Source organism: Haliotis cracherodii, unplaced genomic scaffold (genome assembly GCF_022045235.1).
Source record: "Haliotis cracherodii isolate W230 unplaced genomic scaffold, xgHalCrac1.p SCAF_2, whole genome shotgun sequence".
NCBI classification, from domain to species: domain Eukaryota; kingdom Metazoa; phylum Mollusca; class Gastropoda; order Lepetellida; family Haliotidae; genus Haliotis; species Haliotis cracherodii.
In genome coordinates, this window is record NW_027266275.1 from 22,399,839 (window position 1) to 22,471,927 (window position 72,089).

The window sequence follows — 72,089 nt, forward strand, 5'->3', positions numbered from 1 at the left end:
AAACATCTTTTGCTGACGGTAATGCAAAAGCTTTCCCTCCTCACTATGTATGCAACATTCAACATTTGTCTGTTGTTTAACGCCGCAATAAGCAATATATAAGACGGTCTGTACGTAATCGAGGCTGGACCAGACAATCCAGTGATTGACATCATGAACATCGATCTACGCAATTTGGATACGATGACATGCATCAACCAAGTCAGCGAGCCTGACCACCCGATCCCGTCAGTCGTCTCTTACGATAAGCATAGGGTGCTGAATACCAATTGGATCTCCAAGAGTCTCATGTTGAACAGGGTTGGTAGGGCAGCCTGGTGGATAAAATGTGGGGTAGAACTTAACTCACTCACTCATTTGGAACGTGGCGTCATACACCGCCCAGTCATTTCTACAATCGTTCTCCCAGAGTTTACAACTTTGATGTTACCATTGTGCACGACTCGTGAGTGAGTGAGTATGGTTTTACGCCGCTTTTAGCAATGTTCCAGCAATATCACGGCGGGGGACACCAGAAATGGGATTCACATTGTACCCATGTCGGGAATCGAACCCGGGTCTTCGGCATGACGAGCGAACGCTTAAACCACTAGGCTACCCGACCGCCCCCTCTGGTTCTGAAAGACCAAGGATAACAAATGGGGGACATTGGTTGTTACTCAAATTAACATATTCTGGTGGCTATGGAAACACTCTGCATAACGGATTGAGGTGCCGTTGACCAGGGAACTGTCCTTACATCGGTCACTGGCTGTGTGTTTGGACTTGGGCTACTGTACCTCTACACCGGGTAAAAGTCGTAAAAGGCGACTATGCTTGTCGTAAGACCTTACGTCACGCCAATGTTACGACCCGTGAATATCCGGGGAAGAATAGGTCTTCGGAAACCCATGCTTGTCTTAAGAGGCGATTAACGGGATCGGGTGGTCAGGATCGCTGACTTGGTTAATGCATGTAATCGTATCCCAATAAGGTGGATCGATGCTCATGATGTCAGTCACTGGATTGTCTGGTCCAGACGCGATTATTTACAGACCGCCGTCATATAGCTGGAATATTGCTGGGTGCGGCGTTAAACAACAAACAGAGTACTGTACCTTTATGCATGATGCCCACTGAGTCCCCATCCGCCAGGCGTATCTCCACTATACCTACAACGGATGATGCATCGTTGGCGGCGATGAAGGGCAGTGTCGTCGACAGGACCATGCTGGCGTTGTAAGATTCGTGGTAGATGAATCCTATAATACAACCAAGACTAACGAAACACACGGTTCTACGGGCACTGAGGTAAAATGTTCCTGATAACAAACACAGAATCGTTTCCAGATTGTATATTGAAATGTTCGAACCCGACTATCAATGACGCTTCCTCTCTGCTTTTCCTTACGTCATCAGGGGCGTTGGCGTAGCCTAGTGGTTAAATGCGTTCGATCTTCACGCAGAAGGGTACAATGTGTAAACCAATTTTAGCACATCCACCCCCACATCCACCCCGTGATGTTGCTGTACTATTGCTAAAAGCGGCGTAAAACCATACTCACTCACTGAATATCTTATACGTACAGTCACCTTCTCGTCAGAAACAAATTTTATAGCATTCATTGAATTGGTTGAGGATAAACGTCATTCAGATTTCCCTTGCAAATATATATTCAGCTGTACACTGAAACATTATTCCAAAACAGAAACACATTATCGCCGTAAAGAAATATTACATCTAAATGTCACGTAAATCATGACGATCTTCCGACAACATACCTGTGTGAAAATCTTAGTAGTGTTCACTGCCCCCTCTGTTTTAACCTAGCTACTGTACGTTTAAGCATGGTTCCCCAATCTCCCTTCTGCCAGGCGTACCCACACTATACCTACCTGGCTGATCATCCAGTACTAATACATCACCAATTGTCAAACCAAATTTATATTCTGTACATAGTACATGTACTTAAGTGTTGACACAGGTTAGTTGTTACTTACCGATGTTTACAGCACAGGTCAGACTCGACACCAGGTAGGCTAAACTGACCACCGCCAAACCGTTCACGTGCGCGTCTGATGTCGCCATAGCTGCCCATCTAGTCATTCCAGCTGTGTTGAAGCATGGCTGTCGGTGTGTTGGAGAGAACGGGCGAGAGTGTTGTCTGTTATCGTCCCCATCTACCTGTAATTTAGCGACAATGGCAACCTGCTCTCTCAGGTAAATCAATCCCGTACACGGATCAATGGAAGGAATCGGTGCCGGAGCGGCGCTGCTCATCATTAACAATCAGCTCCCTCGGGATCAATTACAAGACACTGCTGCCACTGACTACAGGTTTGTATGAGAATCTATCAGTCAGGTACTGGAATGTCAAAATAACCAGTACATCCGTTGTCTGTGTCAACAGGACGTCCGCTACAGGTAGCAGGCTTTTACCATTATCTATATCATGGCACAACGTGGATGCTTCGCCGTAGCAGTATAACATGGGAAGAAAAAAATCACTTAATTTAGTATTGGAAATTACTTTTCTGAATTATATAAATTCGCTCTCAACGGATGCTTTGCTAATGTTTTGTAATGTATTTCAAGTAAACTCCCAAGGCTGAACTCATCTACAAAATCCACTGGCACTGTCCCCAGTCGCACCTCTGTCTGGCTAGACAGACCACACACAGACGTCACTGGAGTCCCCCCTCCTGTCTAGGTTGACAGACTACTCCACCAACCACACATAGACGTCACTGGAGTTCCCTCCCCTCTCTGGGTAGACAGACTACTCCACCAACCACACATAGACGTCACTGGAGTCCCCTCCCCTCTCTGGGTAGACAGACTACTCCACCAAACACACATAGACGTCACTGGAGTCCCCTCCCCTGTCTAGGTAGACAGACTACTCCACGAACCACACATAGACGTCACTGGAGTCCCCTCCCCTGTCTAGGTAGACAGACTACTCCACGAACCACACATATACGTCACTGGAGTCCCCTCCCCTCTCTGGGTAGACAGACTACTCCACCAACCACACATAGACGTCACTGGAGTCCCCTCCCCTCTCTGGGTAGACAGACTACTCCACCAACCACACATAGACGTCACTGGAGTCCCCTCCCCTGTCTAGGTAGACAGACTACTCCACCAACCACACATAGACGTCACTGGAGTCCCCTCCCCTCTCTGGGTAGACAGACTACTCCACCAACCACACATAGACGTCACTGGAGTCCCCTCCCCTCTCTGGGTAGACAGACTACTCCACCAACCACACATAGACGTCACTGGAGTCCCCTCCCCTGTCTAGGTAGACAGACTACTCCACCAACCACACATAGACGTCACTGGAGTCCCCTCCCCTCTCTGGGTAGACAGGCTATTCTACCAACCACACATAGACGTCACTGGAGTCCCCTCACCTGTCTAGGTAGACAGACTACTCTACCAACCACACATAGACGTCACTGGAGTTCCCTCCCCTCTCTGGGTAGACAGACTACTCTACCAACCACATACAGACGTCACTGGAGTCCCCTCACCTGTCTAGGTAGACAGACTACTCTACCAACCACACACAGACGTCACTGGAGTTCCCTCACCTGTCTGGATAGACAGACTACTCTACCAACCACACACCACAGTTCCCTCCGCCGTCATATCACACATATACACGATTGGAAGTAGACACTCAAATCTCTTCATTTTGTATCGATAAATCGATTCTGTTAAACACACACTATATAAACGAGAGTAATCTGTGCGTGAATCAAGACAGTCCGTGATGGCCCCGACAGCTGGGGGCCGTCGAGATAACAACAGTCAGTCAGAGCTTCCATACGAGCAATGCCAAGACTCGCGTGTGTATCAAAGGAGGTGAGGTGAAAAGGGGTTTAACGTCACGTTCAGGATTATTGCGCTCATATAGCGACTTGCATACACGAAGCAAATATGATTTTAAAGCGAAAGCCCACTAAGATACCACGTCGCAGTTTAACATGAACACCCCACTGAGACACATCATACTGACTCCGAGCCGACCAGTCGTTGTTTTAGCCCCTTGATGCCGAGCGCCAGGCAGGGTAACAACAAGTACCATCTTTTAACGTCTTTTGGTATGACGCGGCCGGGATTGAACCTATGAAACCCCAGAAGCCTATGCTTGTCAGGCATGGTAACTTCATTAAGTGTGTATCCTTAGTCTCTGATGACATGGGGCGTTGCTGATAATATCAATACCTGATTTTACTGATCCAGACATGATTATTTAGAGGCTCTATAGCTGGAATTTTTCTGAATAAATTATCTAAGAAACAAACAAAATGCTGGGCGTCGTACTGATCAATCAATTCTGTTAAATAAAAATACAATAATCCCGGTGGTAAAATATATTGTCAGAACGTCTTATTTCTCAATAAAACACCACAAGGGGTACAAAAACAAAGTAATTGTAGAGATTGGCATTTGTTGTAAGATATCTTAGAATCAGATGGACACTGACGTGTCACCTGGCTGCCTGTTTGTCATCGCATCCGGCGTCATTGGTCGTTATGTATTCTCCATGTCCCTGATCCTGGCTATGATGTAGGTGTAATATTGACAGGTGTGTAAATACGTAACGCGAGAGAATAACCAGTCTCGATTATCCGCCGAACAGATTCTACAGGGCGTTAAAGGCAAAACAGTGATGAAAATTATATGAATGGGCCGCTGAAATCAGTGATGACACCATGTGTTTGCGATACCCTTCATTCAACCCTTTCCGACTTTTCTTTGATGTGTATTCATATTTTCTACTAAATGTTTGTATTTAGCAAAGTGTCACCAAGCGATTGTTTAAATTGAAAAATAACAAGGTTTGTCAAATTGTCATCAGAGTAAGTACATATCCAGGTGAGGCTGTCTTACATTTAGCATCGGTATTGACAAGGCTGTACGGCTGCAGTCATAAAACTGTTTGTTTAAAATACGTAGTGTCATTACATACCTCCACCACTACACACGCCGATCGATACAGTCACGAGTTTGATAGGAGGAGGTATATAGATGTTTAAACACTCGGTTCCGGACAAACGCTATGTTGCATTCACTCGCCTGGATCCAGACTCTCCACAAGCAAGGGTCTGTGTCGTGATTAAGTGCCTAACGATTGACTTATTTAGGTAGTTTGTACATCTGCACCAGGGACAGAACAAGGGAGAGTGGTGGGGTCAACTCTGCAGAGAAACAATTAAGTCCTTTGTAGTACGCGGGCTTCAGAAAATAAAAGACCTAAGTGCCATATTTGCAGTCGCGTGATGAGGTGAGATGGGAATGCCGAAAATACTGCTTTAATGATTGTCATGGCCAGATACACTAATGCTGCAATCAGGTAGCTCTCCATAGTGCCATTACTGATGATGCAGACCAAGGCCAAGTGTGTGTAGGGTACGATGTTTACGTATACTTCTTTGAAGATGGGAAATACCAGGTGCACTGTCATCATCATTATAAAATACAACGTTCGTACAATGATTTAGACGGGGAGAAGCCCCTGTTTCCAAATAATTTATAACCGAAATAAATATTTGCTTCGTCTCAGGTGTGTTCCGAACGCATTTAAGCCTCTTATACATATATTGGAATCCATTTTGATGAATTTGCATGATAATGTAATTTGAGACAGTATTTACATGTTATGATAAAACGTAGACTGGTCCAGTCTAACAATGGATGTTACAAGATAGATGTCTCACAAGGTTTGGTGCGTTCAAGATATTCTTGGATGCGTTCTGTGCCTCCCCCTGGGGCAAGTCCCATCTCCAGTTTGGTTGGTTTGTATTCCGGAGGTAGGCTAACTGGGCTGCGGACGATTTTCTTCATGTGGTTCTGCATCTTCCCGAGGTAAGTGAGTTAACTGACTTTTAAAAGTCCAGTTTCCACCCTTGCCGAACTAGGCTGGTATTATAGAGTTACATTTTGGCTGGACTAACGAGTCTAAGCACAGTCCAATCAAAATCGCGCAGCGAAATCGAAATCCAGTTCGTAAACTGTCATGCAGATTTCGGTCGATTGCAGGATTTGCAAAAAATGTGCACCGCCAACTCGTTGTCAACATTTTCCAACATTTTCCTAATCTTTTCATGTTTTGAATCAAGGTGCTCACGTGATTTGATGCACTTCGCGATGTAAGACTCGTTTTATCACAATATAGATCTTGATTATCGATCAGATCGTCTTGACTGGGCGCCGCGATTTTGTTTGAAGCAAATGCAAGTGACACGAGAGGTGGAATCTGATTGGTCCATAGGAGAGGCATAGAAGGGACATTACTCGTAATAGCCACTGGTGGCGCTACGATCGAGCCCAGAAATTCCAGCCTAGTTCGGCAAGGGTGGAAACTGGACTTTTGTAGTCAGTTAACTCTCTTGCCTCGGGAAGATGGTGGTTCTGTATTCTGTAACCCAGTGTTGACCAGCTTCGGATGTCATCAGGCCCTTACTATTATCTTACACTGAGACACAGTGTACTGAACACCTGGTTGCGTCACAATTTGATAGTGATTCATAAACACATCTTCGTGATATAGTTTGAATCGTACACTCGACTCCTGTGGTTATTGAAAGGGTTTTGTCGATTTTATTAAACGGAACTGTTTCGGAACTGTGAAATAACTTGTATTGGCAGAAGTTGGAATTAAGCTTACAGCGGGTGAAACAGTAAGCAAACATAAGTGACACATTTAGCAAAACTCGGGACGATGATGGGGTACTTTATGTACGCTTCAGTCCACGTCCCGTACTCGTCCACCTATTGGGCCACCATTGATACTGTGAGAGTGGTTTGTATCACAGAGACAGATCTATACTAGAACACACACCATTAATCGATCACCTGATGTCGTCAAGGTCTTTCTATCGACCGGCCGACCATGAGCATTTACACACCGACAAGAAAAACACTATTTGTTTTCATTTTCTAGCAGACTTGCTGATAATTAAATTTACATTCCATTGCATCGCACTATTGACGATAGTGCATTTCGTTCATTCTTTCAGTCTGTGAGCTATGGTTTCTGGATAGACGAGTCGATGCCCAAGAGCGATCCATAAACATCATTCAATCAAGAAAGTGTTTAGGTCTCAGATAATTAAGTCTTCTGATCGATGGTTCCAGATGTACGTACGATGTACCAAGCAAGTATCATTTACTACTTGGTCGTCATTGGTCGACGTTTGCCATGGTTTAAGTGTCAGATGCGATTGTGTAAACGAAAGCACAATTTGGGAGTAAAATAGATCTTTAAATAATTTAAGCCGCTAGTTTGCAAAAAAAAAATTCTGAATGATATTCTCATCAAATTCCGATTTTACAAAGTTAATGGGTTGTATATTAGACATGGTTCAGAAATATTGTTTATGTATCTTGGGTGGTGGAACTGTTGGACCACACTTCACTAAATAATTACAAATTATGTCCCTGGCTTTTAACAGCTTTTTAAAATATAAATGATAATTTTGAAGGGTGAAGTAAACTCATCTGTTTCCCGAGTATTCCGATATTAATAACATTATTTGTGTCAATCAATTACTTCCAATATGAAGGTACCAAGCAAGGTCATTAAGTATATTAATATATTAATCTGCCTTTATGCGTCTTGTGCATAAGATATAGATATCACATGTGGTTATTCCCTGATCTGTCATACACTTACTCTATTTGTAATATTATTATTTGTTGGCGATATTTTCTCTATTATGATTATTGCATTCCATATGATACCCTCATCAAATGGTGGACTCGTGAAGATCCGGGTTAGAATAGGTCTTCAACAACCCATGCTTGCCGTCAGAGGCGACTGTGCTTGTCGTGAGGACTCGTTCGCTGACATGGTTGATGCATGTCATTGTATCCCAATTGCGTGGATCGATGCTCATGATGTCAATCACTAGATTGTCCAGAATCGATTATTTACAGACCGCCGTGATATAGCTGGAATATTGCTGAGTGCAGCGTTAAACAACAAGCAAACGAACAATCAATTGGGGAACTTCCGAAGACTATAAACAAAAGCGGTCTAAGGAGGCCCAAATGAGGCCCAAAAGGTGACATCCTTGCATATAAAATCGCGCACTAACCCTCCGAGTCGAGGTTGTCCGAGGTTTTCTGAGTGGGCATGGCTTAGGCTGGAGGCGGGGAACAACGGATCTGTGCATTTCACTGATAAACGTTCGTAATGTAAATCTTAGAGCAAGTTCAATCATTGTGCAGAAGCGTTCGTAAAATTTGATGTAGCTATGACGAACGTCACAAACGCCTGCGTTCAAACAAGTACGTTTGTGTCAGATCTTGATGCTGTTCAACTTTAAATTGTTTGATAGGCATTTCCGAGAAGTTAACGGTTGACAAAGTTGACAAAAATATTGTCGATAACAATTTATTATACTGTAACGACGACGTTTCCGTATAGATCCTTATATCGTTGTCAAACAAGGCTAAATAATGAACATGGTGCAGAATTTTATATGGTGGGGGGGGGGGGGGGGGGGGGGGACGATAACAGTCACAACAATTCTCATTTGTCAGAGGGATTAGTGAGTGAGTGAGAGAGTGAGTATGGGTTAACGCCACTTTTAGCAATATTCCAGCAATATCACGGCGGGAGACACCAGAAATGGGCTTCACACGTTGTACCCGTGTCGGGAATCGAACCCGGGTCTTCGGCGTGACGAGCGAACGCTTTAACCACTAGGCTACCCGACAGCCCCGTCAGAGGGATTAACATGAGTAGGTTAACTAATAACAATAGAAGGAACAAAACAGGAAGCCAATAAACCAATAAAACTGGATTAAATACAAGGTGGTGAGGTTGGAAAGACTAGTGCTTGATGAGTTCATAATAGGCGACCGCCTCCGCAGTCTCGTGGTAGAGCGTCCGCCCGGAGAGCGGAAGGTCCGGTTTCGATCCCTGGCCGCGTCATACCAAAAGACGTTAAAAGATGGTACTTGTTGTTACCCTGTCTGGCGCTCGGCATTAAGGGGCTAAAACAAGGACTGGTCGGCTCGGAGTCAGTATAGTGTGTCTGAGTGGGGTATTCATGTTCATGTATTCATGGGGTATTCATGTTCATGCTAGCACTATAAATCGGCATCAGTCTGGACTAGTACAAGCAGCCACACAAACACAAACACGTACGTGCACGTCGCTATATAAGTGCAATAATCTTGGACGCGACGTTAAACCCCATTTCACCTCACCTCATAATAGGCGGATGGGATGACATAGCCGAGATCTCTTGATAAAACGCTTGTGGCGGCGAATCTGAACTGCTTCTGCTAGTTTTATTTTTGTAAAGTCATGGAGGTTGTCAGAGAGGATTTGGACGTTTTCCGAATTGATGTTGTGATTGGGGCAGTTGTTAATATGGTCGGAGGCGGCTGATTTACTGCCTGATTTGGTAGTTCAAGTTCAAGTTAGACGGGATGTCACCTGTTTATATCTACCTCTGGCCGGTTCACTGACACAGCAAACAAACACTACTTTCATGAGCTAGCGACGTCGCGATTACTGATGACAGAACAGGCCCCAGTATCCGTGCTTGTCGTAAACGTCTTTGGAAATGTCGATCGGGTGGGTAATTTGCTCATTCTATCAACCACCAGTGTCTCTGGTCCAGGTGTGATCCATTTGGGAGGAATAATAACCACGGCTTACAACAGCATTTGCTCACTCACTTTCAAGATGGCACCGGGTGATCCGCATTCGTGTCTCATCACGACGTTAAACCCAATTTCACCTCACCTCATCACTACTACCTTGAGACTCGGGCCATACAAACCACATCGCTTCGAGTATGTGAGATCTTATCTGAAAACAATATACATTAATTTTCTTGTAACCCACAGACTAAAATAGATCGATATATGACAAAAATATATAGTGTTTATTCCTAATACAGGATATTTACCATCCCCAAAAACACAAGCGTAATAACCTCTTTATCATATAATGTCATTCTTTAATTCTGTGCTTGAAAATAGCTCTCCCTCTCTCACAAACATTACCGAAACATTGAGAGTTTTCCTGGAATGCGCGCATAAATATTTATTACGTCACAGGGTAAGTGATGTGTCAGTCGGACAGTGACAGTAGCCAATATAGTTCCAACTGAAATAGGTTTCTTATACAGTGGCGAAGCAACATATACGCAAAACAACAATTGTTTTTACTTGCATTTCGCGGCAATCCATCGGTCTGTCCGCTAGAGTAACTGCCCTTTGTCAAAGGGAAGCTACTCTAACCCTAGTCGGTCTGTCTGTCATAACGCCAAGTACAGTCAGATGCACACAGAGCGACAAAACGAAACAAGGTAACCATTCAAACATATTTCGGCCAAATCTAACTATTTTAATTTGTGGAAAAGGTTTCAAGTCGCAGAGGTCCACAACCACAGATATGGCTACTGATTCCGCTTGGTTGGGCCTAGTGCCCTTGCAAAATTGTTTCGAAATTTATATCTCAAAAGTTGCCCAAACTTATAAAATGCCTTAGCTACATCACAGTTAGACTCTGATTTTCAGTATGTTAGACTGTTCTTTTGATAATGATAGCAATTATCCCTTTAGTTTATCCAGATTCACGATGGTTAATTCTGACTCGATCGCCGAATGACAAGGGCGACGCCATGTTTGTTTGTAAACACTGAAAGTAGTCCCTACTTGACCTTTGATATTTGCATCTCTATCTGCATATGACCCCAACGGATATCGTTTTTATCCGTTGGCTTTATCCTGCCGAGAAACCTACCCATTATATGATAAAGTGTAATATATAATACCTTATATTGTCGTATCCCCGTGTTATGTGTTTTCAGACGCTTAAGAACCATTCGTAGTTTTCTCGTTAATCACTTGAACAACAGTAAAACATCTCACTCACTTATAAAAGACAACGTTATCTTAATAACAAAACATCATCTGAGTATTAAAAAAACAGTTGTGCGGGGTGTTTATAATAAATAATTCACAACGTTTCATTGTTTGTCTACAGCCAGCATATGACGCGACTATCGCTTCCGTTGACGTACTGTCTACAACATGCTATTCACATGTCGAACGGACACTTCAAAGGTAAAAGAAAGACTTTTTTTTTATAAATTATTGTACGAGGTTCAGTCCATTATCTGGTATTAGCCTTACCATTCCCTCGCAGACTGATAGGACCTTCTGTGGTACCATACACAGACGCGGTGGGGTAGCCTAGCAGTTAAAGCGGTCGCCTGTCACACCGGAGTCCTAGGTTCGATTCCGCCCGATTCCGTTAGTCGGCTCTTACGACCAGCATAGTCGCCTTTAAGAAACATACACAATTCTAATAAAAAAAACATGATTTTTTGAACGCATAAATATAACATATACGTGTGAAACAAAACAGATTGAATTTGTATCACGACGTTTGATTTCACAAGGAGACGTGTATTCAGACCATATAAAAGACATTGATGCCATGACGTCGTACAATCAGCACATAATGCACTCTTCAGGCTTGGGAAACGTGTATATCCAGATTGTAAGTATTCGTCGATAAAACGGAACTCCCACTGTTAAGGAACTGATCCCGTTTGCGAAAATGGCATCATAAATATTTACATACCTTTGATACGCACGCCACTACACAGCCATCTATCACACTTGCGGTATTCAGTCCGATAAATCATTATGCTCTTTTCACATACCTCCCACAAAACAGATGGATTGTTTTATATTCTCGGGTCGGTTAGAGTTCCACCACTTAAGACTGAGCTACGACCCCAAAAGATTAATCTGCGAAATGAGATAAAATAGGTGTTTAAACTAATGGAAATCATTAGAGATAGAATTGTTCTATACTATTTGACCCGTGAAGATCCGGGGTAGAATAGGCCTTCAGCAACCCATGCTTGCCGTAAAAGGTGACTTTGCGTGTAAGAGGCGACCAAGGTGGTCAGGCTCGCTGACTTGGTTGATCCATGTCAACGTATCCCAATTGCGTGGATCGATGCTCATGATGTCAATCACTGGATTGTCTGGTCCAGACTCGGTTATTTACAGACCGCCGTCATATAGGTGGAATATTGCTGCGCCGTTAAACAAAAAACAAACAAAATCTATACTATTTCATATCGATATCGTGTATGATTACATACTTAACAAACTCTGCGTGGGGACGGGTCGGGCCGACTTACCTGGTGGCTAAAGCGTTCGCTGTTCACGACGAAGGCAAGGGTTCGATTCCCTACATGGGTGCAAGGATTGAAGCCGTGTTTGCTGGAATAGTGCTAAAAGCGGCGTAAAATTATACTAACTCATCATATAAGTACATAACCTTTCTAAACACACAATATAATATGTTTATATCTAACACAATTACAATGTTAAAACATTGAATGGGTGGATAAAGAATGGAGTTTTACCCTTAAAAATCCATTTCAAAATGAGGATAGGATCTTAATGTCTGTCTACAGCAAATCGTGACATTGACTCCTGGATTTCTACGATTGGCAGATGGAACAACTCTCGGGTAATAACTCAACCCTGTGAGCCGAGGATGGAGAATGTGTTCATCGACAACGCACAGCGCCTGAGGATATTTTTATACAGAAAGCAGTCATCGTTCTAATAAATGCGGAGAAGGTGGAACACAATTTAACACACCCCATGTGTCGTTAAAAAAAGCCATGCAGATTCTAACTCTTCCCGAATGCTTTATCGGGCAGCCAAGTCACTGTGAATGAATCAGACTCGACCACACCACGTATTAGCTGTCGATTCTCTTTCAAAACATGTTTAATCGCCCTGCAAGGCAAAAAGTCACCGACGTATGTGGGTTAAATATACAGGTTAAACTGAATGCACTGCACTGTTTAACATTTGAACAGCTCTATGCTAACTTCTATGTCTATATCGCTGCCACGCCCAAAGACGTTTCTCGTACAATGCCGGCCTCAATCGCCGAGCTTCATTGAGCTCAGTCAGTGGAGCGAGTTAAAAATGGATATGCTCTACATAGCACGGCTACACGTTTGTCGTATATAACACATTTGTCCCCAGGGTGGTGCCAGCGGCCCGGGGGCACGGCTATTATCTACCGTGTTGTATTGTTATGTTATCCTGGAGTGCACGTTCTTCAACACAACGCAGGGTCGACTACTGACGGTACTTGGTTACGTCAGAGCTGTTTCGTTTGTAAATGCGCCCCTTCGTTTTAAGGTGGAGCTGTTTCGTTTGTAAATGACCCCCTTCGTTTTAAGGTGGAGCTGGTTCGTTTGAACTTAACATGTTCTGTTAACGATGTATTTTCAAAATACATATGATTGATCGGGACATAAATTCAACACATGCAGAACCTTGTGACAGGTAAAGCTGCCTTAATGGTTGATTGGTAGTCAACGTCGTATCAAAGAATGAACATAGCCTACGTGGCAGTTACTGCCGATTATTAGATCAAGATGTGAAATTGACTTAACGTGTGTTTTATCGCGATTCCAACATACCATGAAAAAACGCCGTACAAAAATACGATTATCGTTGAAATCTTAAAGAAGATACTGCTTCATGTTTACAATAAAAGTTCACGTATTGCCTTCAGGTGGGTTGTTGACGTCACTTTTAACCCTTTGACCTATTTATGAGCAAAGATTAAACAATGCTTCAGGAGTAATAACGTTTCTTGATTTCATCGCCAGTTGTCCACACATTTTATAGTAGATACAAAGTAAACAAGAAGTTAGGCCAGCTGAGGGCAGAGACGGACACGCATAACCGGGAAGGCAACTGATGACCAAACATGGACGTGCTTTAGGAGCAGGAGCTGTTTGATCTGCAGGCATTATATGGTTATTAAAGCTAGACCGTATTGTATGTGAGATAGAAGTGTTGACACAGGGTATTAGGCCGTACATCTCCCGGACATAACGTGGGGCGAGGGGGTAGAGGGGTGGGGGCACAAAGGGGGATGCAGTGGGGTGGGGAGGAGGAGAGAACTCCTGTATATCTCTTCAGCGAATGTGTCGATGCCTTGACTGATATAGTGAAACCCTATTAATACGGACACCGCTTTATCCAGATGCATCTTCTACGTTAACGTGTTCCTGGATTAAAATAAAACACATTTGATACGGAGTAGTATCATTTGAATGTATGTTAGCTTTCTCAACGTGGAGCTTTGCCCGGTATGGGAGGTGTCCTTATTAACGAGGTCCAGATTAACGAGGTCTTGATTAACGAGATTTCACTGTATAAGTATTCAGATGCAACAACGTGTATTCAAGTGATATATGTAAAACAGAAACTATGAATATATATTAATATAACAATGCCATAAATTATGTAGATACATATGATGTCGATGATTTAAAATTGCAATTTCAAATGATACTGCGGCTGAGGAAATTGAATTTATAATTATAAACGTTGTATGGTCTTCAAATGGATGTCAGCGCGTGTAATTACCTATCCACACAAGATGGGGTAATTTAAATTGAAAGAACTAACTTTGATTATACCGCGATTGTTTGATCGGATCAGACCATAGCAACACGTTACAGGGTCCTCCCATTTGTCAGACACCCGGTAGTCAGACACCCAGTTGTCAGACACCCGGTAGTCAGACACCCAGTTGTCAGACACCCAGTTGTCAGACACCCGGTAGTCAGACACCCAGTTGTCAGACACCCGGTAGTCAGACACCCAGTTGTCACACACCCGGTAGTCAGACACCCAGTTGTCAGACACTGGAATATTTTTTAACTGCCACACACCCCTTTACTCATAATGATATGACCTAGACACTTGCGATCAAGTTTTAAACGGCTTAGTTAAACTGTAAATGTTTGTTTTCACTGAAGTTTGTGATATGGTGCTTAGAATTTGTTAAGTTAAATGACTGACAGTACTTTGACATTGATGTGGAAGAAAATATTACTACATTCATAATGATTTATGGCCACTATAAAGTATGTATATGTTAAGTATTATACTTCATGTATATAAAGTAAAACTCCTTTCACTCAGCAATATATTCCAAAGTATAAAGCAATAATAAACCAAGAATAAACACTGATTTATATAAATTTTCTTTTCTTTTGTACCAGTTGTCAGACAGTTGTTGACGACAGATATAATCTATTCGGATTTGTGGGAATATATCACACACCTGATGTGTCCTCAACCATAATTTAAAATTTAAAAAGTTGTTGTTTAAAGTTGTCTGACAAATAGGAGATGACCCACGGTACAGAACACCAAATTTAAGATATATTTTGACACATTTTTATTGGTTCTAGTTCAGCTATGTTGTACGTCAAATACAACATATTGCCGTTCCAACTAGGTGTTCCCTGGAGTAGTCAAACGTACTCTTACCAACGTATTTCTCTTCATGCAAATATACTCATTGCTGCCTTAACATAGGTTTAGGTATGCGCAATACGTTCATCCATAACAGTCATACTGGTCATGACACAACTATAACAAACCTAAACATAGAACCTTTCATGCAAAACATAATGTGACTGGTTAATTATAAAGCCTTTACAAATACATTTACGTGTATTCAGTACGTGCAGAGTCTTGCACGCTGCAGTCGATTTGAATCGCCGGTTGTATCGACTGGAAACCAACACTCCGGTCTCCGTCAGCTGTCACTGTCGACACTTGTGTTCAGCGTTGTAGTAGATGACCACGTCGAAAATCAGCCACCCGGGAGGGAGGGAGGATGTATGTTTGGGACAGGTCGACCCAGGCAGCTCGCTTACTTACTGAGGTGTAGATTTGCACCTTGAGTAGCGCCTGAACCGGTTTTAGAGCTGGAGGAAATTTAGAACGGATTATATTCCGTCAGTGAAGCGTGAGGGCCGGCCCAGAACCACTGTGTAAGGCTGCAGGTTAGACATGAAGACAGGAGTACCCAGTGCCACAAAACATGTGACATAGAACCTATTTCGCTTCCTTGTGTGGATATATGTACCTGGCAGGTAGATGGACTGACTGTTCGGCGTTCGTGTGATTTGTACCTGTTGTATTGTGACACAGGTGAGTGAAATGATTTGATTACAGGTGTAAACTTCCTACCTGAACAGGTTAATCACTGCGTGGTCAGGTGTAGACTGAGAAGGGGGTAGGATAGAGATGTCGTGGTATATATGTACCACGTAGAACGCTATGGAGACATATACTCAACTTACGTTATACCATGTCTTCCTACTTTAACTGTGTTGTGTGTTTTTAAAGGGTTTCCATCTCTTTGTGTATGTTTATTATTTTGCTTTTTTAAATATAATAATATAGAATGACAAAGACTTTGACGTTAATATGTATCATCGTCGGAGTGTTACTAAAACAAAAGGTGTCATTTCAGGCAAGTAATTCATAAAACATGCACCAGACGTTTGTCCGTCTTGGCTTAAACGTTCTAAGGCAGTGTTCAATCGACCATGGCGAGGCATTCAAGTTCAATCTGTTTTATACAGGGAAACCATGTAATTTTGTGCCATTGTTCTATGTCAGCCCCGGAGAGTTTTATACGTTTCATACCCTTTATACCCAAACCTGTACATTGAGTCCGTCCACGGCCCCCGGGAGACAATACAGGCGGGCACTGGAGGGTGGTGACATGGAACACACCTATTGAAGGTTGACGCTGGAATCTCACGCATTTGCCTCTCTTCACAATTTGTTTATCAATGTACATTTAGTCACTTCGAGAGATGCATGCCGAGTTTCACTTGCTCCCAAAAAGCTGTATAGTTACACATAGGAAATGATTGTAAAAGATAGGGCAACCTTTGTGACATATGCGGTATATTTCCCAAAACTGCAGATTTTTACGTTCACTGTGTAAGATAGGCAATTCTTCATGCTGACAGTTTTACTGTTACATTCGTCACGTGACGTGTATTTGACATCTTCCTTCCAGAAAATGTCGTTTCATGTCAGACGTCAGAATCAGATGTCGGCGTTCACTGCCTTACTTCCTCTCCGAGTATTCACTGTGTTTTAATGTCTTACATGTGTCGACAGTTTTACTTCCCACCGAATAGGCACACAGTGGATAGGTTTATTATTTCATACACTAGAAAGATGTATTAATGCATACACTCGACTGGTGTATTGGTTCATACAATCGACCGGTGTATTAATTCATACCTGGTAGAGGTGTATTACTTCATACACTAGACAGGTGTATTAGTTCATACCTGCTAGAGGTGTATTACTTCAAACACTAGACAGGTGTATTACTTCATACCTGGTAGAGGTGTATTACTTCATACACTAGACAGGTGTATCAGGTTCATACCTGGTAGAGGTGTATTACTTCATACACTAGACAGGTGTATTAGTTCATACCTGTTAGAGGTGTATTACTTCATACACTAGACAGGTGTATTAGTTCATACACTAGACAGGTGTGTTACTTCATACCTGGTATAGGTGTATTACTTCATACACTAGACAGGTGTATTAGTTCATACCTGTTAGAGGTGTATTACTTCATACCTGGTAGAGGTGTATTACTTCATACACTAGACAGGTGTATTAGTTCACACCTGTTAGAGGTGTATTACTTCATACCTGGTAGAAGTGTATTACTTCATACACTAGACAGGTGTATTAGTTCATATCTGTTAGAGGTGTATTACTTCATACACTAGACAGGTGTATTAGTTCATACCTGGTAGGGGTGTATTACTTCATACACTAGACAGGTGTATTAGTTCATACCTGGTAGAGGTGTATTACTTCATATACTAGACAGGTGTATTATTTCATACCTGTTAGAGGTGTATTAGTTCATACCTGTTAGAGGTGTATTACTTCATACCTGGTAGAGGTGTGTTACTTCATACAATAGACAGGTGTATTAGTTCATACCTGTTAGAGGTGTATTACTTCATACCTGGTATAGGTGTATTACTTCATACACTAGACAGGTGTATTACTTCATACCCGTTAGAGGTGTATTACTTCATACACTCGACCGGTGTATTATTTCATACCTGTTAGAGGTGTATTACTTCATACCATGAACAGGTATATACGTTCTTATCTGGTATTGGCGTATTACTTCATACCTTGAACAGGTGTGTACGTTCCTATATGTTAGGGGCGTATTACTTCAAACACTAGACAGGTGTATTTGTTCATACCTGTTAGAGGTGTATTAGTTCATACCTGTTAGAGGTGTATTACTTCATACCTGGTAGAGGTGTATTACTTCGTACACTAGACAGGTGTATTACTTCGTACACTAGACAGGTGTATTAGTTCATACCTGTAAGAGGTGTATTACTTCATACACTAGACAGGTGTATTATTTCAAACACTAGACATGTGTATTAGTTCATACACTAGTATTTCATACACTGGACAGGTGTATTAGTTCATACCTGGTAGAGGCGTGTTACTTCATACCTGGTAGAGGTGTATTACTTCATACACTAGACAGGTGTATTAGTTCATACACTAGACAGGTGTATTACTTCATATACTAGACAGGTGTATTAGTTCATACACTAGTAGTTCATATACTGGACAGGTGTATTACTTCATACACTAGACAGGTGTTTTAGTTCATACACTAGACAGGTGTGTTATGTCATACCTGGTAGAGGCGTATTACTTCATACCTTGAACAGGTGTGTACGTTCCTATCTGGTATTGGCGTATTACTTCATACCTTGAACAGCTGTGTAAAGTTATACCTGGTAGAGGCATATTACTTCATACCTTGGACAGGTGTGTAAGTTCATTCTGGTAGAGGCATATTACTTCATACCTTGGACAGGTGTGTAAAGTTATACCTGGTAGAGGCATATTACTTCATACCTTGAACAGGTGTGTAAGTTCATAACTGGTAGAGGCATATTACTTCATACCTTGGCCAGGTGTGTAAAGTTATACCTGGTAGAGGCATATTACTTCATACCTTGAACAGGTGTGTAAGTTCATAACTGGTAGAGGCGTATTACTTCATACCTTGGACAGGTGTGTAAAGTTATACCTGGTAGAGGCATATTACTTCATACCCTGAACAGGTGTGTACGTTCCTATCTGGTATTGGCGTATTACTTCATACCTTGGACAGGTGTGTAAAGTTATACCTGGTAGAGGCATATTACTTCATACCTTGAACAGGTGTGTAAGTTCATAACTGGTAGAGGCGTATTACTTCATACCTTGGACAGGTGTGTAAAGTTATACCTGGTAGAGGCATATTACTTCATACCCTGAACAGGTGTGTACGTTCCTATCTGGTATTGGCGTATTACTTCATACCTTGGACAGGTGTGTAAAGTTATACCTGGTAGAGGCATATTACTTCATACCTTGAACAGGTGTGTAAGTTCATAACTGGTAGAGGCGTATTACTTCATACCTTGGACAGGTGTGTAAAGTTATACCTGGTAGAGGCATATTACTTCATACCTTGAACAGGTGTGTAAGTTCATAACTTGTAGAGGCATATTACTTCATACCTTGGACAGGTGTGTAAGTTCATAACTTGTAGAGGCATATTACTTCATACCTTGAACAGGTGTGTAAGTTCATAACTTGTAGAGGCATATTACTTCATACCTTGAACAGGTGTGTAAGTTCATAACTTGTAGAGGCATATTACTTCATACCTTGGACAGGTGTGTAAGTTCATAACTGGTAGAGGCATATTACTTCATACCTTGAACAGGTGTGTAAGTTCATAACTTGTAGAGGCATATTACTTCATACCTTGGACAGGTGTGTAAGTTCATAACTTGTAGAGGCATATTACTTCATACCTTGGACAGGTGTGTAAGTTCATAACTGGTAGAGGCATATTACTTCATACCTTGGACAGGTGTGTAAGTTCATAACTTGTAGAGGCATATTACTTCATACCTTGAACAGGTGTGTAAGTACATACTTGGTAAAGGTGTATTACTACTTCATACACTGGACAGGTGTTTTAGTTCATACACCCGACAAGTATATTAGTTCATATCTGGTAGAGGTGTACTACTTCATAAACAGGAGAGGTTTATTGCGTCATAACAAGGGCAGATATTTTATTTCATACTCAGAACAGATATGATTTCAAACTTTGGGCAAGTTACCTCACACACATATATATATATATATATGTTAAACGTTACACAGGTTTATTTACCTCTACTTAGGAATGTACATGTACTTAATGGTACATTAACTCAGACAGAGGACATATATATCTTATTTCATGCCTAACATGACGGAATGTATGCTACTTAACATAAAAGGTACACATATATTACTTCATACATACTGTAATACTTCATACATATAATATCATAAGGTAAAGTAACGGCCCACATCTTGTCGTAAGTGTCTCACCCATATAAAATACCTCACACACAACATGTGCACCTCAGCCCAAGCATATGCATCTCATACCCAGCAATTGTATCACATGCCCAGCATGTGCATCTCATACCTAACATGTGCATCTCAGCCCAAAAATGTGCATGTCACACCCCTCAATTGTATTTAATACCCAGCATGTGCATCTCTCACCTAACAACTGTTTCTCATACCCAGCATGTGTATCTCATACCCAGCACGTGTATCTTATGCCCAGCATGTGTATCTCACACCTAGCATGTGTATCTGATACCCAGCATGTGTATCTCACACCCAGCATGTGTATCTTACACCAAGTATGTGTATCTCGCACCCAACATGTTTATCTCACACCCAGCATGTCTATCTCACAGCCAACATGTGCATATCACAACCAGCATGTGCATCTCAAACCCAGCATGTGTATCTCACACCCAGCATGTGGATCTCACACCCAGCATGTGTATCTCACACCCAGCAATCATATCTCATACCCAGCATGTGTATCTCACATCCAGCATGTGGATCTCGCACCCAACACATCTCACACCCAACATGTGCATCTCACAGCCAGCATGTGTATCTCACACCCAGCATGTGGATCTCACACCCAGCATGTGGATCTCACACCCAGCATGTGGATCTCACACCCAGCACGTGTATCTCGCACCCAACATGTGTATCTCAAACCCAACATGTGTATCTCACACCTAGCAATTGTATCTCAAACCCAGCATGTGTATCTCACAGCCTACATGTGGATCTCAAACCCAGCATGTGTATCTCACATCCAGCATGTGGATCTCAAACCCAGCATGTGTATCTCACATCCAGCATGTGTATCTCAAACCCAGCATGTGTATCTCACACCAAGCATGTGAATCTCACACCCAGCACGTGTATCTCACAGCCAACATGTGCATATCACACCCAGCATATGTATCTCACAGCCAGCATGTGTATCTCACACCCAGCATGTGTATCTCACACCCACCAATTGTATCTCACACCCAGCATGTGTATCACAAACCCAGCATGTGTATCTCACACCTAGCAATTGTATCTCGCACCCAACATGTGTATCTCACACCCAGCATGTGTATCTCACAGCCAACATGTGCATATCACACCCAGCATATGTATCTCACAGCCAGCATGTGTATCTCACACCCAGCATGTGAATCTCACACCCAGCATGTGTATCTCACACCCAGCATGTGTATCTCACACCCACCAATTGTATCTCACACCCAGCATGTGTATCTCACACCCAGCATGTGTATCTCACAGCCAACATGTGCATATCACAGCCAGCATGTGTATCTCACACCTAACATGTGCATCTCACAGCCAGCATGTGCATCTCACAGCCAGCATGTGTATCTCACACCCAGCATGTGTATCTCACACCCAGCAATCATATCTCATACCCAGCATGTGTATCTCACAGCCAGCATGTGTATCTCACAGCCTGCATGTGTATCTCACAGCCAGCATGTGTATGTCACAGCCAGTACGTGTATCTCACACCCAGCATGTGCATATCACACCCAGCATGTGTATCTCACACCCAGCAATCATATCTCATACCCAGCATGTGTATCTCGCACCCAACATGTGCATATCACACCCAGCATGTGTATCTCACACCCAGCAATCATATCTCATACCCAGCATGTGTATCCCACAGTCATCATGTGTATCTCACAGCCAGCATGTGTATCTCACAGCCAGTACGTGTATCTCACACCCAGCATGTGCATATCTCACCCAGCATGTGTATCTCACACCCAGCAATCATATCTCATACCCAGCATGTGTATCTCACACCCAGCATGTGTATCTCACACCCAGCAATCATATTGCATACCCAACATGTGTATCTCACACCCAGCATGTACATCTCAGCCCAATCATGTGTATGTCACGCCCAGCATGTGTATCTCACACCCAACATGGGTATCTCACACACAGATATACGTATCTCAAACCCAGTATGTGCATCTCACACTAAACGTGTGTATTTTTCACCCAGCATGTCCATCTCACATCATATGCACCTTCACCCACCATATGTACCTTCACCCACCATATGCACCTTCACCCACCATATGCACCTTCACCCACCATATGTACCTTCACCCACCATATGCACCTTCACCCACCATATGCATCTCCAGCCCAACATGTGTGTAGCAGGTAGGTGTGCTGACGGAGTTAACAACTTTAGTCTAGTTGACAAGGAAGGCGTCCGACCTCGGATCAGAATGTCTGTGGTTCGAATCCCATCACGGAACTCTTCACGGGAATTCTTATGGCCGCAACATGTGTATACCTTCTGTCTCAGATCTAGCATGTGTACTTCACACCTAGACACGTGTGCCTCACTTCTAGCATGTGTATACCTTCTGTCTCAGATCTAGCATGTGTACCTCAAACCTAGACACATGTGCCTCACTTCTAGCATGTGTATACCTTCTGTTTCAGATCTAGCATGTGTACCTCACACCTAGACACATGTGCCTCACTTCTAGCATGTGTATACCTTCTGTCTCAGATCTAGCATGTGTACCTCAAACCTAGACACATGTGCCTCACTTCCAGCATGTGTATACCTTCTGTCTCAGATCTAGCATATGTACCTCACACCTAGACACGTGTGCCTCACTTCTAGCATGTGTATACCTTATGTCTCAGATCTAGCATGTGTACCTCACACCTAGACACATGTGCCTCACTTCTAGCATGTGTATACCTTCTGTCTCAGATCTAGCATATGTACCTCACACCTAGACACATGTGCCTCACTCCCAGCATGTGTATACCTTCTGTCTCAGATCTAGCATGTGTACCTCAAACCTAGACACATGTGCCTCACTTCTAGCATGTGTATACCTTCTGTCTCAGATCTAGCATGTGTACCTCAAACCTAGACACATGTGCCTCACTTCCAGCATGTGTATACCTTCTGTCTCAGATCTAGCATGTGTACCTCACACCTAGACACGTGTGCCTCACTTCTAGCATGTGTATACCTTATGTCTCAGATCTAGCATGTGTACCTCACACCTAGACACATGTGCCTCACTTCTAGCATGTGTATACCTTCTGTCTCAGATCTAGCATATGTACCTCACACCTAGACACATGTGCCTCACTCCCAGCATGTGTATACCTTCTGTCTCAGATCTAGCATATGTACCTCACACCTAGACACATGTGCCTCACTCCCAGCATGTGTATACCTTATGTCTCACACCCAGCATGTGTATCTCACAGCCAACATGTGCATATCACACCCAGCATATGTATCTCACAGCCAGCATGTGTATCTCACACCCAGCATGTGAATCTCACACCCAGCATGTGTATCTCACACCCAGCATGTGTATCTCACACCCACCAATTGTATCTCACACCCAGCATGTGTATCTCACACCCAGCATGTGTATCTCACAGCCAACATGTGCATATCACAGCCAGCATGTGTATCTCACACCTAACATGTGCATCTCACAGCCAGCATGTGCATCTCACAGCCAGCATGTGTATCTCACACCCAGCATGTGTATCTCACACCCAGCAATCATATCTCATACCCAGCATGTGTATCTCACAGCCAGCATGTGTATCTCACAGCCTGCATGTGTATCTCACAGCCAGCATGTGTATGTCACAGCCAGTACGTGTATCTCACACCCAGCATGTGCATATCACACCCAGCATGTGTATCTCACACCCAGCAATCATATCTCATACCCAGCATGTGTATCTCGCACCCAACATGTGCATATCACACCCAGCATGTGTATCTCACACCCAGCAATCATATCTCATACCCAGCATGTGTATCCCACAGTCATCATGTGTATCTCACAGCCAGCATGTGTATCTCACAGCCAGTACGTGTATCTCACACCCAGCATGTGCATATCTCACCCAGCATGTGTATCTCACACCCAGCAATCATATCTCATACCCAGCATGTGTATCTCACACCCAGCATGTGTATCTCACACCCAGCAATCATATTGCATACCCAACATGTGTATCTCACACCCAGCATGTACATCTCAGCCCAATCATGTGTATGTCACGCCCAGCATGTGTATCTCACACCCAACATGGGTATCTCACACACAGATATACGTATCTCAAACCCAGTATGTGCATCTCACACTAAACGTGTGTATTTTTCACCCAGCATGTCCATCTCACATCATATGCACCTTCACCCACCATATGTACCTTCACCCACCATATGCACCTTCACCCACCATATGCACCTTCACCCACCATATGTACCTTCACCCACCATATGCACCTTCACCCACCATATGCATCTCCAGCCCAACATGTGTGTAGCAGGTAGGTGTGCTGACGGAGTTAACAACTTTAGTCTAGTTGACAAGGAAGGCGTCCGACCTCGGATCAGAATGTCTGTGGTTCGAATCCCATCACGGAACTCTTCACGGGAATTCTTATGGCCGCAACATGTGTATACCTTCTGTCTCAGATCTAGCATGTGTACTTCACACCTAGACACGTGTGCCTCACTTCTAGCATGTGTATACCTTCTGTCTCAGATCTAGCATGTGTACCTCAAACCTAGACACATGTGCCTCACTTCTAGCATGTGTATACCTTCTGTCTCAGATCTAGCATGTGTACCTCACACCTAGACACATGTGCCTCACTTCTAGCATGTGTATACCTTCTGTCTCAGATCTAGCATGTGTACCTCAAACCTAGACACATGTGCCTCACTTCCAGCATGTGTATACCTTCTGTCTCAGATCTAGCATATGTACCTCACACCTAGACACGTGTGCCTCACTTCTAGCATGTGTATACCTTATGTCTCAGATCTAGCATGTGTACCTCACACCTAGACACATGTGCCTCACTTCTAGCATGTGTATACCTTCTGTCTCAGATCTAGCATATGTACCTCACACCTAGACACATGTGCCTCACTCCCAGCATGTGTATACCTTCTGTCTCAGATCTAGCATGTGTACCTCAAACCTAGACACATGTGCCTCACTTCTAGCATGTGTATACCTTCTGTCTCAGATCTAGCATGTGTACCTCAAACCTAGACACATGTGCCTCACTTCCAGCATGTGTATACCTTCTGTCTCAGATCTAGCATGTGTACCTCACACCTAGACACATGTGCCTCACTTCTAGCATGTGTATACCTTATGTCTCAGATCTAGCATGTGTACCTCACACCTAGACACATGTGCCTCACTTCTAGCATGTGTATACCTTCTGTCTCAGATCTAGCATATGTACCTCACACCTAGACACATGTGCCTCACTCCCAGCATGTGTATACCTTCTGTCTCAGATCTAGCATATGTACCTCACACCTAGACACATGTGCCTCACTCCCAGCATGTGTATACCTTATGTCTCACACCCAGCATGTGTATCTCACAGCCAACATGTGCATATCACACCCAGCATATGTATCTCACAGCCAGCATGTGTATCTCACACCCAGCATGTGAATCTCACACCCAGCATGTGTATCTCACACCCAGCATGTGTATCTCACACCCACCAATTGTATCTCACACCCAGCATGTGTATCTCACACCCAGCATGTGTATCTCACAGCCAACATGTGCATATCACAGCCAGCATGTGTATCTCACACCTAACATGTGCATCTCACAGCCAGCATGTGCATCTCACAGCCAGCATGTGTATCTCACACCCAGCATGTGTATCTCACACCCAGCAATCATATCTCATACCCAGCATGTGTATCTCACAGCCAGCATGTGTATCTCACAGCCTGCATGTGTATCTCACAGCCAGCATGTGTATGTCACAGCCAGTACGTGTATCTCACACCCAGCATGTGCATATCACACCCAGCATGTGTATCTCACACCCAGCAATCATATCTCATACCCAGCATGTGTATCTCGCACCCAACATGTGCATATCACACCCAGCATGTGTATCTCATACCCAGCAATCATATCTCATACCCAGCATGTGTATCCCACAGTCATCATGTGTATCTCACAGCCAGCATGTGTATCTCACAGCCAGTACGTGTATCTCACACCCAGCATGTGCATATCTCACCCAGCATGTGTATCTCACACCCAGCAATCATATCTCATACCCAGCATGTGTATCTCACACCCAGCATGTGTATCTCACACCCAGCAATCATATTGCATACCCAACATGTGTATCTCACACCCAGCATGTACATCTCAGCCCAATCATGTGTATGTCACGCCCAGCATGTGTATCTCACACCCAACATGGGTATCTCACACACAGATATACGTATCTCAAACCCAGTATGTGCATCTCACACTAAACGTGTGTATTTTTCACCCAGCATGTCCATCTCACATCATATGCACCTTCACCCACCATATGTACCTTCACCCACCATATGCACCTTCACCCACCATATGCACCTTCACCCACCATATGTACCTTCACCCACCATATGCACCTTCACCCACCATATGCATCTCCAGCCCAACATGTGTGTAGCAGGTAGGTGTGCTGACGGAGTTAACAACTTTAGTCTAGTTGACAAGGAAGGCGTCCGACCTCGGATCAGAATGTCTGTGGTTCGAATCCCATCACGGAACTCTTCACGGGAATTCTTATGGCCGCAACATGTGTATACCTTCTGTCTCAGATCTAGCATGTGTACTTCACACCTAGACACGTGTGCCTCACTTCTAGCATGTGTATACCTTCTGTCTCAGATCTAGCATGTGTACCTCAAACCTAGACACATGTGCCTCACTTCTAGCATGTGTATACCTTCTGTCTCAGATCTAGCATGTGTACCTCACACCTAGACACATGTGCCTCACTTCTAGCATGTGTATACCTTCTGTCTCAGATCTAGCATGTGTACCTCAAACCTAGACACATGTGCCTCACTTCCAGCATGTGTATACCTTCTGTCTCAGATCTAGCATATGTACCTCACACCTAGACACGTGTGCCTCACTTCTAGCATGTGTATACCTTATGTCTCAGATCTAGCATGTGTACCTCACACCTAGACACATGTGCCTCACTTCTAGCATGTGTATACCTTCTGTCTCAGATCTAGCATATGTACCTCACACCTAGACACATGTGCCTCACTCCCAGCATGTGTATACCTTCTGTCTCAGATCTAGCATGTGTACCTCAAACCTAGACACATGTGCCTCACTTCTAGCATGTGTATACCTTCTGTCTCAGATCTAGCATGTGTACCTCAAACCTAGACACATGTGCCTCACTTCCAGCATGTGTATACCTTCTGTCTCAGATCTAGCATGTGTACCTCACACCTAGACACGTGTGCCTCACTTCTAGCATGTGTATACCTTATGTCTCAGATCTAGCATGTGTACCTCACACCTAGACACATGTGCCTCACTTCTAGCATGTGTATACCTTCTGTCTCAGATCTAGCATATGTACCTCACACCTAGACACATGTGCCTCACTCCCAGCATGTGTATACCTTCTGTCTCAGATCTAGCATATGTACCTCACACCTAGACACATGTGCCTCACTCCCAGCATGTGTATACCTTATGTCTCAGATCTAGCATGTGTACCTCACACCTAGACACATGTGCCTCACTTCTAGCATGTGTATATCAAACTTAGATACTTGTGTATGCTTTCTAGCATGTGTTTTTAGTTTGATACATGTGTCTTTTACCTGTCTTATCTACCTTCAGGGATACTTATTCTACATTCAAGAGTAAGTGAGTGATTTGGGTTTAACGCCTCTTTGATAAGTATTTCAGTCATATTACGGGTTGTCAGTTTAACACGAAGGAAATTTCAAAGTCTTAGACGTTTACCACTTTGGCGAAACCCACGAGCACCGTTATGATGGTACTAATGTGGAAATATAATCAGAACGAATCTAGCATTTGCCACATCTAGGGCATATATACTATAAGCAGAACACGTATCTCACACCAAGGACATGTATATCACATCCAGGGCGTGTATCTCACACTCAGGACATGTATTTCGCATCTAGGACATGTATATTACACCTTGGACATCTATCACACACCTAGGGCATGTATCACGCACCTAGGACATGTATCACACACACCTAGGGCATGTATCTCACACAAAGGACATGTATCACACACCCAGGGCATGCCTCACACACCTAGGCCATGTATCACACATCCAGGGCGTATATCTCACACTCAGGTCATGTATACCACACCTAGGACATGTATCTCACACCAAGGCCATGTATCTCACATCCAGGGAGTATATCTCACACTCAGGTCATGTATCTCACACAAAGGACATGTATCTCACACCAAGGACATGTATCTCACATCCAGGGCGTATATCTCACACTCAGGTCATGTATCTCACACAAAGGACATGTATCTCACACCAAGGCCATGTATCTCACACCAAGGCCATGTATCTCACATCCAGGGCGTACATCTCACACTCAGGTCATGTGTCTCCTAACATACCGCATCCACCAACAGAGCGTCTGTCCTGGGAGCTGAAGCCCGATGGCCACACATGCACGTAGCAATATAAGTGCATTAAACGTAAACGCGACGTTAAACACCATTCGAACTCACCTTACTCGAATTACCAATATGGCAGACACGTTTATTATTTCGTACGCAGTATATTAGTGATATGACTACCTTATACATGGTAGGGTGTTCACCTCGGCGATATTGACACCGTATGCATGGAAGGGTGTTCACTGTCGGCGATACTGACACTGTATACATGGAGGGGTGTTCACAGTCGGCGATACTGACACCGTATACATGAAGGGGTGTTCACCCTCGGCAATATTGACACCATATGCATGGAGGGGTGTTCGCCGTCGGCGATTCTGACACCTTATACATGGAGGGTGTTCACCCTCGGCGATACTGACACCTTATACATGGAGGGCTGTTCACCCTCGGAGATACTGACACCTTATACATAGAGGGGTGTTCACCGTCGGCGATACAGACACCTTATACATAGAGGGGTGTTCACCGTCGGCGATACAGACACCTTATACATAGAGGGGTGTTCACCGTCGGCGATACTGACACCGTATACATAGAGGGGTGTTCACCGTCGGCGATACTGACACCGTATACATAGAGGGGTGTTCACCCTCGGCGATACTGACACCTTATACATAGAGGGGTGTTCACCGTCGGCGATACTGACACCGTATACATGGAGGGGTGTTACCCTCGTAGATACTGACACCTTATACATAGAGGGGTGTTCACCGTCGGCGATACTGACACCGTATACATTGAGGGGTGTTCACTGTCGGCGATACTGACACCGTATACATGGAGGGGTGTTTACCCTCGGCGATACTGACACCTCATACATAGATGGGTGTTCACCGTCGGCGATACTGACACCTTATACGTGGAGGGGTGTTCACCCTCGGCGATACTGACACCTTATACATGGAGGGCTGTTCACCCTCGGAGATACTGACACCTTATACATAGAGGGGTGTTCACCGTCGGCGATACAGACACCTTATACATAGAGGGGTGTTAACCGTCGGCGATACAGACACCTTATACATAGAGGGGTGTTCACCGTCGGCGATACAGACACCGTATACATAGAGGGGTGTTCACCGTCGGCGATACTGACACCGTGTACATGGAGGGGTGTTTACCCTCGTAGATACTGACACCGTATACATAGAGGGGTGTTCACCGTCGGCGATACTGACACCGTATACATTGAGGGGTGTTCACTGTCGGCGATACTGACACCGTATACATAGAGGGGTGTTTACCCTCGGAGATACTGACACCTCATACATAGATGGGTGTTCACCGTCGGCGATACTGACACCTTATACGTGGAGGGGTGTTCACCCTCGGAGATACTGACACTGTATACATAGAGGGGTGTTCACCGTCGGCGATACTGACACCTTACACATGGTGAAGTCACCTGATAAAGGAGCAAGAAGTAGCACTGAAACGTCGTGACAAAGACTGAAAGAAGTAATCCATAAAAAATGTCAAGTATCCATGTTCTTGCAACTTCTAAATGCCTATCATTAACTTCACATGTTATGAAATATTATTTCATCTTTTTATTGATCTTTAACACGAGCTTCCCTGTCAAATATAACTCCGTGGGTGTTAATATTGTTAGCGAGTGTTTGCCTACACCTAGCGTAAAGAGCTGTTGGTATCTGCTTTGACAACCCATGGGCGAGCTATCATAATACGTATCCCTATACAATTGATCCCCGTTATAGAGGTCTGTCTTGACTCACCGATTTATATAGTGTTCTTTGTATCACGATCCACAGGATCAATCTCTTGGTTGTGGTGCTATATACAGAGTTGGGGGAGGCGGAGGGGGGGGAGCTTTGGGTGGGGTTGTCAACGCCTAGTCATGAATGTAAACGTAACATTCCAGTACAGTAATGGACGAAAGGTGCGCCTTTCCCGAATAACTAATCCTCGTTACCGTAATACCAGTATGCTAAATTACCGGGCGCCCCACTCTCTTCTCTTTCATCCAGGTTATCAACAGACTTTTGAATGTAGAACTGAATCCCCACGAATACGCCTAGTAAATAAATCCTTCAGGGCCCGTTCTGCAAACCGACCGTAGCGGTACGACTTTAGCAATTACCATACTTTGACACAGACTCTCCATCGTCGTAGCGCTAAGTCCGCTCCGTGGAACAGGTGACTTAAGTATGGATGACTGTATGGAGTTTGTCTGATAATGAAACCATCGCGTAGATTCTGACCAGGGCCCACTTGCACAAAGCGATCTTAGCTAATACTATCGCAAGCCTATGTCAAAGTATGGTTACGATCATCTTAGCAAGTGGGCCCTGGTGTAACGTCCGAGGCCTTCACTTCGACCGTTAGGCGTACTTCAGAGAAGTGATCCTGGTACCTTGGTGTTGCGTATTGTTTGTATCACGTGTGTTATATCCCATCCCATCCCATAGACTTATAGAGCTGTTTTGTATACACTAAAACAGCATGTACCTGGCTGTGTTGAAGCAGTCTAGGCAGATGTACAATAGACGGTGTTGTCTTCCTGGTACGGTTTTTCTCTAGGGACAGGTAGTTCTGCAATACAACCTTACATGGCTGAGTGTTGTCACGTCTTCCTGGTACAACGGTTCTCTGGAGGCAGTGTGGAATACAATACCCCCAGATACATCACATCCAACTCTTCAGGGACTGTCTGGAGCTCCTCTTTACCTGAACGCCATGTAACAAAATAAGTGTCTTGTTTCAAAGAAGAATGCCATTGCGTTTGCCCATCACAACCCGGCTGTGAAATACGTATTTAGACCATCATTCATTTGTACAAAGTTAACCGCGCGTTTGTAGTAAAATAAATGGCAAAACAAATATTCCACGCATAAGGGAACTCTTTGAAAATCCTTCTCGATGTTGTCTGACTGACTATTCGTATAACAACACTGCTGTCGGTCAGATCAAGCTCGTCAAGGTCAGTTTTCAGACCAGGGTGGTCTTTGTGACGACCCGTGACTGACAGGAAGGCATTCAGATCACACCAGAGATATCTCTCCTCCTCTGTGTCGGCTGCTGTGTACCTCTATTGTCATCTTTATCGTGATGTATTATAGAAGGCCCCCATTCAATGACGCCTCGGGTCCCGCTGTGAAAAGGACAGGACATTCCCCTGTCGCACGCCTACCCCAAGACTACAGACAATACACCATTGACAGCATACCAGGGCAAAGCTGCCTGCCCCTTGTTGTACCCCAACGCTGCTAAAAGTTACCTCATTGTGACTGAAGGGATTTTTCAATTTTCCTGATTAAATTATTTTTATCCTTGATTCAAATAAATGATTTATATCACGTTTCGGTATTAATTTACAGTTTCGGGTGTGGTATCACATTGAGGTTTATTGAAGCATTAATGATGAATAAGTTCATCAACAACTCTAATTTGATGAAAACCGGCGAATGTCATTAAACTGCACTGAAGCTGATGCTTGATATATGCAACCGAGTAGACTTGTGGATGTATAACAAGTAAGAAACAACATATAGGAAAATCGTCTTGCATAACTGCAGGGCAAAAGAATCTCCAGAGCGTTTTCATCGTACTGTCGCGGCGCTTATGCGACAGCATACATCAGGGTATAGCTAATGTAGGAGACATCGGGGTGGAGACGGTGTACGAGAGGCCAGGGTGTAGATGGTGTAGGGGACGTCATGGTGTAGACGATGTAGGTGACGTCATGGTATAGACGGTGTAGGATACGTCATGGTGTAGACTGTGTAGGAGACGTCATGGTGCAGACGGTGTACGAGAGGCCAGGGTGTAGATGGTGTAGGAGACGACAGGTGTAGACGGTGTAGGAGACGTCAGGGTATAGACGGTGTAGGAGACGGCAGGGTGTAGACTGTGTAGAAGTCAGGGTGTAAACGGTGTAGGGCACGTCAGGCTGTAGACTTTGTAGGAGACGTCAGGGTGCAGACGGTGTACGAGAGGTCAGGTTGTAGATGGTGTAGGAGACGTCATAGTGTAGACGGTGTAGGAGACGACAGGGTGTAGATGGTGTAGGAGACGTCATAGTGTAGACGGTGTAGGAGACGACAGGTGTAGACGGTGTAGGAGACATCAGGGTATAGACGGTGTAGGAGACGACAGCGACAGGTGTAAACGGTGTAGGAGACGTCAGGGTATAGACGGTGTAGGAGACGGCAGGGTGTAGACGGTGTAGAAGTCAGGGTGTAGATGGTGTAGGGCACGTCAGGCTGTAGACTTTGTAGGAGACGTCAGGGTGTAGACGGTGCAGGAGACGACAGGGTGTAGACGGTGTAGGAGACGTCAGGGTGTAGACGTTGTAGGAGACGTTATGGTATAGACGGTGTAGGAGACGTCAGGGTGTAAACGGTGTAGGGCACGTCAGGCTGTAGACTTTGTAGGAGACGTCAAGGTGTAGACGGTGTAGGAGACGTCAGGGTGTAGACGGTGTAGGAGACGTCAGGGTGTAGACGGTGTAGGAGACGTCAGGGTGTAGACGGTGTAGGAGACGACAGGGTGTAGACGGTGTAGAAGTCAGGGTGTAAACGGTGTAGGGCACGTCAGGCTGTAGACTTTGTAGGAGACGTCAGGGTGTAGACAGTGTAGGAGACACCATGATGTAGCGGTGTAGGAGACGTCAGGGTGTAGACGGTGTAGGACGGGAGGGTGTAGATGGTGGAAACATCGGGGTAAAGACGGTGTAGGACGTCTGGGTATAGATGGTGGAGACACCGGGGTGAAGTCGGCGTAGGGCGTCAGGGTGTAGATGGTGGAGACAACGGGGTGAAGACGGTGTAGGACGTCAGTGTGTAGATGGTGTAGACACCAGTTTGCAAGGAGGAATCCATAGATTTATGTCATGTTAGGATTGGAAATATTTGTTGCAGTTTAGGAAAATTACATTCGGAAAGGGGGTAATGCGGGCCAGTTTGACGTCGATATCTGAAAGGGGGCAATGTGGGCTAGTTTCACGTCGATATCGGAAAGCACGTAATGCGGACTAGTTTGGCGTCCATATCGGAAAGGGGGCAAAGCTAGTAAGACGTCGACGTAGAAGAAAGGCTGGAGTGACGTTCTGCAATGAGGTGTGAGTGTAGGGAGCAGTGTTCTTCAACGTGACATACCAAGTATTTCCGCTGCCCCTTGTTGTGACAGATTGTCGCTATAAAATAGAACAGAAGGTAAGTATTTCGGTCCAAAGCGTCCCTTATCATATGTATGTTCCCAGCTTCAGTTGCAAAGGTATGAATGATGTCATTTGATTGTGACCTCGTGGTAACCGATGACATCACCATGGTCGGTAAAGCATGGTGCTGCATTATCATTTATCTTAGATATCGCTTCATCTGTCTGACACAGAGCCATTGCCCATAACTTTCAGGGCTCTTGCGGAGATCTATATTACCATAACAAACACGCATACACGACATCACAGAGAAAGACAAACAACTGTTGATGTATTATATCCATGTATTTGTCGGGGTGACAATCATATTGTTATACGATTCTCCCCACATATATCTCGTAGTCTATACGTATCAAAAGTAAATCAAACGCAGCGCTGTTTTGTGACTGAAGACTGTATTGTTGCCTTATACAAAGCCCTGGACAATAAACGTCGTAACATGAGCATCTACTCCATATTTACAAGCCCCTCTCACGATATAAGGGTATGTAATATAATGATAATAGCAGCGTTGGCCGACCGCAATACAATACACGGCTCCGTTAGAAAGTAGACTCTCGTATAATTTACTTTTTATACGAAGGTATATGTTGATTGACGCACGGAGTGTCTTCTGGACGTTTGTGTGTGTCGTTCTGTGCATTGTCTGCTGACACCTTGTGTATGGTTTGCAGAAACGCCACTGACGACCTTGACTATTCTGTTGTGTATAAGTGTGTATGACACAATTCAATGCATAGAATGGGTTGCACATTCAATTGCAGTCAGTAGCGTATAAAACCCAGTATGCACAGTAGACATCATGCTTTCATACAACGAACACGTATAGCCTGATATTACGAAATACCTGCATATGACTCACGAAACACTTCTAAAGAGTCGTGAAACGTTCCAGGGATTAGATTCATTTACTTATTAAGGTAAGGCATATTATGACGTAATTGAGCTTCGCCATACTGACCTCATTCGTAACTGCAGCTCTCTGACAAATACTTGTTAGGTTGACATGTCTAGATGTTTTGATAATAAAGTATTGAAGCGGATCAATAACATCTGTTATGGTGTAATATGTTTTACGATAAAACCACGGACACCTCTGTTTATTTACATATTCATCAATGTCGCCATCTTTTTTCCCAATTAGCTTTCATCAAACTACGCTTCCGGGGTATATTTGACATAGAGCTTTACTCAAAACACTTCATATCAGACCAAAACCCACACATACAAACACCTTGGTGTGTGTGTTGTATTTCTATGACTGAGGTCGGGTAGATGTGCTGATCTGTATCTCGGCAATGTCTGTCATCTCAGTTGGAGTCTGTCAACATCTGTCTGGGTAACGAGGGTATGTCATTTTCTCAGGAGTTTTTTTTAATATTCCATTTAACAATGCTCAGTCAATATATGCGGATGGATCGTCCATGGAACATTATTTGTTTAATACTTTCAACACTAACGTCAACGGGTGTAGCATCTTACGAATCACCGACACTGTTGGTCGTTTAGCCAACAAATGATAAACGTGGTATCTGTATATCCAACTCGTACATGACGTATGAATGTGTTATCATTGCTCGTAAGATCATCCTGAAATCGAGAAACAGGAAAATGCAATTAACACTGTTAGTTTTGAATATGTATGTTTGTTATCAATACATTAATGATATCACTCCATTGTCATGGTTTCCCTTTGTTTTCTCGACACACCTGTTAAATTAATCTTGTCAATATCCTTCCTCAATCTTGACACTTCGTCAAAACCAGTGTTGATGATATGTCTTCTCTAGCGCGACACTTCAGCTATATCCACGTTGTTGACATCCCTCCTCCACGTTGACACTTCGATAAAGCAATGTTGATTATATCTGTTCTCTATCTCGACACTTCAGTTAAACCAGTTGATTATATCTGTTCTCTATCTCGACACTTCAATAAAATCAATGATGTTGACATCCCTCTTCGACGTTGACACCTCGATAAAGCAATGTTGATGATATCTCTTCTCTATCTCGACACTTCAATAAAATCAATGATGTTGATATCCCTCTTCCACGTTGACACTTCAATAAAGCAATGTTGATTATATCTCTTCTCTATCTCGACACTTCGATAAAATCAATGATGTTGATATCCCTCTTCCACGTTGACACTTCAATAAAGCAATGTTGATTATATCTCTTCTCTATCTCGACACCTCAGTTAAACCGGTTGATTATATCTGTTCTTTATCTCGACACTTCAGTTAAATCAATGATGTTGATATCCCTCCTCTACGTTGACACTTCGATGAAGCAATGTTGATGATATGTCTTCTCTATCTCGATACTTCAGTTAAACCGGTTGATCATATCTCCTCTCTATCTCGACACTTTAGTAAAATCAATGATGTTGATATCCCTCCTATACGTCGGCACTTCGATAGAGCAATGATATCTCGTCTCTGTTTCGACACTTCGGTTAAATCGGTTGATGATATCATCCTTTATCTCGACGCTCTCGACCCAGCAACCTATACCCTAAATCCTCCAGTTGAACCAGACCTGTAACTGCGCACGATTATGATATTTTCGATTGTACCAGTAACATAGACGGGTTTTTTTTTCTATTGCATCTACGATACATACATTTGTGTTTTAATTGTATTTTTCAGCTGCCCCGAGTGACAAGGGAGGGTTTTCCCCCACGGCGCTGTGACGTCACACAGGTGAGTTCTAACATCGATGACTAACACCTTTATGCATACTTTGGTTATGTCCTGTCATTATGACAACAATGAATGTTCAAACATTAGCATATTCATTATGGCGTTCGTCACAGGACGTCAAGCATGGTGATGGAAACGACTTAGCTAGGTGAGCTGGAGTCGACTTCAACAGACTGCGAGCGTCATACAGTCATGTATCAACATTTGTTTTTGATTTCTAAACACAACACACAGCATAACATTATTATGGTCTAGTTGAAAGATTCATACATTCATATTTCACTTCAGGTGGTGATTTATCTTGTTTTGATGTCAAAAAGAGGATTGTCCCTGTGATCCCAAATACATTACACTGAGTCAGTCAGACATGCATACACAGTTTATGAACTGTCCGTGCGAACCATTACACAAAGAAGTGTCCGTCCCGCGTCCGGACTTGCTTCGGATTATAAATAAAAGATTGATAAATCACCTTTGGTTTCATTCTGTTCAAATCGAATATCGATTGCGAATCTGTTTGTGAAAAATAGTTCCAAACTGCATTTGTTGCATTTTTTGTTTTTGAACGCCGCACTCAGCAATATTCCAGCTATATGACGGCAGTCTGTAAATAATCTGGACCAGACAATCCAGTGATTGACATCATGAGCATCGATCTACGCAATTGGGATACGGTGACATGCATCAACCAAATCAGCGAACCTGACCACACGATCCAGTTAGTCGCCTCTTACGAGCTGGTTGTTGGCCTGGTGTTATAACCTCGATATGGTCAAAATATCCGCGTGTCACCAAATCAACCAATCACTGCCATAAAGAACGTTCAATATTTCTGAACTGCTAGTCTGTCTTACAGGTGAGGTGAGGTGAAATTGGGTTTAACGTCGCGTCCAAGATTATTGCACTTATATAGCGACGTGCATGCACGTGTATGTGTGTGTGTAGCTGCTTGTACTAGTCCAGACTGATGCCGATTTATAGTGTTAGCTCACTGAGATACCATGCCGCAGTTTAACATGAATACCCCACTCAGACACAGTTACTGACTCCGAGCCGACCAGTCCTTGTTTTAGCCCCTTAACGTCGAGCGCCAGACAGGGTAACAACAAGTACCATCTTTTAACGTCTTTTTGTATAACGCGGCCGGGGATCGAACCCCGGACCTTCCGCTCTCCGGGCGGACGCTCTACCCAAGACCACGGAGGCGGTCCTGTCTTACAGACCCTGATACAAATATATATTAAATACAGCCCATGCAAGTCTATAATGTTTGGCAAGTCTAGATCACTGCAGTATCTGAAAATGAAGAGAGTCACTGGGCTCCTTTTTATTATTTTTTTTAAGATAACTGAACAACTGTTTTTTTTCTGTACGATATGTTCATTTCAGAGACTAGATGTTAGTCTACTGAACTGCCTAAACTCAAACCAAGTATGGCTCCAGTGTGATCTTGACATATCCGTGACTACACCATTCAAATGTAACGAGCTTGATTTCTTCGGGAAGGCAGCATTGTATTACGATAGCGGATATACAGGGGTCGTGCCGACGTATGCAGCATCTCAAGCAGAACACATCCTTGTAGGACAACCCCCTCCATTGTTACACACCCTATTGAAAACGCATAACTTCAAACTGCCTCGCGGAATGATACCCCCTCACAAGGTGGCGCTGTTGTAATATATGTGGGTCAGGTGACAATGGAATGTAAGGTCCACACATTGAATCCTGGAGTGTATGTCGTTTTGTTAAAAATACTAAAAATAGTTGGGTGCACTTTACCGTACTGTGAATGCATACATATATTATCATACGTTGATGTCAAGGGTAACAATTGGCAGAATTGGACATGACGTTTTGTTAAAAATACTAAATATAGTTGGGTGCACTTTACCGTATTGTGAATGCATATATATATATGATCATACGTTGATGTCAAGGGTAACATTTGGCAGAATTGGATATACCTGTTTGTGACAAACGAACCAGGTTATCGCTGTAGAAAGCAACCTTAGCGCTACGACTGTCATAAGTCTATGTTAAGGTATTGGAGTTACGATCACCTTAGCGCGAAGATAGTTTTGTGCAAAGGCATCCAGGTATATTTATTGATTTCTTCAGGTGAATAAACATTAAAATACAAAAAGAGAGTCCAGATATTCGTGCTTGTCACATCTCATACTTTGTGTTGGTCAGGAATGTGTACACGTTGTGATGGTAAGGTATACGTGATTGCGTCGATCACGCATTGTGTAGGCCAAGTATACTTACATACCTACAAGAGAGTTACACTCAACTATTTCAAACGTCAACTAGAATACTAAATGACAATGCAAATATCCCGGCCTTATAACCAGACCACTGACATCGAACGCTCCTACTCATATCGTTACTCAAAACATACTTAATGTCCTTTAAACGCCTTCATTGTATGTTTGTCTTAAAATATAACGTATGTTACTAAAATGTATCCATAATATCCTGCGTTGCTATGGATCCCTTACAACCTTGTAGCTGAGAAACAAACCCTACTTATCCTCAGAGTGGCGTGGTGTCTGCTGCCACTATGGTAACCTTAGACTGATATGATAAATTTATCAAATAGATAAAGGTAATATTAAAGAATGTTAGTGTATGTAAACATGTTTAGGTTGTAATCGATTTTGTCAATATCGTTCAGTGTTGTTATGTCCTTAACAACACATTCGACATCGCGACAGCTGTCATGTCGACAGACAGTAAATGGTGAATTATAGTTATTAAGCAGGTTAGATGATAGGGTTAAATGTCGTTTAAGCAAAGAAAAGAATGGCTAGTAAAACTGATAATAAATAATCACTCGGACGGGCAAATATGTGGCAGTGCTGATTCAAAATGTACTTTGAATTTATTAAGGTAATATGAATTTATTAACATGACCTATATATTCAGTCAAACATAAAAAATGTGTATTAATATGACACGTGGTTATCACGCTGCCGAAATGAACATTTTACAGTACAACTTTTTACCGTTAGTCAGCCAGCCACAGAGGAGAATCTAGCATACAAATTTGGTGAGTGAGTGTGTTTTAACAGTTCTTTGCAATATTCCAGCGATACTTCCGACGGGGAAACCACGAAAGTGTACTCATATGGGCTTCTACCATGGAATTGAACCCGGGTCGTTGGATTTACGAATGCTGCAACTAGACTACGCACCGCACATACACACACAATCACACAAGCGCACGCGCACACACTGTCACTTGACGCCAATGTGGAATGATATCGATGATAATGATTTTAGGTTCGAAACATCCCAATTAGTCGTATTAACGTTTTCAACAAACACTTCACTTCCCGTTTTCTTGTATATACCCCATATACAATGAGTGAGTTGGGTTCAAGGCTGCTTTGAACAGTATTCCAGTTATATCATGGAGTGTCAGATACATGGATGCAGGTCTCAGTCGTTTACCAATTTGTTGAAACCAACGAGCACGGGTATGGTCACTGAAACATAATCAGGATGAACCGGGACTTAAACCCACGATCATAGGTTCCTGGCGTGCCCAAGGGACGCGACTCTGCAATGCAAATTGCGGCGCCTTAGATGACTGGGCCACCCATAACCTCCTTGTAGTTTATTAACTAATTAATCGACATAAGTATAATTATATTTCACTACAAATATTCCGGTTGCTTTTCCTCCACGTTAGCAGATTGTCCGAGTGTACGCGAAAAGTATATTTCACATTAACGGTCTGTGTTTTAATAACCTTTGGTTACTTCCTCTACAGGGTGTTGCAGATAAGTCGATATCATGGCTACTCTTCCTATCTTCCTCCAGCATTCTTGTAGAGGGCCATTCCGTCGTGGCAACTACCGGTAGAAACGGAAGTTCATTTATTGACCGAGCTCCGTAATTTGACGTCACACGTTATTCATGGGTTCTTCGCCAATATAAACCATTAGCTGGCTGAAAGGACGCATTGTGTTTGGGTTGGCTGAATCTGTGAAGAATCTGGCTTCAGCGCAAAGCGATACACACATCATAGTTAAGCGTATTATTAAAGAATGCCAACGGTCTTCGATTTATTGACTTAATTGTCGACCATGCATAAACAGGCCTAAGGTATGTGGACCATTGATATATATCGGGTTATCCATAGTTCGAAACAAACGGAGTGCCGGTATTAAATCAAAGAATTGGTTCTGTCGGGACAGTACGTTACTTGGTTTTCAGTGATACATCAGGGTAATGGATGTCAAGTTTTAGTAATAGTCCACTGACTAGATGTTTCCTGATTGGCTGATAACACGATGGGTGGGGCTTGCGTTGTATTATTGCGCTGAACGATGTCTCGAGTTCCGTATAGTTTTCTTCAGTGTTTTGTGATAATGGACAATATAGGCAGTCTGTGAAATTACTATTGTTGATTTACGTATTTATTAGAATTGACCTAGGAATATTACTGTGGAGATGTAAACCTAAAATCTGGTTTACACACTTTAAGTAGTATGCGGAGTTACATAGTGAGAGTTCTTAACCCTCGGTAAGACTTGGGGAATAAAACAGACTCCATTTGTAATCACTATATAAAGAAACTGTTATGCAAATTAGAATAGAGGATAACCGTATCTATCATGGAAAAGATAATAACGACAGCTCACTACCTGTGGGGGTATTAACTTCATTGTTTGAGAGTGTTACCCGATACCAGGGTTTATCAACAGCATCCTAGCAGGCTTTCCCCGCGACACACAGCCTGTGACCTCGTCTGATCGTGGCGTTCTGTCATTCCTGCCGCACAGAGTCATAACCGTGTAGCGACACACAATGTACTGCTACAATTAGTGCTGTGTATCTGGCAAATACCAGCCAGTATATTGCGTGTGATCGTGTTTTCCAACTTCCTCTCAGACAATGGAAGCAAATGTTTGATATTTCCACCCGTAAATCACACTGTGAACGTATTTACTCTGATCAACGACTACCTTTAGCCAACTCGTTCTGCAAGCGCGATGTTAGATTACCACTGATTGTTATTATCTCCCTTTGAATGACGATATTCAGGTACGTTATCGCAATGACGCTCTCATGGCGCTATCATATTCCCCTTGTTTTGAAGAAATGGTTTCTTGAGCGACGGGTCGATTATACGCGTCTGTCACAACGTCCAGACGTCTTCACTGGGTAAGGGTCTCCATGTCCAATCAGTTGGGGTGTAGTCGGTTGTGAGTGCGTTGTGATAGTGACTGCGTTGTGGTGGTATCTGCGTTGTGATGGTGACTTTGTTGTGATGATGACTATGTTGTGATGGTGACTGTGCTGTGATGGTGACCGCGTTGTGGCGGTGGTGGTGGTGATGACTGCTTTGTGGTGGTATCTGCGTTGTGGTGGTGACTGCGTTGTGGTGGTGACTGTGTTGTGATAGTGACTGCGTTGTTGTGGTGACTGCGTTGTGGTGGGACTGTGTTGTTGTTGTTGTGGTGGTGGTGGTGACGATGACTAATTTGTGGTGGTATCTGTGTTGTGGTGGTGACTGCGTTGTGATGGTGGTGGTGACTGTGTTGTTGTGGTGGCTGTGTTGTGGTGGTGATGGTGGTGATAACTGGGTTGTTGTGGCGACTGTGTTGTGGTGATGACTGCGTTGTGGTGGTGGTGATGATGACTAATTTGTGGTGGTATCCGCGTTGTGATGGTGACTGCGTTGTGGTGGTGGTGACTGCGTTGTTGTGGTGGCTCTGTTGTGGTGGTGATTGTGATAACTGGGTTGTTGTGGTGACTGTGTTGTGGTGACTGTGTTATGGCGATGACTGCGTTGTGGTGGTGGTGATGATGACTATTTTGTGGTATTATCTGCGTTGTGGTGGTGGCTGCGTTGTGGTGGTGGTGGTGCTGACTGCGTTGTTGTGGTGATGATGACTGCGTTGTTGTGGTGACTGTGTTATGGCGATGACTGTGTTGTGATGGTGGTGTTGGTGATGACGATGACTTATTTGTGGTGGTACCTGCGTTGTAGTGGTGACTGCGTTGTGGTGGTGACTGCGTTATGGTGGTGACTGCGTTGTGGTGGTACCTGCTTTGTAGTGGTGACTGCGTTGTGGTGGTGGTGGTGGCGGTGATGACTGTGTAGTGGTGGTGATTACGTTGTGGTGACTGTGTTATGGTGATGACTGCGGTGTGGTGGTGGTGGTGGTGACTGTGTTGTGGTGGTGATTACGTTGTAGTGGTGACTGCGTTGTGATGGTGGTGGTGGTGACTGCGTTGTGGTGGTGGTGGTGGTGACTGTGTTGTGGTGGTGATTACGTTGTAGTGGTGACTGCGGTGTGGTGGTGGTGGTGGTGACTGCGTTGTGGTGGTACCTGCTTTGTAGTGGTGACTGCGTTGTGGTGGTGGTGGTGGTGATGACTGTGTTGTGGTGGTGATTACGTTGTGGTGACTGTGTTATGGTGATGACTGCGTTGTGGTGGCGGTGACTACGTTTTGGTGATGTCTGCGTTCTAGTGATGACCCAGTCTTGTGGTACAAAAAGAGCTGAACATAACACTCAGCTGCAGTGTGAGGTCAAACTGACCATCTGAGCACGAGGCTGTGTATGAGGTCACCGTGAACACATGCAGTAGAAGGTTATCGATTGAATCAAAGTTGGATTTCATCATCAATCACGGATCAAATGAAATCAATAACCTCCTCATTACCGTCTTGATCGTGTCAACTTGTATCAACAAAAGCTGACATATGTCTGCCTTTCCTCATCAATACACACTACATTGATTGGAACTGTTTGTGTCTCTCTTTTCAAACGCTGCAATCCAGTTATAGAATAAACTACTAAAGCACTACTTAGGCACCGATTCGATGTGTCGTGATGACAACATAAATTGTCCGGCTTCCCCTTCCCGGGAAATTATTGTGGGTTTTGAAACCATGACCGAAATAATATTCCGTGGCTGGCACAATAACCAAGTGCCCCCTACCCATGCCCTTGCCCCATAGTCAAGACCCTAGGGGAGCCCCGGTGTCTGGTACTAAAACGTCTGGATTAAAGAGTTTCCAGCTAAAATGTCCGGATGAAAGCGTTTCCAGCTGTAATGTCCGGATGAAAGAGTTTCCAGATAAAATGTCCGGATTAAAGAGTCTTCAGCTAAAATGTCCGGATTAAAGAGTTTCCAGATAAAATGTCCGGATTAAAGAGTCTTCAGCTAAAATGGAGCTAACTAGTACAGATTAAGGTGTCCCATTTTACAATACACTGGGCAAAAGAGAGTCGTTTCAAATCGGCGGGATCAAAGAGTAAAATAGTATGAAATTGCAAGGTGTCCGGCTTTATAAATAAGATAAAAGGTTTACAGAATCTGGATTGAAGAGTTAAATAGTTTTATCTAAATAGTCTGGATTTAGCAGTTCAGGCCAAAACGTTGTAATCAACATGTGTCCAACTGAATCAGCCAAATGTAAAGATTTCCACAGTTCAGATAAGAAGGTTTTCTGGTAAATGTTTTGCATTATATAGAGTGGCCAGACGGACCAAATATTGTCATCGTCATGATCTGCTGTGTTTAGTTCTGAATGTTATTTGAACTACTCCAGCGCAGTGAAAGGGAATACAATGCAAGGGTTACAGTCTAAACAGTTCAGGATTATCACAATATATGCAAACACTCAATGGTTTTCTTGGCGTTAGCTCCCGATGTGCCAGTGACCGACTGAAGGCGAAATATGCAGCCCGTGCCGGCCATTCAGTATAATGGCGATATAATGATGTACAGTTTAACACGGCGAACACCCTCTACTTTATACACCACAGAAGAACACACGTATAAGATTGTTAAACTCAAGCTTCTAGTCGAAATGAATCCCCTTTCTCGTGGGTACAGCTCTTTGAAAGCTTGTCACTGATAAGACACGCCCGTACCCCTGGTAACGGGTGTGCTGAGTAGTGTCGGGTGTGCATAATGGGTCACATGTGGTAATATTTGCTGATGTCATGCAATTAGGATTTTGAAATCGGCCATGACGAGAAGATAAATATAGGTGTATTATTGTAGATGTCATTTGAATTGAACCTGGATTATTTTATAACAGGATACGGGTGGGGGATGAGGGGCGTGGCAGGTAGACATGTCTATTTACGTCTGAAGCGTGACTTGGGCTGATTGTAGACTGTTGACCTGCTCGGGTACTTGTAGTTCCCACGTCCGTCCACCCGGGGTATTGGGACTGGGTGTATTGACATTGACATGATAAGGTGTATATTGGTCGGGTGAGTGTGTACTGTCCACGCGACTCTTGTGTCTTGTGTTGGGCAGCGTCACGCCTTCAGGGCAACACCGTCTTATCAACGTGGCCCTCACCTATAGCCCATTTCAAACTTCTGGTGGCAGGTGTTGGATGTTTCTACGGGACAAACTGGGGCGTGTCGTGGATATTGAAGCGACATCCCAGAACCGCCTCATTGACTCTGTGGGGGTGTAGTTAAATGTGTGGTGGGTGTATGTAGGGATGGAGGGTGGGGTAGGGCTGCTGGACTGTTTCTATTCCAAACTTGGCTACATCTTGTTTGGGCTGTTTTTATTGATGCTAATGACTACGTCATGTCTGTGTCATATTTGGACAGGCATAATCTGCACTCCGAACGCGAAGTCGCCACAGATTGTAAGTTTATGCCTTAGCCACCACTCACACAGGTAGATAAATATGTCTCACAGGTAGATACATATGTCACACAGGTAGATAAATAAGTCACAGTGGTAGATAAATAAGTCACACAGGTAGATAATTAAGACACACATCCAGATCGGTACGTCAAACAAGCAGGCAAGTAAGTCACACATGTAGATAGGTAAGTCACACAGGTAGATAATGTAAGACACACAGGTATAGACAAGTAATTCACACAGGTAGATAGGTAAGATACACATCTAGATAGATCAGTCACAGTCACAGTTACACAGGTAGATAGGTATGTTACACAGTTAAATAAGTAAGTTACACAGGTAGATAAGTAAGTTACACAGGTAGATAGATAAGTCACACAGGTAGATATACAGTTACACAGGTAGATAGGTAAGTTACACAGGTAGATAGGTAAGACACGCAGATCTGTTATATCCATAGCCTTAGGGTAGCCTTAAGAGAGACAGAAAACCTACCCTCAATCATCATAACAATGCGGTTGTCAGGCCAGCGGAGAGGATGATTGTAACCTGTGTTGATGTCACAGCAGGATGGCGACCTTGCAGGCAAACTGCTTCTGTTATCTGGCAATCTAATCACATGTCAAGTCTCAACTTTTTTCGAAGACGTGCATGTAAGTACGTGAGTGAGCATAGTTGTACGCCGCTCATACCAAGCCCCAAAGCTTGTACACGTGTGAGGAACCGAACCCCGATCTTCCGCTTCACGACTGAAGGCCACTGAGCTACTAAACCGACTGTTCAAAGGGTTAGTGATTGAGTAAATACTGCGTAGGGTAATATTGCAGATACCCACAGGAAATAAATCACACATGCCTCTTATGATACGATGACTATGAAACACAATGCTATGTACACCCTGCACTGAATAAATAAATAAATAAATAAATAAATAAATAAATAAATAAATAAATAAATAAATAAATAAATAAATAAATTACAGTGAGATCGCATTTCTCAGGATGTGTATGGTTAGAACATTGAACATATCATATGATCATGAATTACACTGAATACTTGTCATAAACATGTAATGTTAGACAATATAATCACCATGTCAATCTTTGCCAAGGCCGAGAGTGGAAATTAATGTCTTGGTACTTCCTTTCTGAAACCAGCTGTTTTATGGGTGTTTCATGGTATCATATTCAAACTCTCTTTTTTGACAAATGAAAGGGAAACAAACAGTCTCACTCAATTGTAATAATTCTACCACCCACTGTGCACCTGTTAACCCTTATAACGTGTTCATGAATTCCCACGGAGGCCCACCAACACCATGTCATGATAGGCATCTGTGTGTAGTGTGGGGGGCTGGGTGGTTGAGGGGGGGGGGGGGGGGGGGGGGGGGGGGGGCATAGAATGGCAGGCTGCCTGCCAAGTGACACGCATTATGTCCTCAAATACGCTGGTCACACAGAATGTTTCCGACACATGTCTGCACTGCAAGGTCAACCTTTCCTTATTTACATTCAAAACATAAGAACTATATGCTTCGAATGCACTCAGGTCGGGAATTTTTAATAAAATGTAATTCATGTGCACTGAGAGTCTTAAATCAGGCTTTCTTAAACTCAAATGGGAATTTGACATGCTATATAACCATGGAAGCCCTAGAGCGACGTTTTTTGCATCACGCGTTTCAAGTAAATTACCTCCTACGCCTGCTGTGCAGAGATGGAGTAACTAAACTCTCCTTTTGTTAACTAATACATTAAATGATTTCATTATTACCATTTTAATTTTTCATCATTATATGTATATCTACCTATTCACTCTATGGCTGGTCTTTGAAGCAAATATCTTGATTAAAATGGGTTGAAATAGCATCTGTGCAAAGGACATTCAAAGCACGAAACGGACCACTTCAAAATACAAATGTATGTTTAAAAAGCAGGTGGTGCGTCATACAATGTCTGTTGCCAGTGTCAGACATTATCACATGGTGGTGACAGGTTTATGTTTGTTTGTTTGATGTTTAACGCTGCACTCAGAAGATCCAGTGATTGACATCATGAGCATCAATCCACGCAATTGGGATACGATGACATGCATCAACCAAGTCAGCGAGCCTGACCATCCGATCCCGTTAGTCGCCTTTTACGGCCAGCATGGGTTGCTGAAGATCTATTCTAACCCGGAATCTTCACGGGTATGGTGACAGGTGTGGTTCGATTGAAGCAGTGTGTTGTAGAATGGGGGAAATAACACGTATTTTAATTTTATAGAGGATTCTCGTAATTGTACATAGACTAACGACAAGCGTAGCACTCAGATCGATTCGTGAAATGTGACTCTTGAACCGGTTCAAAAGCAGTCTCAGGCCTCGTATTGCCTTGTTGTGTGTGATAAAAGGTCCGGTTCACTAACAGTCATAGTCATCGTATTATCCTGTTGTTGTTGTTTTTCATACAAGGTCCGGTTATCATATTACCTTGTTTTTGTGATACACGTCCCGGCTCATAAGCGGTCCTAGACCTCATATTACCGTGTCTGCTTTCATTCAAGGACTGGTTCACCTTCGGTCGTAGTCCTCCGGCCAACGTTTGACAAATCACTCTTAGCACTACGAAGTCAACGTAAACGTACGTTTGTTATGACTGCGGTAGAGCTACGATCTCTTTAGGGAAAGGGCCACGTATGTGAGTTACGACTATCGTAGAGCTACAATCACTTTATGGAATAAGCCATGTATGTGAGATACGACTGACGTAGGGCTACGATCACTTTAGGAAAAGTGCCACGTATCTGAGTTACGACTTCCGTAAAGCTTACACTGTTCTGTAGATGTCTTGTACGACATAATAACTAAAGCCGGTAGCCTGCCAACATCACAAATTGCAATAGCAGATCAATCCAATATTTCAACAAAGTGCCCTTTGTTTACCAATAAAAGTGTCAGTAATAGGGTTTGCACGAACGCCTTCTAGCGGATTTCAGCCATGAATACAGGCTTTACAAATTCGCCAGGCCACGACTGGTATTTCTCATTTCTCAAGTCACGACCTCGGCAACAGACCACGTGTGTTCCATATACTCCCTGTACGCCAGCATCAGTCCTAACTGCAACATTGTTTGGACAGAAACATCTGTTTTGAAAATACGGAAATATCTGCGTCTGTTATAAATGTGTTTCCATCAATGAAACATTGGACCGGGGTAGCCTAGTAGGTGGTGCGTTTGCCCGTCACGTCGAAGTCATGAGTTCGTTTCCGTTTGTACCCTGTGTAACGCTAATTCTTGGCGCCACCTGTCATGAACGGATAGCAAACCACTAAAAGCTACAGCTTTTGTATGATAAATTGTGTCAATTTGCAAAAGGTTACGATAAAAGTAAGTGAAACATCAAAATATTGAAAAACAGACTCCATGTCCCGTATGGGCCACCGTAAAAAGCGGAATATGCTCAATCTCATTAAATAATGTTGCAGCTAGGTTCAAAAGGTTTGGGTATGTTCGTTTTAGAGAATAAATTTTGAACTTTTCTACACATTGTTGATTAATGACGCCATGTGTCCAGCATGTACTCTCTGTCAGTTGTCTGTGGTTTCTATTGATTTATTAGTCTATATTTAAACACACCGCCATTAAAAATTCATATGTAGTCTAACTTCCTGTCTGTGTCACGTGACCCCCTCGGATTGCGTGGTGTTGGGAGCATGTGTCTGGAGATGCTACGAGGAAGAGCCAGAAAGAGATATGTACCACAGCCGTGACAATTTCGCTCCTAAAGCGTAATATTTCAAGAGCTATATTTGGTGTTAAGTCTTCTTACACATGTGTTGTATAGAAATAGTCACTGCGAATATTGATGTTGCACTGCGCGCGCTCGTGTGTGTGTGTGTGTGTGTGTGTGTGTGTGTGTGTGTGTGTGTGTGTGTGTGTGTGTGTGTGTGTGTGTGTGTGTGTGTGTGTGATCTTGTACTAGTCCGGACTAATGCCGATTTTATAGTATTACCCCACTGAGATACCATGTCGCAGTTTCACATGAATACCCCACTCAGACACAGACTCCTTGTTTTATTCCATTTATGCCTGGCGTCAGGCAGGGTCACACAAATCATCTTTTAGCGTCTTGTGATATGAAGCGGCCGGGGATCGAACCACCGAGCTTCCTCTCTCTTGGCAAACGCACTATCCACTAGACCACGGAGGCGGTGTACCATGTATTTTCGATATATTAATTATCGTACTTGAAAGATTTAAAGATTTAACGAAGCAAAAATTGAAACTTAATATTGTGACTAGTTTACGATCATAAATACCCAGTGACACACACGTATTGTTTTAGTTTAATTGGTGATTACGTTTTGACAATTCCTCTAATAGAATCTTCTTGTTTCAGCACAATGGCGAACGACACACTAGGAGGGCTCATTGCTGCATCATGTATAGCAGGAGTACTGGCTATCTGTCTCGTGGCACTCTTAATCTACTGGTTCTACAACAAGTGGGTGTCTGAAGGGTGTTGGAATTCCTGGGGCCGAACTGTTTATTGGGCATGGGATGTTGTTTCTGAGGGATTGGGTGTTTTTTGGAAATTGGGTGTTTCGCTGGGATGGGGTGTTTCTGGGGAATGGGGTGTTTCTGGGGGATGGGGTGTTTATGGGGGATTGGGAATTTCTAGGAAATTGGGTGTTTTGCGGGGATGGGGTGTTTCTGAGGGTGGGTGTTCCTAATAGTGGCTATTCCTTGGGCTGAAAAGTTTCTTGGGATGGGGGATGGTATTTTTCCTGGGAAATAGTGTGTTTCGATGGGGTGGCTGTCCCTAATGGTGCATGTTCCTGTGGTTTGATAGTTCCTAGGAATGGGGGATGGGGTATTTATTGGGATGGTTGTTTGAGGTGGTCTACGATGGATTGTTCCCGGAGATGGGCTGCTCCGGGGTGGGGTTTTCCAGGTTCTCTAAGCAATGTTTTGTTGGTTTGTTTGTTGTTGTTTAACGCCGCACTTAGCAATATTCCAGCTACATGACGGCGGTCTGTAAATAATCGAGTCTGGACCACACATTCCAGTGATTGAGATCATGACCATCAATCCACGCAATTGGGATACGATGACATGCATCAACCAAGTCAGTGAGCCTGACCACCCGATCCCGTTAGTCGCCTCTTACGGCCTATTCTACCCCGGATCTTCACGGGTCACAAAGGAATGTACTCGCACATTAGGGGTATATTTGAAAGACAAGACCATATCGATGATACACACATTAGGAAGATAGAAGAGTTTGTACTCAGTGACAAAACTTGTTCTGAGATCTCTCATGACCTCTATAACGGGATGTATATAAAGAATACATGTTAACTCTCTAGTTTTCATTGTACAAGTCTGTGACGTCATGACATTACGGTTTTACAGGAGTACATCTTCGGATTATGTAAAGGAGCCCATTCAGTCGGAGATCCCGCTGACCACCCAGAGATATCACCCCCGCCCCTCCTACACCACACATGCTGTACACCCACGGGCGAGACCGCCACTTAACTTCTTCACCGTGAGAGGTGGCCAGCATGGGGTGCGCTATCCCAACTTCCGGCCGACGATAGGCTACAGTGGGGCGGTCGTCTACCTAGATGATGAACAGGCCAGAAGAAAAGTTCATGGGTCGTCCCAATCTACAATTCGCGATCGTGAACGAGTCGGTGAGATATATGTTTCAGTGTGTCCAGCTTACACGTACGCCTTGTTTTGTTTGTTTGTTTGTTTGTTGTTTAACGCCGCAATATTACAGATATATGACGGCGGTCTGTAAATAATTAAATCTGGACCACACAATCCAGTGATTGACATCATGAGCATCGATCCACGTAATTGGGATACATGCGTCAACCAAGTCAGCGAACCTGACCACCCGATCCCGTTAGTCGCCTATTACGACAAGCATAGACGCCTTTTACGGCAAGCATGGGTTGCTGAAAGACCTATTCTACTCCAGATCTTCACGGGAATACGACTTGTAATATATGTGTTTACGTCAGATTTAGCAAAGCTAACTACATGTATACCGGGCAAAAGAAGTATACTCCCAAGTTTGATTGTGGCTAAAAACGAAACAAACAAGAGATGAGTAAGAGAATATATGAATGTCAACTTCTTTATTATGAGGAACACAACAGCTTCTGAACAAATACATGAACTTACTCCTTCATCATTCATCAGGAATAAGAATATACTCCGAAGCATTGTGTTCTTCATAATAAAGAAGTATTCATCCATAACTTCACTTTCTTATGTGTATATCACTTCTAAATTCCATTCGGGGCGGTCGGGTAGCCTAGTGGTTAAAGCGTTCGCTCGTCACGCCGAAAACCCGGGTTCGATTCCCGACATGGGTACAATGTGTGAAGCCCATTTCTGGTGTACCCTGCCGTGATATTGCTGGAATAGTGCTAAAAACGGCGTAAAACCATACTCACTCACTCACTCACTCTAAATTCCATTCAAAGACTTGAAACAAGAAAAGGTTATTCGATGGTGATCTATTTGATACTTGTGTTGTGGGCGTTAAGTTTGCACTGTTTCGGTTCAGCCTTAACGTTTGGATGACGTTTGTAACCTTTGGTCCAATCCAGTTTTCTTTTGCCCTATAGTTTGTTTATCATCATGTACCCCAATGGTATTCCTGGGTAGATCATGTCCACAGCAGCCTATACTAAACGTAAGAACTGATCAGAATAAGCATTGGGTGGTTATATGACGTAGTGTATTATGCTCGTGCCATGGACCATTGGTGGCCCGGCCCACGAAGATTCCGGGGTAGTAAAGGTCTTCAGCAACCCATGCTTGCCGTAAAAGGTGACTATGCTTGTCGTAAAAGGCGACTAACGGGATCGGGTGGTCAGGCTCGCTGACTTGGTTGATACATGTCATCGATCCCAATTGCGTGGGTCGATGCTCATGATATTAATCACTGGATTGTCTGGTCCAGACTCGATTATTTACAGACCGCCGTCATATAGCTGGAATATAGCTGGAGTGCGGCGTTAAACAACAAACAAACCAACCAACCATTGGTGGCCCCAGTTCAGCGTATTTACACACCGTCGTGATCTAGATGGACTATTTCTGACTGCGCCGTAAAACAACATACACATACTCACCCCCACGTTTTCGTATTAACTCGCACGGGCTCTGGATATATGTTGGTCAGTTATTTGAAGTTTTAACTTGTTTTATTTTCAATATTTCATTCGACATCTGCTTATACTGAACCGTTGGTGTATATCCCATACTTTGAACATATTGGTATATTTAATACGGAAATGAATAGTTATAAAAAAAACAGTTCTGAAGTGTCAGTGACAGTGACGGTATTAGGACTAGAGATTCACTTTTTCAGTGACGTGCCAAATCCTAGCCAGCCTACACAAGAACAGTTAGAATTGAGTGTGCTCCAATTAGAATTTGGGTGCTGCGAAAACTTATTTTGTGAAAATACATTTTTTCAGTCCGTCATGTGTGAGGTTACGAAGGTGTAGCGAAGGCAGGGTGGACGTGGTGGGTGGTTTTTAGTAGGTGTAGTGTAGGCAGGGTGGACGTGATGTGTGGTGTTTAGAAGGTGTAGTGTAGGCAGGGTGGACGTGATGTGAGGTGTTTAGAAGGTGTAGTGAAGGCAGGGTGGGCGTGATGTGTGGTGTTTAGAAGGTGTAGTGAAGGCAGGGTGGACGTGATGTGTGGTGTTTAGAAGGTGTAGTGTAGGCAGGGTGGACGTGATGTGTGGTGTTTAGAAGGTGTAGTGTAGGCAGGGTGGACGTGATGGGTGGTGTTTAGAAGGTGTAGTGAAGGCAGGGTGGATGTGATGTGTGGTGTTTAGTAGGTGTAGTGTAGGAAGGGTGGGCGTGATGTGTGGTGTTTAGAAGGTGTAGTGAAGGCAGGGTGGACGTGATGTGTGGTGTTTAGAAGGTGTAGTGTAGGCAGGGTGGACGTGATGTGTGGTGTTTAGAAGGTGTAGTGTAGGCAGGGTGGACGTGATGGATGGTGTTTAGAAGGTGTAGTGTAGGCAGGGTGGACGTGATGGGTGGTGTTTAGAAGGTGTAGTGAAGGCAGGGTGGATGTGATGTGTGGTGTTTAGAAGGTGTAGTGAAGGCAGGGTGGACGTGATGTGTGGTGTTTAGTAGGTGTAGCGAAGGCAGGGTGGACGTGATGTGTGGTGTTCAGAAGGTGTAGTGAAGGCAGGGTGGACGTGATGGATGGTGTTTAGAAGGTGTAGTGTGGGCAGGGTGGACGTGATGGATGGTGTTTAGTAGGTGTAGTGAAGGCAGGGTGGACGTGATGGATGGTGTTTAGAAGGTGTAGTGTAGGCAGGGTGGACGTGATGTGTGGTGTTTAGTAGGTGTAGTGTAGGCAGGGTGGACGTGATGTGTGGTGTTTAGAAGGTGTAGTGTAGGCAGGGTGGACGTGATGTGTGGTGTTTAGAAGGTGTAGTGAAGGCAGGGTGGACGTGATGGATGGTGTTTAGAAGGTGTAGTGAAGGCAGGGTGGACGTGATGTGTGGTGTTTAGAAGGTGTAGTGAAGGCAGGGTGGACGTGATGGATGGTGTTTAGAAGGTGTAGTGAAGGCAAATGAAATGAAACGTCGCATTGAAAGAAGTTGAAATCCAGAAGTCAACCGTAGCTTTTTCTAAGTCCACATTCGTGAAAAAATGGAAGATCAATCGGTGGGAGGAGGTCCATAACGAAGCGTTTATTGTCGAAACATATATATAACCATTAACTCGGAGCAATAAAATACCCCCGTTGTGATCGTGTCATGCCAAGCGCAGCTGTATTGTCATCAGTAGGTTTATTGCCTTCGGCAAATACCTTCACCAAGGATTGTGTGTATTATTGCCATTCTCATATACATAGTGTTTTACAACTTTGTCTTTTTTCCACATTCCTTTAACACTATAGCCATGAGACTAAGTTCATCAACATTATATATTGCAGCGAATGGAGCGCCGAGCGGCCATCTCGTCAGGTAAGGACAGACATTACAGAGTTACCGCCCCTGTAAATCCGCCTGTGATGCTAGTTTGAAATGCTAAGTTTGAAAGCTTTACACGTTTTCTCTGCAAAAATACACTTGTGATAAACAATAACTTACATCGATAAAACAGGCCAGATCTAAACATTAGACTGTTGACATTTTTTATCAACACTTTTTTTTAATAATATTGTAACAAATATGTTTTAATAAGTATACAGTAAACTACGGTTATAACGAACACGCTTATAACGAACTGACGGATATAACGAACTAACTTTTTAGTCCCTACTATTTGCTGTGGTTATGCTGTATATATGCTTATAACGAACTACGGTTATAACGAACTAAAAATAGTAGTCCCTTTGAGTTCGTTATAACCGTAGTTTACTGTATGTGGTTATTTTCACCCTTGAGCCTGTTAAACTCAAAGATGGCCATCATCCGTCTGATGTTTAAGCAATATATTAGTTCGAAGTAAATTTGGAAATAGCTAGTGCTTCTACGATTCCTGCATAAAACCCAGCCTATATGAGTATCGTGGATGTCAGGCACAAAGATTAATATGATATTCTATTTCTCATTTCAGGGAAGTTGAAACTGCAGAGGAAAGGGTACGTTAAAGTGTTCTGAGAAGTTGCTACTATCATTTATACACTGAACTGTTTCATCCGACATATTACCGGATATAATGGTGTAAATGTTTGTACAAGGAAGAAAGCAATGTAAAATTAGACAGCGAGAAATGAGACTGATTCACTAATTTTGTTATTCCGTTGTGGATATCATTTTAAATGTGTATTATTAGAATTCGAATAATTGATGTTTCTATATTTCGTCATTTCAGATAGACTTTGGATCTTCGGATAACGAACGCCCAAATGGAAGAGTTTATGAATCCAACAGAGGGCGCACTAAAACACGTGACAGGCATAGGGCCAAATCTCGAGATAAAAAGTCACGGTCGAGGTCTAAGTCACGTGACAGAATTGAAAATCTGAGAAAATCAAAATCTGATGACAAACGCAGCTCTCGGCGCAGTCGCGAATCCGCGACAATCACGGCGAAGGAAGGCGATATCATTCTGGCACCGGCGAACAGCCATCTGAATCTCTCCGTATCCAGGATGCTTTCCGCTCCCATTACAACCGGCCTTGACCTTCACGTATCAAGGATCTCTCACATCCGGGACCCTGACCCTGCACCAGAACCCCCTCGATTGTCAAACGGATCGGCAATGCACTATAACCCTGACCCAGAACCAGAGCCCCAGCGGTTGTCGAACGGATCGGCGATGCATTACATCCCTGACCCGGAACCAATTCCTGACCCTGTACCGGAACCTCGGCGTGACCCCTCGCCTCCGCCAATGAGCTACTCCATTTATAAACAGGAGGAACGGGAGGAGCCGACGATGTTCGGGAGCAGCAATGCATCCTCGGCGTTCAAGGAGGCTACACCACGGGCTGATTATGGTTTTGATTCAACATCAGACTTTCAGCGTCCCATCGTGACACCCCGTGAGGACTACAACAGTCCCTATGAACACGAGGAGCAGGTTGTCACCTCTGCCTTCAGTTTCATGAACGTCGAGAAAGATGCTTTAAGATCAGAACCCGCGGATATCTACCCAGCTCGACAACCTCGACGCCCTCCCACCCCGCCTTATGACGGCGAACCTGACATTGATCCTGAACCGGAACCGGAACCGGAAGCTGGCGAAGCTGATTACTCCTACACACGGAGAATCCCGACCCCACCCGACATGAACCGATCATCTTCGCCGGAAGATGACCCAACGTACAACCGGTTAAAATTCCGCTCGCCCACTCCCCCACCTGGGATGCTGCGCCGTGCAAAAGAAGACGTCGTAGACGAGGGGGCTGAGACGTCACAGAGAGGATCCATGAGACAGAAGATTATTGGTAGCAGTGACTCTCCTATTAAGAATGCTCTGATAGAAGAACTGATGAAGCGACGACAACAAAGCGGGGATGAACCCTCCCCTCCACCCCCTGCTTCGCCACTACCAGCTGATTTTTTCCCGGATGACGTTTCAGTTGACAGCTCCGGGCGTCGTGCAGTGCAGTTCACCATGTCGCCACCAGAGATTATCCCTCGGGGTCAGGAGGGCCCCGAGTCTCCAGGGTTTAGTGGCGTTAATTCGCCATTTGACTCAGTGCCGGCCCCACCCCCACCCCCACCCCCTCCTCCCCCACCACCTCCGCCACCCTCGACCAAGCTTTGATGTCACGGTCGGGCTACATTGTTCCCGTGTCCGATGATGAAACACAGTACCTAACGCGTTGCCGTCGCATCGTACGCGTCTTAGCCAAAACAATCAAAAGTATTTGTGTACAGTGTTAAGTGATGGGTGTGTCTGTACTATGGATAAAGTGCCTTGTTATATGCCTTCGTTATTTGTCTGGACATGGCAATAGGCTGACATCTGACGGTTGGACAGAATATTAATAAAGACGTCGATGTTATAAACTAGGAGAGGGATGTTTGACATGAGAGAATATCACGTGACACACTCTCCACCCTGTGCCAATACCACGTGCAATATATGCCAGTCAAGGTCACGTGACCTTCAGCGCTGTATTGTGTTGACGTGTTTGAGGACAACACCACGTGACTACAACGTTCTACTCAACCTATAGACAATATACACTACAAGGGCTCCGTTCTACTTATATAGAAGCTTATTTACATATCAAATGTCTTTACTGGGATGGACTGTAAGCTCACTTTCACAAAACTGGATTAAATTCAGACACCCATGTTATAACCTTTGTACACATGAATAAAACATGTTCTCCATCGCAGTCAGTAAGAAGTGTTATCGTGGTCATGACTAAACGTAACGTGTTAACGACTGAAATCGGCCATTTCAAGAAACGCAGGGACTAAGAATTGTATACATCCGAGGCATCATTGCTTAAAGTACTTTAGATATTTCCTACCCATAGCGGTGTTAATGTCACGCTCCTGTCGTTATAAACATGTGCCGGAAACTGTCCATTAAAAGAATTGATATATCTTCATAGATTTAGTTGTTCTCCATGTTTAATTACGCTCAGCATCATCTATACTACTCAAACAAGTTAAGGACCGCCGGATTCTTTCACATTACCATAGTTAATCTGACCTGCCATGTCCACCCAGAGTCGAGTACCAGAACCATTTGTAAATAGGAGTCCTCGAGTTACCCTCGAACGCCCCTGTTGTCAGCAGAGGAAAGATGTATTATTCATTGGAAACTATATTGACAATATGTTTAGTCATTATGTCACTAATCAAATGATATGAATTTGTTATAAATATGACGAAATTAACGCCTGCAAATAGTCATTTCCTTTTATCTTGCGATGCAAGTATACTTTTAAACTGGCCATAAACAATATCTTTATGTTTGTGTAATTAGTTTCTTCTTACCTATAGTGTTTGTCTTAAGTCTGTAGTTTGCTCAAAGAAAACAATATTCCCTGGACAAGTTGCAAGAGGAAGCAAGTGTATGTTATGTATTGTGTCAAGAATTTGAAGGCTTGTACAAGACGATTCCACTCACGATTCCCCGTGGTTCCGTTATGTGCTGTGGAAAAACTAAATAATGTCGATTTCAACTTCTATTACAAATTGTTATTTGTTGATATTCGCTTTTGCGTCCCTCGGCTGCAAAATCCGCTGGGCCTGGGTTCGAGTCCTAGATTTGCACCGATTATGATCCTTGCAAGTCAGCATATGTTTCATCCAAGTGCTAAAGGTATACTAGTTCCACGTTTTTCTTCACCCATAAGCTGAAACTCCATACAGAACTGAAATATACCTCTCCACATTTGATAGGGATGTTTTAATATCTCCACGATACACAAAACTGGTTGTCATAATATGCCAAGTGTGTATTTAATTATAAATATCTATCCCTATCCAAATTTGAGTAGTATATTATTCAAAGCGACATTTAATCAATATCTCCTCTTGAGTGCTACTCAACATGTTTTCGGTGTTTGTGGAGTTCCATGGCAAATTTTGCAGGTCTATATTAATCTAGGTAAATTAATGTATATGAATACACGTCTGTTAAAATGCGGGGAACATTTGCCAACAATGTAACCACCGTGGAAACTTACTTTTTATGAACATAGTTCCGTAAGCAAATTTCTAAATCGCTCCTTATTACATTTCAATAAAAAAAACTGTCGAAGAATGCAATCATGTAGCATCGGTGGCAATATCTTGTTATGTTAGCTGTTAAAAACGGCGATGTTGTTTATGTGTATTTGTATGATATATAGAAAGATATAGAATTGTATGATATCATATTGTAATATAACAGATTATATATATGGAGATATGACTGTTGTCAGATTATGTGTGATATATAATTTTATACAAAATAAATTGTTTAAAACAGGTTCTATGTTGTGATGTGTTTTTTTTAGAAAATAATTTAAATAAATACAACCATCATATGTCGATAGTCATGGAGAGAGCCAGCACTGATTAACGCCACAGCTATGATTTTGTTGCTGTTCTCGGCTGACACAACAAACCTCGGAAGATGGGTAAATTCTTATCTCTAAACACTCGTGTTATTCCGGTACAAGGTGCAGATTACGGAAAGAGGCGAGTGGTGACGAATGAAGCTGAAAGCTCAGCTCGGCGGAATATTTATTTCACACATCGTGGTATTCATAATCAATCATTTCTGATTGGGGCTGTTCTGCATCTATATTGATTTTTATTCAGAGATTCTATGACTTGTATGAACTGAGATAAGATCGATTTTGTAAAGTATACACCTTTGTTTGTTTGTATTTTTGTTGTTTAACGCCGCACTCGGCCAACTTTATGACGGCGGTCTGTACATAATCGAGCCTGGACAAGACAATCCAGTGATTGACATCATGAGCATCGACCTACGCGAATGGGATACGATGACATGAATCAACCAAGTCAGCGAGCCTGACCACCCGATCCCGTTAGTCGCCTCTTCCGACAAGCATGAGTTGCTGAAGAAAAACTCATTACATTACACGTGCATATAAAATCTTGTTTGAAGTTAGGTTCCTGGTAAGAGATGGTGACGTCACTTCCCAACCGAAGCTGTTGCAGCATATGGGTTCTAGCGTTTACCCTGATAGAAGGGAGACATACCATACAGAGTTATGCAATGGAGTATTCAACAAGACACGGATGGCCCAGTCGCCTAAAGCGCCGTGCAGAGTTATGTCCCTAAGTCGTCCATTCTCTTATCGTTGGTTGCTACGATTGGTCCTGTGAACGGTTTGTCATCCCCGTGTCCGGTGTCGTGGACGTCCCGTCTGTCGCCTCGTTCGACAAGCATGTGTTTGCTGAAGACCTATTCTAAGATATTCACGGGTGAATACACCATTAGAAATCATGATAAACAATCATATATACACCGTGAACAAAACGCACAAACGCCGCGCGTATGAACCGTTTAATGAAGGGAAAGTAGAAGAAGAATGTCTTATTTAGTGTCACATATTGCATGACAAGCATACATCAAGCATACCAAACAGACACGTGATAAACATACAATACCCGGCCTGGTGGTCCATGGGACACGGTCGTCTTCTGATTGCCTATGAAAACAATACACTTGAAAGTATATAAAAAAAACATCAAATATACGTATTAAATTTGTATTATTATTTTGTTGCTTAACGCCGCACAAAGCAATATTCCAGCTATATTCCTCGGTCTGTAAATAATCGAGTCTGGACCACACATTCCAGTGATTGACATCATGAGCATCGATCCACGCAATCGGGATGCGATGACAGGCATCAGCCAAGTCAGCGAGCCTGACCATCCGAACCCTTAGCCGTCTCAAGTGAACACAAGATACATTTAAATGTGTTTAACCATACTATATAAAAATGTAAGTCCTGATGTGTTTTCAATAACATCTGTAATATATGTGATATAACGGGGAAATATACGCGAATCATTACGCAACGAGTTGATAATTCTTTTAGCTATGCCCGTTTGCGCTAAGACGGAACCCAGTCGCAGAAATGGCCGCGAGAGGGTCACGAGTCGCTATTCGGCTTGTCCCGGAATAACGAGCGTTGGTCACGAATGAGAGTCGCCCATTCACGGGATTGACGCAAAACGTTTGGTTATCCGCGGAGACTAGAGCATGCCTCCCGCATTTCTCACACATCTCATCACGTCAAGGCCAGCTTTCACGTGAGGGTCACTCATCATCCCTGATTCAACTGCCTAGCTCTCGGAAGCTTGACCGCTGTCGCCGCTGGGAGAATAGATATTATTATCATTGAAGTTTGCTCACCACTGTATTTTTGTATTTCATACTGACCACTGCCATCTTATTATGTATTGCCATTGAATATTGAACTACCCCTCTATTCTGCACTGCCATTGTAAGTGCTGTGCAGTAATTTGTGTTGATTCGTAAATTTAGTTAATTTTGTAATACACTTGCTTATTGTATACCACTTGTTGTTTGTCTGTTTGTTTTAAACTAATTTCTATTACGTACAGATTTCTGGCTTAACATATTGTTTCGATTTAGGAATCGACACGTAACAGTCATTTTCTTAAATTACGCATAACATATACATGTTGTAGTTGTATTGTTTTGTCTTCCCGTTTCGGGTATGGCGTCATTAACTGTCGGTTTTATGCAGTAACATATTGTTTATATTAATACCTTGGTAGTTGAAACCGGTGTAAGCTTAACGGTCTTCGTGGATACCGTGCCCAGATTTTTGCAGATTATCTGCCATTTTCTGAAGAATGAGATTCTGTTTACCGAGTTATTGATATTGTTTTGTATTTTGCCGATGGAACTTAACAAATATGGTTTATATTATTTGCATTTGTTCTGCATCGAGACTGACTGCCTGTTAAGTGAACGTGTTACTCAGCAAAATTAAGCAGGCGAGGTCGAGAGGGAAACTTAAAAAAGCGCCAATAAAATATACCTTAAACAACGGAACGCATATATGGTCCTTACATAAACACTCAACTGCCGCGTTATCTATGTGACGTTAAATATTTACTCACTCACTCTAAATAACCAAATATAATCAATAAACTGATATTTGGCAACCTTTCTATGTCTGAATAATAAATGAGTTTCGTCGTATTTAGATAAGAATTATCTGAGCATACTTGTAAATATTAGATTCCGTAATCTGTAATGCATTGCTTCATAATCTAAATGATCAGAACCATATTTGATTGTAATATGGTAATAAACAGTGTATTTTCTGGATATGATACATACCTAGAGTGAATGTACGCTTTTATAGATCCATGTCTCATGAGCCCATCTACTATTAGAAGCAATAGTGTCACTTTAATATGCTTATTATATTGCATCGCAGTCTAATTGAATATTACTCATGTGATTATTTAGCCGTCTATGGTTTATCTTGAATTTTAATACGGAGTAAGTATCTCAAGCACGGCATGAATTATATAAGCAGTGGTTCAATAAAACTTGAATATTTTTTAGTATTGTTATTTATATTCTTCTTGGCCTTTGATGTATGTCATGGCGAGTGAATTGATACGTTGTAGGTGCATATGATTTGTTTTGTCTGTTTGTTTTTGTTTTTGTTGTGGTTTAACGCCACACTCAGTAATGTTCCAGCTATATGACGGCGGTGGTCTGTAAATAGCCTCGACCATACAACCCAGTGATTGACATCATGAGCATCGATCCACGCAATTAAGACGAGCATAGTCGCCTTTTAGGGCAAGCATGGGTAAGTATTTCAAGCACGGTATGAATTATACCAGCAGTGTGTCAATAAAACTTTAATATTTTTTAGCATTGTGTTTTTGGTCTTCTTGGCCAGTGATATATGTCATGGCGATTGAACTGATACGCTGGAGAGTAAGATGAATGTGAACACATCCACCACATGGCCATGGACACAACTCTAGGCTTACGTCTACACTGCGGGTAGTGAACAGTACGACAGGTGCTGCCATGAATTGGGACAACATGAATATAACAGCTTGTTAATAACTTAATATATATTGAAATTATTTCAAATGAGAATAAGAAATGCAGGTGAGCTTCAGAGCCTCTTGTAGTGTGCGGTAACATGAAATAAAGATGTTTCTTTAGTGCCTTACGCGGGAATAGCGTAGTCTTGCTTCTGGCATACGGTGCCATATTCATAACACATTCAGGGTTTGATTTCGCTGTATCCAAGCTGCACCAGTGCAGGTAAAACATTGCTAGTGCAGGTAACTTGTATTGCCAGGATGCACCCAGTGCAGGTAACATTTCCCACCACAGCAGTTATATTTGATAAATGTGGAAAACTTTATTCCTTTTGAACTGGCTGCAATTTTTTTTTTAATCCAGGAAACAAAAGTTTATAAAATTAGTGAAATACTCAGCAGGTCTAACTCTTCACAAATACCCCTAGAACAGTCACTGATGAGGAATAATCACATCAAACATACACTTTGAAACTTCTTTTTGAGGTTGTTTACTGGATATCATGATGTGAAAAGCCATATACTGATTTTCCCAAAATACAATACTGGAGCACATTCTCATGTTTTTGTTCTCTTTGAATTTATTTAATATTCAAAATAACTGAAAATACGGTGTTTCAATTTATGATAAACCGGTGCAGCCAGTATTTTGGTTGTGCAACCTGATTAATTAACTTGGTTGCACCTGGTGCAGGTGGTAAAACAGAATGAAATTGTACCCTAGTATTGCAGTCTCAGTTGACGCTTGCTCCTTTGCTAGGCGTAATGAGTGAGTGAGTATGGTTTTACGCCGCTTTTAGCAATATTCCAGCAATATCACGGCGGAGACACCAGAAATGGGCTTCACACATTGTACCCATGTCGGGAATCGAACCCGGGTCTTAGGCGTGACGAGCGAACGCTTTAACTACTAGGCTACCCGACCGCCCCCTAGGCGTAATGAAGTCAACAAGGCAGCGTGTTGAGATTAATTAGTATGGTAGTAGCCTTGAGTAAAATAAAGTTCAGTTCAGTTGTATTACCAAGTCAGAACTAATCATCCTGTATATAATAGTATTTAGAGTGTCTTCTTGGCCAAAACTGTCCTTACATGGTCCACATTTTACTGTTTATTGTGTGCGTGTGTGCGTGTGTGCGTGTGTGCGTGCGTGCGTGCGTGCGTGCGGAGCCGTAACATAAGATAGTGTCAGTGTTATTTTAACATAACAAAGCAGCGAGGACCGGCTTACTCCTGATAGTACATCCACGTAGCATGAAGAAAAACACGTCACACATTGTAACCATTCCTTCCTCATCTGACCGCCTCCGTGGTCTAGTGGTAGAGCTTCCGCCCGGAGAGCGGAAGGTTTGGGGTTTGATCCCCGGCCGCGTCATACCAAAAGACGTTAAAAGATGGTTCTTGTTGTTTCCCTGTCTGGCGCTCGACATTAAGGGGCGAAAACAAGGACTGGTCGGCTCGGAGTCAGTATACTGTGTCTGAGTGGGGTATTCATGTTATACTGCTGCATGGTATCTCAGTGTGATAGCACTATAAATCGGCACAAGTCCGGACTATTACAAGCAGCCACACACACAAACACGCACGCACGCACGCACGCACGCACGCACACACACACACACACGCACACTGCACGTCGCTATATAAGTGCAATAATCTTGGACGCGACGTTAAACCCAATTACACCTCACCTCACCTTCCTCATCTGTGACGACAAGCAAGACAAACAGGAGCACATTATGTCCGGAATGCCCCGAAAGGGCCTACTTTTGAATGAGTGATAATGCTTGTTCAATGGGATCGGGTGGTCAGGCTCGCTGACTTGGTTTGAAGCATGTCATTATCCCAATTAGGTTGATCGATGCTCTTAATGTTAATCACTGGATTGTCTAGTCCAGATTATTTACAGACCGCCGTCATATAGCTGGAATATTGCGGGGTGCGGCGTTAAACAACAAACAAACAAACAAAACACAACAAAGCATAGAGATGCTAACGCGATGTCTGAATAAAAAGAAGCGTCTCTATAATCACGAGTACGACAACGTCATAATGTACACAAGGCTGCTATTGTTTTACGTTTCAAGCCCTTGTGGCTCCTAAATCACGAACAATGTTAAATAGTGTAAAAAAAACCACATAAATGTTAATTATTTTTTCATTACTTCTCAAATTAGTTGTGTGATGTTTCTGAAACTGCAATAAAGTGGCTTAATGTTTTAATATATGACAGATGACAAGATATTTGTCAACTTTTGTGACATTTAAATATCACACTGTCTCCAGGATGGCTACATCATCTGAGAAACTGAGCACGTAGAGTGTACATAGAGTACGCCACTCCACGCCCGACCTACATCGTTAACGCTGGCTATAACATGCGCCTGAATCTGGGCTGGGCTGATTTGTTCGAGTGTTAATTTCTACAGCCATCTGTACAATGATGCCACGTCAGTGTAACGATGGACACGGTAATAAATTAACTGACTGATCATAAAGATGGACATTTCAAGGACATATGTAAATGACATGCACGACTGTCAGTGGTTAACCGGAAACACAAGACATCCATCCATGCAGATGACAGGCGGTCCATTTCAGATGCACCTTAACCGTTCTTCCTTCTCACGTCTCAATGTGACAGTTGTTGTCGTCGTGTTGTATCTGTATATACTGACGTCGTCGTGACGACTTCATACACCATCAAATTTCTCATCAGGTGCATGCTGAAATTTGATTGATATGAACACTGCCAGATAGCTGTGATATAGATAGAGTTCAGCTGTATTGCAATTATAAATTGATATCATATATTGTATTACAATTTAGAGTAGAACTAGTTTATGATTTAAAAATTAATTAATTTAAAACAAAATTTAATCAGAGTAGTTTAAGTTTTTTAGATTGATATTATCATTTGTATTCATGTACGTAGTAAACAATGTCCCCTGAACGAGGCGGTATCTATTGTTACCTTTGGGCGTGAGTGAGTGAGTGAGTATGGTTTTACGCCGCTTTTAGCAATATTCCAGCAATATCACGGCGGGGGACACCGGAAATGGGCTTCACACATTGTACCCATGTCGGGAATCGAACCCGGGTCTTCGGCGTGACGAGCGAACGCTTTAACCACTAGGCTACCCGTCCGCCCCCCTTTGGGCGTGACGGGATGATATAGCTGCCGAAGAGCTTCAGGTTATTATTTGCTTACACCATCCAATGCCATGTCTTTTACATGTGTTTGTATGACTTTTATTGGTATTAACATGATAAAAACCGCATATTTCAAGGTTTGTGTAAAACGTTGGCCTTCAGGTGTAATATACTTGCCGAGATACTTTCCTTGCATCGGACCGCGGAATCTAAACATCATTCCATGTGTTCTTTTAAAGTTTTCATAAGTTCACCTTCACATTTATTGAATATCTTACATCACATCGATCGGTAGTCATAGTTACATCAATACGGAAGAGGCAGCGCTATTGCCGACTTTCTCGCGTTATACAACATATCAGCGCACTTGCTTGTCTATTCTCTGCAGCAAATCGTGATAAGAATAAATACAATCTGTGCTAACACTTGAATGATTGTTAGTTTTGTCATTAAATGCTACACATTGGAAACATCTCTTCTTCGCGTACACCGCCTCTGTGGTCTCGTGGTAGAGCGTCCGCCCGGAGAGCGGAAGGTCCGGCGTTCGATTCCCGGTCGCGACATACCGGAAGACGTAAAAAGACGGTACTTGTTGTTGCCCTGTCTGGCGGCATAAAGGGGTTTAAACAAGGACCCATCGGCTTGGAGTCAGTATACTGTGTCTGAGTGAGGTATTCATGTTAAACTGCGACTGGCTAGCACTATATATCGGCACCAGTCCGGATTAATACAAACAGCCACACACACCCACACACGGAAATAGGAAAATGTAATTCAATTGCATTAACATTGTACATGTATATACATATATTGAGACGCATTCCACGATTGTCCGTGAACAGTATTCTAGTTATATCACGGCGTGTCAGCTTGATGTTGGACGAAACCCCGAAGTGACGAATATCTCAGACGTTTACCACTTCAGTAAAACCCACGAGCACGGGTGTGATGCTGACAAGCCATAATCGGGTCGAACCGGGATTGGAAGCAAGTAGGTCATATGAACCAGCTGGCGTAGTAATAATGTCCTATACACCACAAGGTCAATGGCAATCATTGGTAATGCATTAAGTTTATGTTTTATTCTTTCAAAAACATACATCGACACTTGCCATTGTATCACAAAAAGTGAACTGCAGAATATGCATTTATTTATTTATATTCAAAGTATGACATCCATAGTTACAACAAAAACATTTCCGAGATGGTATGAATGTATAGGAGAAACCATTTCTCCCCGAGTGTCAGGGTTTACAATCGCTGGTAATCCAGAGGAGAAATGGTTTGTTCAACTTATAAACCGACTCATCGCATAGACAACGTTTTTAATTAAATAACTGTAATAAAAACTCTCAATTGTATAACCTGTATCGGAGATGATATATCGCCTGAAGTCGTGAACTCGGTTCAATGAAACCCGTGACCTCAGCACGTGGGTTTCGAAACGGTGCGAAATCTGCACGTGCGTCTCGCAATGGCACGAAATCTGCACGTGCGTCTCGTAGGCTGTTCGCAGTTTTTGTTCTATCAAGGGTTTACAATGATTGTAAGCCCTCCTGCGAGGTGTTACAATCGTTGTAATACCTCCTACGAGGTGTCACTACAATTTCAAAAACTCCATATCGAGTTACACAAACAGCCAGTAGGTTTATAACTATTGATATAACAGATTTAAGCAAATAATCCTGATATGAAATGTGCCAAAGAATGTGCTAGAAATGTGCACCGATACTGCATGACACCGACCCGAGAAATTATTTTTATTCTTGTCGGTGTTAAACACAAGTCGAAGTTCTTGAACATTGAAAAGTATCGTCGGAGGTCATGTGCACGAAATAGTCAAGCACAGACCTGCTGCACGTTACATTATGTAATATCAATACAACTCTGGACTCACAGGCACAATGCAACGCACAGTTTGCACTCGTTTCACATGTCACTGTACAAGTTGGAAAATCTGGGATCTGGACCTCCAATAGGACCAATATATCACTCCTGTATAAACCAATAACGTATTTCTTGTGTAGAGAACCTTTAAAGCAAAACTGTAAGGGGTATGTGTTAAATAGCAGAACGATATTAACAATAAAGTAATAAACAGACTTTGCTTCCTTTAAACGCGAAAATAACGAGAATGAACGAATATCATCTCGGATATAGGTTAAAGAAAGCGATACGAATATGTCATATTACTTTATCATTTAAAATGTGAATATTTCGCCCACAATTGGAGGCGTATGTTCAGCATGCACGCGTGCATAATGGTTTTATATTGCTAGCCTTCTGACATACCATGTCGCCTTTTTAACATATATCTCCGCTGTTACACAAAATATTGACTTCGTGTTGAACGGTCCTTGTTTTATCCCATTAATGCCGCGCACCAGGCAGGGTTACAAGAAGTAACTCTTTTATCGTCTTTTGTATGGCGTTGCCAAGTGTATATATTGATATCACTTTGTTGTATATCAGCACTAGTATTGGCATTATCATGCTCACTGTAGAATCTGGGTGTCCTGTCTGTCGCTACAGAAAGATCCGGAATAAGTGGCATATTGTGGACATCCATGTTGGGTGTCTGTGACCATGACCGGAAGTAGTGGTATAGTGAGGATATCGGTAGTGGGTGTCTGTGACCATGACCGACCTGGGTGTTCTGCTTGTTGTTACAGAAAGACCAGGAAGTAGTGGTATAGTGAGGATATCGGTAGTAGGTGTCTGTGACCATGACCGACCTGGGTGTTCTGCTTGTTGTTACAGAAAGACCAGGAAGTAGTGGTATAGTGAGGATATCGGTAGTAGGTGTCTGTGACCATGACCGACCTGGGTGTTCTGCTTGTTGTTACAGAGAGACCAGGAAGTAGTGGTATAGTGAGGATATCGGTATTGGGTGTCTGTGACCATGACCGACCTGGGTGTTCTGCTAGTTTTTACAGAGAGACCAGGAAGTAGTGGTATAGTGAGGGTATCGGATGTCTGTTACCATCACTGGCCCTGGGTGCTCTGCTTGTTGTTACAGAGAGACCAGGAAGTTGTGGTATAGTGAGGATATCGGATGTCTGTTACCATCACTGGCCCTGGGTGTTCTGCTTGTTGTTACAGAGAAACCAGGAAGAAGTGGTAGAGTGAGGATATCGGATGTCTGTTACCATCACTGGCCTGGGTGTTCTGTTTGTGACAGAGAGACCCGCAACAATCCAGTGTAGAGTTGCGTCCCTTAGTCATGCCAGGTTCCGATGGTGCGTTTATATCCCAGATTCACTCTGACTATGATCATTGCTTTGTCAACATCCGTGCGCATGATCTTACCAAGTCACAGCAGACCGTCATTTCAATTATTAACTGTTACACCGTCTAGGCATAAATCCATATTATAATTTCAATTAAATGATTGTTAAATTTACGGTTCATATGAGGAGAGAATGATTCATCAGATTCTGATTTATTTTATTTCTCCATAAACCACCAACGGTGGTACGAGGGCAGACCAAATTGCAAATAAATAATATATGTACATCAAGATGGCTGTGTATATTTGTGTTTTGATTCCAAGGCATTACATACAGTCGATATAAATTCTGACAGGCATTTCAATTCGTTTAACGTTATCAAACGTTTAAAAGACTGTACATTAGACCATACCAGATATTTCTCAGGTATTAGTGACAATCTATTATCAAAAAGGCTTCACAGCGGAATATATAATGGAACTCGTCCGCAACTGTCGGAGAATTACAAAGTGTACATAAATGTTGATTTTTAGGGATATTATTCCATCGACCAATCTCAACCGATAGGTTGTGATTTGTTGTTCGAAATGTTACCTTGTCAGCGAGCCATGATGTTCGCGGCACGAGTCGCAATCGTATCAAGTAATCCAAACAACAATAGGTTGTTTATGATAATTGTTTTTACTTATCTGCATAAAGTTATTTCCCAGTAAATGTTTTAATAAATAATGAAGGTTATCGAGTATAAACTGCCCCAACACGTCCGTTAACGACCAGGAACATCCTTCAGCTAGAACGTGTATATTTCATGTTTACATTGACGAAAGGTGTGATGTGTCAATCAATCTCTATGCTGTCAAAACACCTGTCGACTGGTACTGTCCTTTCTGCAGTTGAAGTAGGTTAGCCGCGAACGGGTGTTATCTTCAGTCACGTGGAACGCCTGCATACATGTGTTGCACAACGTTGCCTCTGGTAAGCTGTATTACTCGCAGTTGAGTGGCATCAGACAACTTTAGCTACCACCGTCTGGTTAACGTTTTACTGTACAAGCTACCGTCAAAACCGAGGCTAAGCTTACCGATATGATTGTGTTTGAGTGCCCACCAGAAGAATTAGAAAGTATAATTTTACTTCTCTATAGCAACATACATGGAGTGATGAATAACTTCTGACCCCACATAGAAAAATGATATGAAGACATAACAGTTATTTATTTTTATTTTTTTTCATTTAATCTCCTTCAACGTTGATACACTTTTACCAACGATGTGACCCGTGAAGATCCAGGGTAGAATAGGTCTTCAGTAACCCATGCTTGCCGTAAAAGGCGACTATGCTTGTCGTAAGAGGCGACTGTTGGGATCGGGTGGTCAGGCTTGCTGACTTGGTTGATGCATGTCATCGTATCCCAATTGCATGGATCGATACTCATGTTGTCAAAGACTGGTTTATCTGGTCCAGACTCGATTATTTACAGATCGCTGTCATATAACTGGAGTATTGCTGAGTGCGGCGTCAAACAACAAACACACACATTCAGAGCCGCTATGACGTCATTATTCGAGTCAAAATTGGTTCCGGTGAGAGCCTTTTTCATGTCATGGAACAGATGGAAGTCTGACGGAGCCAGATCAGGAGAATAAGGATGTAAATATAAATGTTCGTTTTCAAAGCCACACATATTGTTGCCATAGCAATGACTGATTAGTGCACTGGGCCATTGTACTGATGGAAGAGCACACATTTCCTCAACTTCCAACGTTTCATCCGATAATTGCCCCAAAAGTGCAGCATAATATGCTCCGTTTATTGTCTGGCCTTTTGGAAGATTGTCCACGATGATGACACTCCCGGCATCCCAGGACACGGAAGCCATAATCTTCTCAGCTGGTGGGACAGTCTTTGCCTTCTTTGGTGGTAGTGATGTCAAATAATTCCATTGTTATAAGTGTTGTTTTGACTAAAGAGGGAGTGGGGAACCCACGTTTAATCCATTGTGACAAATCGTTGCAAGAACCTTTCTGGATCAGCTTCAAACAGAGCTTGATTGTCACGAGAAAAATGGTTCCTGGTGCGTTTTTGATCAGATGTCAGAAGCTTTGGAACCCAACTAGTCGTACTCTCTACTTGGAAATGCCTACAGATCTAGCACTATGATGGTCAGTCAGTAGCCGGTCGGTCATCACATTATCGTGGATTCTCTTGATCATTTCTGGTGTAAGGCTCTCCATGCCACGCTCCATTTTCCAAAGGTCGCAGAACTCTGCTTATTTTACTGACTTGGCACAGCCAAACAATTTGCTCAGGTGACTCACGTGTTTGTGAATATACCTCCACAAGAATACGCAATTCCTTTTAAGCGAGGCTCAGAAGTTATCAATCAACCCAAGACTGGGAACACCAGGAATGTGCTTCGTATATTCTACCAATGTGAGACAACGAACCCGGGTGTTTGGCTAGTAGGCTAAATGTCAATTCAAGTCACATGCATATTTGTGACAAAGTTAATTTGTCATGGTAAAGCAAAAGACGTATCGCATTGTTGCCATCTTAGTTAGCCCTGTGGAGATTCCGGATGTCCCCAGCAACATGTGCAGATCGTAAGAGGCGACTAAGTGGATTGGCTGGTCAGGTAAAGTGACTTGGCTGATTGATTGTCATAGTGCCCCGACGGCAATGGGCGTGGCTCGCAATATCAATCACCAGATTGTCAGGTCCAGACTTGATTATTCACAGGCCGCCGTCATACAGCTGCACAATCGTTGAACACGGCGTTAAACAATAAACAAACAAAAACAGTCAGGCATTTGAATTACAAATCATGGTTCAATCTATTGATCTCAACCAGTGTCAACGTTAAAACAAATAAACAGCGCTTGTAGGAATTGTCTACTGTATATGTAGCAATGTGTGGGTGAATATTATTTTACGCCGCACTCAGCATTTTTCCAGCCCCGTCACAGCCCGATGTATCTCGAGTTTTGGGTAAACCTGTGGTTGATAGTATGGGTAATGATATCGGGATTCGGTAACACAAGTAATATTTGGGTGGACTGTATCCTGGTCATGCTCTTGGTAGTCGCCATGTCCATATATACCATGTAAACGTCAGGTTGATCCTTGATTAGAATATCCGTGGTTGCTAGCTAGGTGCTGGTTAGAAATTGTATAGGAACACCAATTTCAAGATCATTGAATGAGTAGTACTTTTAAAATTACGTATTT

The 72,089-nt window shown here is 43.1% G+C and overlaps 3 protein-coding genes across 4 annotated transcripts in view; 1 reads left to right on the top strand and 2 right to left on the bottom strand.

Moving 5' to 3' along the window:
• LOC139469071 (glutamate receptor ionotropic, kainate 3-like) overlaps window positions 1-2,086 on the bottom strand; it is a 15,849-nt gene extending 13,763 nt beyond the window's left edge. Inside the window, exons 1-2 of the mRNA XM_071251198.1 lie at window positions 1,981-2,086; window positions 1,098-1,241 (exon numbers count right to left, since the gene is read on the bottom strand). Of these exons, the coding sequence (XP_071107299.1) occupies window positions 1,098-1,241; window positions 1,981-2,086 (250 nt within the window). The remainder of the gene's footprint in view (window positions 1-1,097; window positions 1,242-1,980) is intronic.
• Window positions 2,087-15,569: 13,483 nt separating this feature from the next.
• LOC139467422 (serine/arginine repetitive matrix protein 1-like) lies at window positions 15,570-58,868 on the top strand. Of its 2 annotated transcripts, none has more exons than XM_071248984.1 (7): window positions 15,570-16,030; window positions 36,759-36,812; window positions 49,842-49,946; window positions 50,858-51,141; window positions 54,428-54,458; window positions 55,054-55,078; window positions 55,312-58,868. In XM_071248984.1, exons 3-7 carry the CDS (start codon window positions 49,846-49,848, stop codon window positions 56,710-56,712), a joined length of 1,842 nt encoding a protein of 613 aa, XP_071105085.1. In that variant the 5' UTR covers window positions 15,570-16,030; window positions 36,759-36,812; window positions 49,842-49,845; the 3' UTR covers window positions 56,713-58,868. The 2 variants fall into 2 exon arrangements, with proteins under 2 accessions (XP_071105085.1, XP_071105086.1); XM_071248985.1 differs by lacking the exon at window positions 15,570-16,030 and adding an exon at window positions 34,973-35,025.
• On the bottom strand, window positions 42,104-44,539 carry LOC139467520 (paxillin-B-like). Its single transcript, XM_071249056.1, has 3 exons — window positions 44,461-44,539; window positions 43,021-43,316; window positions 42,104-42,541 (listed from the first exon to the last, which is right to left on the bottom strand). The coding sequence occupies exons 1-3, from the start codon at window positions 44,537-44,539 to the stop codon at window positions 42,104-42,106; spliced, it is 813 nt and encodes a 270-aa protein (XP_071105157.1).
• Window positions 58,869-72,089: the final 13,221 nt, after the last annotated feature.

Bases quoted from the DNA above. Each gene is read 5' to 3' on its own strand.
- LOC139467422 (XM_071248984.1), top strand. From the start codon at position 49,846: ATGGCGAACGACACACTAGGAGGGCTCATTGCTGCATCATGTATAGCA. The intron at 49,947-50,857 runs GTGGGTGTCTGA...ACGGTTTTACAG, and splicing joins ATCTACTGGTTCTACAACAA to GAGTACATCTTCGGATTATG. The intron at 55,079-55,311 runs GTACGTTAAAGT...TCGTCATTTCAG, and splicing joins TTGAAACTGCAGAGGAAAGG to ATAGACTTTGGATCTTCGGA.
- LOC139467520 (XM_071249056.1), bottom strand. From the start codon at position 44,539: ATGGCCGGCACGGGCTGCATATTTCGCCTTCAGTCGGTCACTGGCACA. The intron at 43,317-44,460 runs GTTTGCATATAT...TTGTACCACAAG, and splicing joins CGCCAAGAAAACCATTGAGT to ACTGGGTCATCACTAGAACG. The intron at 42,542-43,020 runs GTAATCACCACC...CCACCACAACAG, and splicing joins AACGCAGTCACCACTACAAC to AGCCACCACAACAACGCAGT.